The sequence below is a fragment of the Amblyraja radiata genome, chromosome 2, assembly GCF_010909765.2.
Source record: "Amblyraja radiata isolate CabotCenter1 chromosome 2, sAmbRad1.1.pri, whole genome shotgun sequence".
In the NCBI taxonomy this organism is placed as follows: Eukaryota; Metazoa; Chordata; class Chondrichthyes; order Rajiformes; family Rajidae; genus Amblyraja; species Amblyraja radiata.
Genome location: NC_045957.1, coordinates 69,309,046 through 69,381,134, shown reverse-complemented (window position 1 = coordinate 69,381,134; position 72,089 = coordinate 69,309,046). Strand labels below are relative to the sequence as shown.

The window sequence follows — 72,089 nt, the reverse complement described above, 5'->3', positions numbered from 1 at the left end:
AGAAGATGAAGAAGAGGAGCAAATGGCAAAGATACTTATGACAAATTACCCAATTTTGTCACCCAAGCGACATGGATAAAGAGAGTGTGCTGGGCTCTCAGGGAGCGTGGAAGACAGACGGAGCTGTCCAAGCGAGGACTCGACAGCTGAAGACGGGCCCTCCGTGGGTTCCGGAGGTTTAAGAGAAGATGAAGAGGAGCAAGTGCCAATGGTACGTCAAATGCAGAAAGCAACACCTAAAATCCAAGGGATCGCTGGTAATGAAGCCTGTCTTTGCACAGGACAGTGCTCATACCCAAGTCAACACAGGACAAAATGAGGAACATACATGGGAGGAACAGGAGCATGAGAACCCTACTACAGATTGTCGCTGGGAAAACCAAGGCATCGCAACTCACCGGAAGCAGCTGGAGCTAACGATGATTGAGAACCCAGCTTTTTGCATTGTCATTGGATTCACCAGAAGGGCAAAGCCAGAAGAAAGATGTCAAATAGCCTGACCAGCTCGGGGAGGACTCTGCTAGCAAGGCAGAATCTCCAGGAATTATGCATCTATTTGACTGAAGATGGAGCCATCACCAATTTAACACTGAACACAAGAAAATACCAGTGACGACAAGGAGGAAAAGACCCATACAGGACCAAACAGGAGAGCATGAGCTTCATGACAGAAGCTGCTTGTTGGTGGGAAACACAAGCGAAGATGTTAAAGAGATCAAGGTGTGCCCTCCAAGAGAGGATTTGGCAGCTGAAGACGGGCCCTCGGTGGGTTCCGGAGGTCAAAGAGAAGACTCAGATTCAGATTCAATCTTTATTGTCATTGTGCAGTGTACAGTACAGAGACAACGAAATGCAGTTAGCATCTCACCCAGAAGAGCGAACATAGAATAATGTGCAGTAAAATATATATATGTACAAACAGTAGTAGTAGTAGTGCACATTTTCTGGGGGAGGAGTGTCCGGGGGGGGGTGACTGGCAATCACCAAGATGCAGAGCTAAGTAGTTAACAGTCGCAGGGAAGAAGCTGTTCCTGAACCTGCTGGTCCGGCAACGGAGAGACCTGTAGCGCCTAACGGATGGGAGGAGGGTAAACTGTCTGGCTGGGGTCAGAGCAGTCCTTGACGATGCTGCGCGCCCTTCGCAGACATCGCTTGCTTTGGACAGAGTCAATGGAGGGGAGTGAGGAACCGGGAACCGGTGATGCGTTGGGCAATTTTCACCACCCTCTGCAGTGCTTTCCGGTCGGAGATTGAGCAGTTGCCAAAACATACTGTGATACAGTTGGTAAGAATGCGCTCGTTGGTGCAGCGGTAGAGGTTCACCAGAATCTGAGGAGACAGATGGACCTACTTTAGTCTCCTCAGGAAGAAGAGACGCTGGTGAGCCTTCTTGACCGGTGTTGAGGTATTGTGGGTCCAAGAGAGGTCATGGGAGATGTTAACCCCCAGAAACCTGAAGCAGAGAGGAGCAAGTGCCAATGGTAGTTAAGTCAAATGCAGAAAGCAACACATGAAATCCAAGGGATCTCAGGTAAAGAAGCGTATCTTTGTCACAGGACAGAACCCACACCCAAGTCAACACTGGACAAAATGAAGAACATACATGGGAGGAACAGGAGCATTAGAACCCTACTACAGATTGTCTCTGGAAAAACCAAGGCATCGCAACTCACCAGAAGTAGCTGGAGCTAACGACGATTGAGAGCCCAGCTTTTTGCATTGTCATTGGATTCACCAGAAGGGCAAAGCCAGAAGAAAGATGTCAAATAGCCTGACCAGCTCGGGGAGGACTCTGCTAGCAAGGCAGAATCTCCAGGAATTATGCATCTATTTGACTGAAGATGGAGCCATCACCAATTTAACACTGAACACAAGAAAATACTAGTGACGACAAGGAGGAAAAGACCCATCCAGGACCAAACAGGAGAGCATGAGCTTCATGACAGAAGTTGCTTGTTGGTGGGAAACACAAGCGATGATGTTAAAGAGACCAAGGTGTGCCCTCCATGAGAAGATTTGGCAGCTGAAGACGGGCACGCGGTGGGTGCCGTTGTCGTTGCCCCGTGGTGGGTACGGGGAAGAAGATGAAGAAGAGGATCAAATGGCAAAGATACTTATGACAAATTACCCAATTTCGTCACCCAAGCGACATGGATAAAGAGAGAGTGCTGGGCTCTCAGGGAGCATGGAAGACAGACGGAGCTGTCCAAGCGAGGACTCGACAGCTGAAGACGGGCCCTCCGTGGGTTCTGGAGGTTTAAGAGAAGATGAAGAGGAGCAAGTGCCAATGGTACGTCAAATGCAGAAAGCAACACCTAAAATCCAAGGGATCGCTGGTAATGAAGCCTGTCTTTGCACAGGACAGTGCTCATACCCAAGTCAACACAGGACAAAATGAGGAACATACATGGGAGGAACAGGAGCATCAGAACCCTACTGCAGATTGTCTCTGGGAAAACCAAGGCATCGCAACTCACCAGAAATAGCTGGAGCTAACGACGATTGAGAACCCAGCTTTTCGCATTGTCATTGGATTCACCAGAAGGGCAAATCCAGAAGAAAAATGTCAAATAGCTTGACCAGCTCGGGGAGGACTCTGCTAGCACGGCAGAATCTCCGGGAATTAGGCATCTTTTTGTCTGAAGATGGACCCATCACCAATTTAACACTGAACACAAGAAAATACCAGTGATGACGAGAAGGAAAAGACCCATCCAGGACCAAACAGGCGCATGAGCATCATAACTGAAGCTGCTTGTTGGTGGGAAACACAAGCGAAGATGTTAAAGAGATCAAGGTGTGCCCTCCGTGAGAGGATTTGGCAGCTGAAGACGGACACGCGGTGGGTACCGGAAAGAAGATGAAGAAGAGGAACAAGTGGCAAAGATACTTATGACAAATTACCCAATTTCGTCACCCAAGCGACACGGATAAAGAGAGTGAGCTGGGCCTCAGAGAGCGAGGAAGACGGATGGAGCCGTCCTATCGAGGACTCGACAGCTGAAGACGGGCCCTCAGTGGGTTCCAGAGGTCAAAGAAAAGACGAAGAGGAGCAGGTGCCAATAGTAGTTACGTCAAATGCAGAAATAAACACCTAAAATCCAAGGGATCTCTGGTAATGAAGCCTATCTTTGTCACAGGACAGAACAAATGCAGAAAGCAACACCTAAAATCTAAGGGATCTCTGGTAATGAAGCCTATCTTTGTCACAGGACAGAACACACACCCAATTCAACACTGGACAAAATACTGAACATACATGGGAGGAGCAGGAGCATCAGAACCCCACTACAGATTGGCTCTGGGAAAACCAAGGCATCGCAACTCACCAGAAATAGCTGGAGCTAATGATGATTGAGAACCCAGCTTTTTGCATTGTCATTGGATTCACCAGAAGGGCAAAGCCAGAAGAAATATGTCAAATAGCCTGACCAGCTCGGGGAGGACTCTGCTAGCAAGGCAGAATCTCCAGGAATTATGCATCTATTTGACTGAAGATGGAGCCATCACCAATTTAACACTGAACACAAGAAAATACCAGTGACGACAAGGAGGAAAAGACCCATCCAGGACCAAACAGGAGAGCATGAGCTTCATGACTGAAGCTGCTTGTTGGTGGGAAACACAAGCGAAGATGTTAAAGAGATCAAGGTGTGCCTCCGTGAGAGGATTTGGCAGCTGAAGACGGACACGCGGTGGTACCGGAAAGAAGATGAAGAAGAGGAACAAGTGGCAAAGATACTTATGACAATTACCCAATTTCGTCACCCAAGCGACACGGATAAAGAGAGTGAGCTGGGCCTCAGAGAGCGAGGAAGACGGATGGAGCCGTCCTATCGAGGACCCGACAGCTGAAGACGGGCCCTCTGGGTTCCAGAGGTCACAGAAAAGACAAGAGGGAGCAGGTGCCAATAGTAGTTACGTCCAAATGCAGAATAAAACACCTAAAATCCAAGGGATCTCTGGTAATGAAGCCTATCTTTGTCACAGGACAGAACAAATGCAGAAAGCAACACCTAAAATCTAAGGGATCTCTGGTAATGAAGCCTATCTTTGTCACAGGACAGACCACACCCCAATTCAACACTGGACAAAATACTGAACATACATGGGAGGAGAAGGAGCATCAGAACCCCACTACAGATTGGCTCTGGGAAAACCAAGGCATCGCAACTCACCAGAAATAGCTGGAGCTAATGATGATTGAGAACCCAGCTTTTTGCATTGTCATTGGATTCACCAGAAGGGCAAAGCCAGAAGAATGATGTCAAATAGCCTGACCAGCTTGGGGAGGACTCTGCTAGCAAGGCAGAATCTCCAGGAATTATGCATCTATTTGACTGAAGATGGAGCCATCACCAATTTAACACTGAACACAAGAAAATACCAGTGACGACAAGGAGGAAAAGACCCATCCAGGACCAAACAGGAGAGCATGAGCTTCATGACTGAAGCGGCTTGTTGGTGGGAAACACAAGCGAAGATGTTAAAGAGATCAAGGTGTGCCCTCCAAGAAAGGATTTGGCAGCTGATGACGGGCACGCGGTGGGTGCCGGAGGTTGGACTTGCCCCTGTCGTTGGTACCGGAAAGAAGATGAAGAAGTGGAGCAAGTGGCAAAGATACTTATGACAAATTACCCAATTTCGTTTCCCAAGCGAGACGGATAAAGAGAGTGAGCTGGGCCCTCAGGGAGCGAGGAAGACGGATGGAGCTGTCCTATCGAGGACTCGACAGCTGAAGACGGGCCCTCCGTGGGTTCTGGAGGTTTAAGAGAAGATGAAGAGGAGCAAGTGCCAATGGTACGTCAAATGCAGAAAGCAACACCTAAAATCCAAGGGATCGCTGGTAATGAAGCCTGTCTTTGCACAGGACAGTGCTCATACCCAAGTCAACACAGGACAAAATGAGGAACATACATGGGAGGAACAGGAGCATCAGAACCCTACTGCAGATTGTCTCTGGGAAAACCAAGGCATCGCAACTCACCAGAAATAGCTGGAGCTAACGACGATTGAGAACCCAGCTTTTCGCATTGTCATTGGATTCACCAGAAGGGCAAATCCAGAAGAAAAATGTCAAATAGCTTGACCAGCTCGGGGAGGACTCTGCTAGCACGGCAGAATCTCCGGGAATTAGGCATCTTTTTGTCTGAAGATGGACCCATCACCAATTTAACACTGAACACAAGAAAATACCAGTGATGACGAGAAGGAAAAGACCCATCCAGGACCAAACAGGCGCATGAGCATCATAACTGAAGCTGCTTGTTGGTGGGAAACACAAGCGAAGATGTTAAAGAGATCAAGGTGTGCCCTCCGTGAGAGGATTTGGCAGCTGAAGACGGACACGCGGTGGGTACCGGAAAGAAGATGAAGAAGAGGAACAAGTGGCAAAGATACTTATGACAAATTACCCAATTTCGTCACCCAAGCGACACGGATAAAGAGAGTGAGCTGGGCCTCAGAGAGCGAGGAAGACGGATGGAGCCGTCCTATCGAGGACTCGACAGCTGAAGACGGGCCCTCAGTGGGTTCCAGAGGTCAAAGAAAAGACGAAGAGGAGCAGGTGCCAATAGTAGTTACGTCAAATGCAGAAATAAACACCTAAAATCCAAGGGATCTCTGGTAATGAAGCCTATCTTTGTCACAGGACAGAACAAATGCAGAAAGCAACACCTAAAATCTAAGGGATCTCTGGTAATGAAGCCTATCTTTGTCACAGGACAGAACACACACCCAATTCAACACTGGACAAAATACTGAACATACATGGGAGGAGCAGGAGCATCAGAACCCCACTACAGATTGGCTCTGGGAAAACCAAGGCATCGCAACTCACCAGAAATAGCTGGAGCTAATGATGATTGAGAACCCAGCTTTTTGCATTGTCATTGGATTCACCAGAAGGGCAAAGCCAGAAGAATTATGTCAAATAGCCTGACCAGCTTGGGGAGGACTCTGCTAGCAAGGCAGAATCTCCAGGAATTATGCATCTATTTGACTGAAGATGGAGCCATCACCAATTTAACACTGAACACAAGAAAATACCAGTGACGACAAGGAGGAAAAGACCCATCCAGGACCAAACAGGAGAGCATGAGCTTCATGACTGAAGCTGCTTGTTGGTGGGAAACACAAGCGAAGATGTTAAAGAGATCAAGGTGTGCCTTCCTAGGAAGGATTTGGCAGCTGAAGACGGGCCCGCGGTGGGTGCCGAAGGGTGGACTTGCCCCCGTGGTGGGTACCGGAAAGAAGTTGAAGAAGCGGTGCAAGTGGCAAAGATACTTATGACAAATTACTCAATTTCATCACCCAAGAGAGACGGATAAAGAGAGTTAGCTGGGCCCTCAGGGAACGAGGAAGACGAACGGAGCCTGCTCAGCGTGGACTCGACAGCTAAAGACGGGCCCTTGCTGGGTTCCGGAGGTCAAAGAGAAGTCGAAGAGGAGCAAGTGCTAATGGTAGTTACGTCAAATACTGAATGCAACACATGAAATCCAACGGATCTCTGGTAATGAAGGCTATCTTTGTCACAGGACAGAACCCACACCCAAGTCAACACTGGACAAAATGAGGAACATACATGGGAGGAAAAGTAGCATCAGAACCTTACTGCAGATGGTCTCTGCGAAAACCAAGGCATCGCAACTCACCAGAAGTCGCTGGAGCTAACGACAATTGAGAACCAAGCTGGACTCGTTTTTGCATTGTCAGTGGATTCAAAGAAGGGCAACTCGGGGAGGACTCTGCTAGCAAGGCAGAATCTCCAAGAATAATGCATCTTTTTGACTGAAGATGGACCCATCACCAATTTAATACTGAACAAAAGAAAACACCAGTGATGATGAGGAGGAAAAGACCCATCCAGGACCAAACAGGAGGGCATGAGCATTATAACTGAAGCTGCTTGTTGGTGGGAAACAAGCGAAGATGTTAAAGAGATCAAGGTGTGCCCTCCAAGAGAGGATTTGGCAGCGGAAGACGGGCCCGTGGTGGGTGTCGGAGGTTAGACTTGCCCCTGTCGTTGGTACCGGAAAGAAGATGAAGAAGAGAAGCAAGTGGCAAAGATACTTATGACAAATTACCCAATTTATCACACAAGTGAGACGGATAAAGAGAGTGAGCTGGGCCCACAGGGAGCGAGGAAGATGGACGGAGCCGTCCCAGCGAGGAATCGACAGCTGATGACGGGCCCTCGGTGGGTTCCGGAGGCCAAAGAGAAGCCGAAGAGGAGCAAGTGCCAATGGTTGTTACGTAAAATGCAGAAAGCAACACCTGAAATCCAACGGCTCTCTGGTAATGAAGCCTATCTTTGACACAGGACAGAACCTACGCTCAAGTGAACACTGGACAAAATGAGGAACATACATGGGAGGAACAGGAGCATCAAAACCCTACTACAGATTGTCTCTGGGAAAACCAAGGCATCGCAACTCACCAGAAATAGCTGGAGCTAACGACGATTGAGAACCCAGCTTTTTGCATTGTCATTGGATTCACCAGAAGGGCAAATCCAGAAGAAAAATGTCAAATAGCTTGACCAGCTCGGGGAGGACTCTGCTAGCACGGCAGAATCTCCGGGAATTAGGCATCTTTTTGTCTGAAGATGGACCCATCACCAATTTAACACTGAACACAAGAAAATACCAGTGATGACGAGAAGGAAAAGACCCATCCAGGACCAAACAGGCGCATGAGCATCATAACTGAAGCTGCTTGTTGGTGGGAAACACAAGCGAAGATGTTAAAGAGATCAAGGTGTGCCCTCCGTGAGAGGATTTGGCAGCTGAAGACGGACACGCGGTGGGTACCGGAAAGAAGATGAAGAAGAACAAGTGGCAAAGATACTTATGACAAATTACCCAATTTCGTCACCCAAGCGACACGGATAAAGAGAGTGAGCTGGGCCTCAGAGAGCGAGGAAGACGGATGGAGCCGTCCTATCGAGGACTCGACAGCTGAAGACGGGCCCTCTGGGTTCCAGAGGTCACAGAAAAGACGAAGAGGAGCAGGTGCCAATAGTAGTTACGTCAAATGCAGAAATAAACACCTAAAATCCAAGGGATCTCTGGTAATGAAGCCTATCTTTGTCACAGGACAGAACAAATGCAGAAAGCAACACCTAAAATCTAAGGGATCTCTGGTAATGAAGCCTATCTTTGTCACAGGACAGAACACACACCCAATTCAACACTGGACAAAATACTGAACATACATGGGAGGAGCAGGAGCATCAGAACCCCACTACAGATTGGCTCTGGGAAAACCAAGGCATCGCAACTCACCAGAAATAGCTGGAGCTAATGATGATTGAGAACCCAGCTTTTTGCATTGTCATTGGATTCACCAGAAGGGCAAAGCCAGAAGAATGATGTCAAATACCTGACCAGCTTGGGGAGGACTCTGCTAGCAAGGCAGAATCTCCAGGAATTATGCATCTATTTGACTGAAGATGGAGCCATCACCAATTTAACACTGAACACAAGAAAATACCAGTGACGACAAGGAGGAAAAGACCCATCCAGGACCAAACAGGAGAGCATGAGCTTCATGACTGAAGCGGCTTGTTGGTGGGAAACACAAGCGAAGATGTTAAAGAGATCAAGGTGTGCCCTCCAAGAAAGGATTTGGCAGCTGATGACGGGCACGCGGTGGGTGCCGGAGGTTGGACTTGCCCCTGTCGTTGGTACCGGAAAGAAGATGAAGAAGTGGAGCAAGTGGCAAAGATACTTATGACAAATTACCCAATTTCGTTTCCCAAGCGAGACGGATAAAGAGAGTGAGCTGGGCCCTCAGGGAGCGAGGAAGACGGATGGAGCTGTCCTATCGAGGACTCGACAGCTGAAGACGGGCCCTCGGTGGGTTCCGGAGGTCAAAGAAAAGACGAAGAGGAGCAGGTGCGAATGGTAGTTACGTCAAATGCAGAAAGCAACACATAAAATCCAAGGGATCTCTGGTAATGAAGCCTATCTTTGTCACAGGACAGAACACACACCCAAGTCAACACTGGACAAAATGAGGAACATACATGGGAGGAACAGGAGCATGAGAACCCTACTACAGATTGTCTCTGGGAAAACCAAGGCATCGCAACTCACCAGAAATAGCTGGAGCTAACGACGATTGAGAACCCAGCTTTTTGCATTGTCATTGGATTCACCAGAAGGGCAAAGCCAGAAGAAAGATGTCAAATAGCCTGACCAGCTCGGGGAGGACTCTGCTAGCAAGGCAGAATCTCCAGGAATTATGCATCTATTTGACTGAAGATGGAGCCATCACCAATTTAACACTGAACAAAAGAAAACACCAGTGACGACGAGGAGGAAAAGACCCATACAGGACCAAACAGGAGAGCATGAGCATTATAACTGAAGCTGCTTGTTGGTTGGAAACAAGCGAAGATGTTAAAGAGATCAAGGTGTGCCCTCCAAGAGAGGATTTGGCAGCTGAAGACGGGCCCTCGGTGGGTTCCGGAGGTCAAAGAGAAGACTCAGATTCAGATTCAATCTTTATTGTCATTGTGCAGTGTACAGTACAGAGACAACGAAATGCAGTTAGCATCTCACCCAGAAGAGCGAACATAGAATAATGTGCAGTAAAATATATATATGTACAAACAGTAGTAGTAGTAGTGCACATTTTCTGGGGGAGGAGTGTCCGGGGGGGGGTGACTGGCAATCACCAAGATGCAGAGCTAAGTAGTTAACAGTCGCAGGGAAGAAGCTGTTCCTGAACCTGCTGGTCCGGCAATGGAGAGACCTGTAGCGCCTAACGGATGGGAGGAGGGTAAACTGTCTGGCTGGGGTCAGAGCAGTCCTTGACGATGCTGCGCGCCCTTCGCAGACATCGCTTGCTTTGGACAGAGTCAATGGAGGGGAGTGAGGAACCGGGAACCGGTGATGCGTTGGGCAATTTTCACCACCCTCTGCAGTGCTTTCCGGTCGGAGATTGAGCAGTTGCCAAAACATACTGTGATACAGTTGGTAAGAATGCGCTCGTTGGTGCAGCGGTAGAGGTTCACCAGAATCTGAGGAGACAGATGGACCTACTTTAGTCTCCTCAGGAAGAAGAGACGCTGGTGAGCCTTCTTGACCGGTGTTGAGGTATTGTGGGTCCAAGAGAGGTCATGGGAGATGTTAACCCCCAGAAACCTGAAGCAGAGAGGAGCAAGTGCCAATGGTAGTTAAGTCAAATGCAGAAAGCAACACATGAAATCCAAGGGATCTCAGGTAAAGAAGCGTATCTTTGTCACAGGACAGAACCCACACCCAAGTCAACACTGGACAAAATGAAGAACATACATGGGAGGAACAGGAGCATTAGAACCCTACTACAGATTGTCTCTGGAAAAACCAAGGCATCGCAACTCACCAGAAGTAGCTGGAGCTAACGACGATTGAGAGCCCAGCTTTTTGCATTGTCATTGGATTCACCAGAAGGGCAAAGCCAGAAGAAAGATGTCAAATAGCCTGACCAGCTCGGGGAGGACTCTGCTAGCAAGGCAGAATCTCCAGGAATTATGCATCTATTTGACTGAAGATGGAGCCATCACCAATTTAACACTGAACACAAGAAAATACTAGTGACGACAAGGAGGAAAAGACCCATCCAGGACCAAACAGGAGAGCATGAGCTTCATGACAGAAGTTGCTTGTTGGTGGGAAACACAAGCGATGATGTTAAAGAGACCAAGGTGTGCCCTCCATGAGAAGATTTGGCAGCTGAAGACGGGCACGCGGTGGGTGCCGTTGTCGTTGCCCCGTGGTGGGTACGGGGAAGAAGATGAAGAAGAGGAGCAAATGGCAAAGATACTTATGACAAATTACCCAATTTCGTCACCCAAGCGACATGGATAAAGAGAGAGTGCTGGGCTCTCAGGGAGCATGGAAGACAGACGGAGCTGTCCAAGCGAGGACTCGACAGCTGAAGACGGGCCCTCCGTGGGTTCTGGAGGTTTAAGAGAAGATGAAGAGGAGCAAGTGCCAATGGTACGTCAAATGCAGAAAGCAACACCTAAAATCCAAGGGATCGCTGGTAATGAAGCCTGTCTTTGCACAGGACAGTGCTCATACCCAAGTCAACACAGGACAAAATGAGGAACATACATGGGAGGAACAGGAGCATCAGAACCCTACTGCAGATTGTCTCTGGGAAAACCAAGGCATCGCAACTCACCAGAAATAGCTGGAGCTAACGACGATTGAGAACCCAGCTTTTCGCATTGTCATTGGATTCACCAGAAGGGCAAATCCAGAAGAAAAATGTCAAATAGCTTGACCAGCTCGGGGAGGACTCTGCTAGCACGGCAGAATCTCCAGGAATTAGGCATCTTTTTGTCTGAAGATGGACCCATCACCAATTTAACACTGAACACAAGAAAATACCAGTGATGACGAGAAGGAAAAGACCCATCCAGGACCAAACAGGCGCATGAGCATCATAACTGAAGCTGCTTGTTGGTGGGAAACACAAGCGAAGATGTTAAAGAGATCAAGGTGTGCCCTCCGTGAGAGGATTTGGCAGCTGAAGACGGACACGCGGTGGGTACCGGAAAGAAGATGAAGAAGAGGAACAAGTGGCAAAGATACTTATGACAAATTACCCAATTTCGTCACCCAAGCGACACGGATAAAGAGAGTGAGCTGGGCCTCAGAGAGCGAGGAAGACGGATGGAGCCGTCCTATCGAGGACTCGACAGCTGAAGACGGGCCCTCAGTGGGTTCCAGAGGTCAAAGAAAAGACGAAGAGGAGCAGGTGCCAATAGTAGTTACGTCAAATGCAGAAATAAACACCTAAAATCCAAGGGATCTCTGGTAATGAAGCCTATCTTTGTCACAGGACAGAACACACACCCAATTCAACACTGGACAAAATACTGAACATACATGGGAGGAGCAGGAGCATCAGAACCCCACTACAGATTGGCTCTGGGAAAACCAAGGCATCGCAACTCACCAGAAATAGCTGGAGCTAATGATGATTGAGAACCCAGCTTTTTGCATTGTCATTGGATTCACCAGAAGGGCAAAGCCAGAAGAATTATGTCAAATAGCCTGACCAGCTTGGGGAGGACTCTGCTAGCAAGGCAGAATCTCCAGGAATTATGCATCTATTTGACTGAAGATGGAGCCATCACCAATTTAACACTGAACACAAGAAAATACCAGTGACGACAAGGAGGAAAAGACCCATCCAGGACCAAACAGGAGAGCATGAGCTTCATGACTGAAGCTGCTTGTTGGTGGGAAACACAAGCGAAGATGTTAAAGAGATCAAGGTGTGCCTTCCTAGGAAGGATTTGGCAGCTGAAGACGGGCCCGCGGTGGGTGCCGAAGGGTGGACTTGCCCCCGTGGTGGGTACCGGAAAGAAGTTGAAGAAGCGGTGCAAGTGGCAAAGATACTTATGACAAATTACTCAATTTCATCACCCAAGAGAGACGGATAAAGAGAGTGAGCTGGGCCCTCAGGGAACGAGGAAGACGAACGGAGCCTGCTCAGCGTGGACTCGACAGCTAAAGACGGGCCCTTGCTGGGTTCCGGAGGTCAAAGAGAAGTCGAAGAGGAGCAAGTGCTAATGGTAGTTACGTCAAATACTGAATGCAACACATGAAATCCAACGGGTCTCTGGTAATGAAGGCTATCTTTGTCACAGGACAGAACCCACACCCAAGTCAACACTGGACAAAATGAGGAACATACATGGGAGGAAAAGTAGCATCAGAACCTTACTGCAGATGGTCTCTGCGAAAACCAAGGCATCGCAACTCACCAGAAGTCGCTGGAGCTAACGACAATTGAGAACCAAGCTGGACTCGTTTTTGCATTGTCAGTGGATTCAAAGAAGGGCAACTCGGGTAGGACTCTGCTAGCAAGGCAGAATCTCCAAGAATAATGCATCTTTTTGACTGAAGATGGACCCATCACCAATTTAATACTGAACAAAAGAAAACACCAGTGATGATGAGGAGGAAAAGACCCATCCAGGACCAAACAGGAGGGCATGAGCATTATAACTGAAGCTGCTTGTTGGTGGGAAACAAGCGAAGATGTTAAAGAGATCAAGGTGTGCCCTCCAAGAGAGGATTTGGCAGCGGAAGACGGGCCCGTGGTGGGTGTCGGAGGTTAGACTTGCCCCTGTCGTTGGTACCGGAAAGAAGATGAAGAAGAGAAGCAAGTGGCAAAGATACTTATGACAAATTACCCAATTTATCACACAAGTGAGACGGATAAAGAGAGTGAGCTGGGCCCACAGGGAGCGAGGAAGATGGACGGAGCCGTCCCAGCGAGGAATCGACAGCTGATGACGGGCCCTCGGTGGGTTCCGGAGGCCAAAGAGAAGCCGAAGAGGAGCAAGTGCCAATGGTTGTTACGTAAAATGCAGAAAGCAACACCTGAAATCCAACGGCTCTCTGGTAATGAAGCCTATCTTTGACACAGGACAGAACCTACGCTCAAGTGAACACTGGACAAAATGAGGAACATACATGGGAGGAACAGGAGCATCAAAACCCTACTACAGATTGTCTCTGGGAAAACCAAGGCATCGCAACTCACCAGAAATAGCTGGAGCTAACGACGATTGAGAACCCAGCTTTTTGCATTGTCATTGGATTCACCAGAAGGGCAAATCCAGAAGAAAAATGTCAAATAGCTGACCAGCTCGGGGAGGACTCTGCTAGCACGGCAGAATCTCCGGGAATTAGGCATCTTTTTGTCTGAAGATGGACCCATCACCAATTTAACACTGAACACAAGAAAATACCAGTGATGACGAGAAGGAAAAGACCCATCCAGGACCAAACAGGCGCATGAGCATCATAACTGAAGCTGCTTGTTGGTGGGAAACACAAGCGAAGATGTTAAAGAGATCAAGGTGTGCCCTCCGTGAGAGGATTTGGCAGCTGAAGACGGACACGCGGTGGGTACCGGAAAGAAGATGAAGAAGAGGAACAAGTGGCAAAGATACTTATGACAAATTACCCAATTTCGTCACCCAAGCGACACGGATAAAGAGAGTGAGCTGGGCCTCAGAGAGCGAGGAAGACGGATGGAGCCGTCCTATCGAGGACTCGACAGCTGAAGACGGGCCCTCAGTGGGTTCCAGAGGTCACAGAAAAGACGAAGAGGAGCAGGTGCCAATAGTAGTTACGTCAAATGCAGAAATAAACACCTAAAATCCAAGGGATCTCTGGTAATGAAGCCTATCTTTGTCACAGGACAGAACAAATGCAGAAAGCAACACCTAAAATCTAAGGGATCTCTGGTAATGAAGCCTATCTTTGTCACAGGACAGAACACACACCCAATTCAACACTGGACAAAATACTGAACATACATGGGAGGAGCAGGAGCATCAGAACCCCACTACAGATTGGCTCTGGGAAAACCAAGGCATCGCAACTCACCAGAAATAGCTGGAGCTAATGATGATTGAGAACCCAGCTTTTTGCATTGTCATTGGATTCACCAGAAGGGCAAAGCCAGAAGAATGATGTCAAATAGCCTGACCAGCTTGGGGAGGACTCTGCTAGCAAGGCAGAATCTCCAGGAATTATGCATCTATTTGACTGAAGATGGAGCCATCACCAATTTAACACTGAACACAAGAAAATACCAGTGACGACAAGGAGGAAAAGACCCATCCAGGACCAAACAGGAGAGCATGAGCTTCATGACTGAAGCTGCTTGTTGGTGGGAAACAAGCGAAGATGTTAAAGAGATCAAGGTGTGCCCTCCAAGAAAGGATTTGGCAGCTGATGACGGGCACGCAGTGGGTGCCGGAGGTTGGACTTGCCCCTGTCGTTGGTACCGGAAAGAAGATGAAGAAGTGGAGCAAGTGGCAAAGATACTTATGACAAATTACCCAATTTCGTTTCCCAAGCGAGACGGATAAAGAGAGTGAGCTGGGCCCTCAGGGAGCGAGGAAGACGGATGGAGCTGTCCTATCGAGGACTCGACAGCTGAAGACGGGCCCTCGGTGGGTTCCGGAGGTCAAAGAAAAGACGAAGAGGAGCAGGTGCGAATGGTAGTTACGTCAAATGCAGAAAGCAACACATAAAATCCAAGGGATCTCTGGTAATGAAGCCTATCTTTGTCACAGGACAGAACACACACCCAAGTCAACACTGGACAAAATGAGGAACATACATGGGAGGAACAGGAGCATGAGAACCCTACTACAGATTGTCTCTGGGAAAACCAAGGCATCGCAACTCACCAGAAATAGCTGGAGCTAACGACGATTGAGAACCCAACTTTTTGCATTGTCATTGGATTCACCAGAAGGGCAAAGCCAGAAGAAAGATGTCAAATAGCCTGACCAGCTCGGGGAGGACTCTGCTAGCAAGGCAGAATCTCCAGGAATTATGCATCTATTTGACTGAAGATGGAGCCATCACCAATTTAACACTGAACAAAAGAAAACACCAGTGACGACGAGGAGGAAAAGACCCATACAGGACCAAACAGGAGAGCATGAGCATTATAACTGAAGCTGCTTGTTGGTTGGAAACAAGCGAAGATGTTAAAGAGATCAAGGTGAGCCCTCCAAGAGAGGATTTGGCAACTGAAGACGGGCCCTCGGTGGGTTCCGGAGGTCAAAGAGAAGACTCAGATTCAGATTCAATCTTTATTGTCATTGTGCAGTGTACAGTACAGAGACAACGAAATGCAGTTAGCATCTCACCCAGAAGAGCGAACATAGAATAATGTGCAGTAAAATATATATATGTACAAACAGTAGTAGTAGTAGTGCAAATTTTCTGGGGGAGGAGTGTCCGGGGGGGGTGACTGGCAATCACCAAAATGCAGAGTTAAGTAGTTAACAGTCGCAGGGAAGAAGCTGTTTCTGAACCTGCTGGTCCAGCAACGGAGAGACCTGTAGCGCCTAACGGATGGGAGGAGGGTAAACTGTCTGGCTGGGGTCAGAGCAGTCCTTGACGATGCTGCGCGCCCTTCGCAGACATCGCTTGCTTTGGACAGAGTCAATGGAGGGGAGTGAGGAACCGGGAACCGGTGATGCGTTGGGCAATTTTCACCACCCTCTGCAGTGCTTTCCGGTCGGAGATTGAGCAGTTGCCAAAACATACTGTGATACAGTTGGTAAGAATGCGCTCGTTGGTGCAGCGGTAGAGGTTCACCAGAATCTGAGGAGACAGATGGACCTACTTTAGTCTCCTCAGGAAGAAGAGACGCTGGTGAGCCTTCTTGACCGGTGTTGAGGTATTGTGGGTCCAAGAGAGGTCATGGGAGATGTTGACCCCCAGAAACCTGAAGCAGAGAGGAGCAAGTGCCAATGGTAGTTAAGTCAAATGCAGAAAGCAACACATGAAATCCAAGGGATCTCAGGTAATGAAGCCTATCTTTGTCACAGGACAGAACCCACACCCAAGTCAACACTGGACAAAATGAGGAACATACATGGGAGGAACAGGAGCATTAGAACCCTACTACAGATTGTCTCTGGGAAAACCAAGGCATCGCAACTCACCAGAAGTAGCTGGAGCTAACGACGATTGAGAACCCAGCTTTTTGCATTGTCATTGGATTCACCAGAAGGGCAAAGCCAGAAGAAAGATGTCAAATAGCCTGACCAGCTCGGGGAGGACTCTGCAAGCAAGGCAGAATCTCCAGGAATTATGCATCTATTTGACTGAAGATGGAGCCATCACCAATTTAACACTGAACACAAGAAAATACCAGTGACGACAAGGAGGAAAAGACCCATCCAGGACCAAACAGGAGAGCATGAGCTTCATGACAGAAGCTGCTTGTTGGTGGGAAACACAAGCGAAGATGTTAAAGAGATCAAGGTGTGCCCTCCATGAGAAGATTTGGCAGCTGAAGACGGGCACGCGGTGGGTGCCGTTGTCGTTGCCCCGTGGTGGGTACCGGAAAGAAGATGAAGAAGAGGAGCAAATGGCAAAGATACTTATGACAAATTACCCAATTTCGTCACCCAAGCGACATGGATAAAGAGAGTGTGCTGGGCTCTCAGGGAGCGTGGAAGACAGACGGAGCTGTCCAAACGAGGACTCGACAGCTGAAGACGGGCCCTCCGTGGGTTCCGGAGGTTTAAGAGAAGATGAAGAGGAGCAAGTGCCAATGGTACGTCAAATGCAGAAAGCAACACCTAAAATCCAAGGGATCTCTGGTAATGAAGCCTGTCTTTGCACAGGAAAGTGCTCATACCCAAGTCAACACAGGACAAAATGAGGAACATACATGGGAGGAACAGGAGCATCAGAACCCTACTGCAGATTGTCTCTGGGAAAACCAAGGCATCGCAACTCACCAGAAATAGCTGGAGCTAACGACGATTGAGTACCAAGCTCTTTGCATTGTCATTGGATTCAGCAGAAGGGCAAAGCCAGAAGAAAGATGTCAAATACCCTGACCAGCGGAGGAGGAGTCTGCTTGCAAGGCAGAATCTCCTGGAATGATGCATCTTTTTGACTGAAGATGGACCCATCACCAATTTAACACTGAACAAAAGAAAATACCAATGATGACGAGGAGGAAAAGACCCACCCAGGACCAAACATGAGAGCATGAGCTTCATGAATGAAGCTGTTTGTTGGTGGGAAACACAAGCGAAGATGTTAAAGAGATCAAGGTGTGCCTTCCTAGGAAGGATTTGGCAGCTGAAGACGGGCCCGCGGTGGGTGCCGGAGGGTGGACTTGCCCCCGAGGTGGGTACCAGAAAGAAGTTGAAGAAGAGGAGCAAGTGGCAAAGATACTTATGACAAATTACCCAATTTCATCACACAAGTGAGATGGATAAAGAGAGTGAGCTGGGCCCACAGGGAGCGAGGAAGACGGACGGAGCCTGCTCAGCGAGGAATCGACAGCTGATGACGGGCCCTCGGTGGGTTCCGGAGGCCAAAGAGAAGCCGAAGAGGAGCAAGTGCCAATGGTTGTTACGTAAAATGCAGAAAGCAACACCTGAAATCCAACGGATCTCTGGTAACGAAGCCTATCTTTGACACAGGACAGAACCTACGCTCAAGTCAACACTGGACAAAATGAGGAACATACATGGGAGGAACAGGAGCATCAAAACCCTACTACAGATTGTCTCTGGGAAAACCAAGGCATCGCAACTCACCAGAAATAGCTGGAGCTAACGACGATTGAGAACCCAACTTTTTGCATTGTCATTGGATTCACCAGAAGGGCAAATCCAGAAGAAAGGTGTCAAATAGCCTGACCAGCTCGGGGAGGACTCTGCTAGCAAGGCAGAATCTCCAGGAATTATGCATCTATTTGACTGAAGATGGAGCCATCACCAATTTAACACTGAACTCAAGAAAATACCAGTGACGACAAAGAGGAAAAGACCCATCCAGGACCAAACAGGAGAGCATGAGCTTCATGACAGAAGCTGCTTGTTGTTGGGAAACACAAGCGAAGATGTTAAAGAGATCAAGGTGTGCCCTCCATGAGAAGATTTGGCAGCTGAAGACGGGCACGCGGTGGGTGCCGTTGGTGTTGCCCTGTGGTGGGTACCGGAAAGAAGATGAAGAAGAGGAGCAAATGGCAAAGATACTTATGACAAATTACCCAATTTCGTCACCCAAACGACATGGATAAAGAGAGTGCTGGGCTCTCAGGGAGCGTGGAAGACAGACGGAGCTGTCCAAGCGAGGACTCGACAGCTGAAGATGGGCTCTCCGTGGGTTCTGGAGGTTTAAGAGAAGATGAAGAGGAGCAAGTGCCAATGGTACGTCAAATGCAGAAAGCAACACCTAAAATCCAAGGGATCGCTGGTAATGAAGCCTGTCTTTGCACAGGACAGTGCTCTTACCCAAGTCAACACAGGACAAAACGAGGAACATACATGGGAGGAACAGGAGCATCAGAACCCTACTGCAGATTGTCTCTGGGAAAACCAAGGCATCGCAACTCACCAGAAATAGCTGGAGCTAACGACGATTGAGTACCAAGCTCTTTGCATTGTCATTCGATTCAGCAGAAGGGCAAAGCCAGAAGAAAGATGTCAAATACCCTGACCAGCGGAGGAGGACTCTGCTTGCAAGGCAGAATCTCCTGGAATGATGCATCTTTTTGACTGAAGATGGACCCATCACCAATATAACACTGAACAAAAGAAAATACCAATGATGACGAGGAGGAAAAGACCCACCCAGGACCAAACAGGAGAGCATGAGCTTCATGAATGAAGCTGTTTGTTGGTGGGAAACACAAGCGAAGATGTTAAAGAGATCAAGGTGTGCCTTCCTAGGAAGGATTTGGCAGCTGAAGATGGGCCCGCGGTGGGTGCCGGAGGGTGGACTTGCCCCTGTCGTTGGTACCAGAAAGAAGTTGAAGAAGAGGAGCAAGTGGCAAAGATACTTATGACAAATTACTCAATTTCATCACCCAAGAGAGACGGATAAAGAGAGTGAGCTGGGCCCTCAGGGAACGAGGAAGACGGACGGAGCCCGCTCAGCGAGGACTCGACAGCTAAAGACGGGCCCTCGCTGGGTTCCGGAGGTCAAAGAGAAGTCGAAGAGGAGCAAGTGCTAATGGTAGTTACGTCAAATACTGAATGCAACACATGAAATCCAATGGATCTCTGGTAATGAAGCCTATCTTTGTCACAGGACAGAACCCACACCCAAGTCAACACTGGACAAAATGAGGAACATACATGGGAGGAAAAGTAGCATCAGAACCCTACTGCAGATGGTCTCTGCGAAAACCAAGGCATCGCAACTCACCAGAAGTCGCTGGAGCTAATGACGATTGAGAACCAAGCTGGACTCGTTTTTGCATTGTCAGTGGATTCGAAGAAGGGCAACTCGGGGAGGACTCTGCTAGCAAGGCAGAATCTCCAAGAATAATGCATCTTTTTGACTGAAGATGGACCCATCACCAATTTAATACTGAACAAAAGAGAACACCAGTGATGATGAGGAGGAAAAGACCCATACAGGACCAAACAGGAGGGCATGAGCATTATAACTGAAGCTGCTTGTAGGTGGGAAACAAGCGAAGATGTTAAAGAGATCAAGGTGAGCCCTCCAAGAGAGGATTTGGCAGCTGAAGACGGGCCCGCGGTGGGTGTCGGAGGTTGGACTTGCCCCTGTCGTTGGTACCGGGATGAAGAAGAGGAGCAAGTGGCAAAGATACTTATGACAAATTACCCAATTTCATCACACAAGTGAGACGGATAAAGAGAGTGAGCTGGGCCCACAGGGAGCGAGGAAGACGGACGGAGCCGTCCCAGCGAGGAATCGACAGCTGATGACGGGCCCTCGGTGGGTTCCGGAGGCCAAAGAGAAGCCGAAGAGGAGCAAGTGCCAATGGTTGTTACGTAAAATGCAGAAAGCAACACCTGAAATCCAACGGATCTCTGGTAATGAAGCCTATCTTTGACACAGGACAGAACCTACGCTCAAGTCAACACTGGACAAAATGAGGAACATACATGGGAGGAACAGGAGCATCAAACTCTACTACAGATTGTCTCTGGGAAAACCAAGGCATCGCAACTCACCAGAAATAGCTGGAGCTAACGACGATTGAGAACCCAACTTTTTGCATTGTCATTGGATTTACCAGAAGGGCAAATCCAGAAGAAAGATGTCAAATAGCCTGACCAGCTCGGGGAGGACTCTGCTAGCACGGCAGAATCTCCGGGAATTAGGCATCTTTTTGTCTGAAGATGGACCCATCACCAATTTAACACTGAATAAAAGAAAATACCAGTGATGACGAGGAGGAAAAGACCCATACAGGACCAAACAGGAGAGCATGAGCATCATAACTGAAGCTGCTTGTTGGTGGGAAACACAAGCGAAGATGTTAAAGAGATCAAGGTGTGCCCCCCGTGAGAGGATTTGGCAGCTGAAGACGGGCCCATGGTGGGTGCCGGAGTTTGGACGAAGACGGGCCCTCGGTGAGTACCGGAGGTCGGAGAGAAGATGAAGAGGAGCAAGTGCCATTCGTTGTTATGACAAATGCAGAACGCGACAACTGAAAGCCACGGTATCTCTGGTAATGAAGCCTATCCTTGTCACACGACCCAACCCACACCCAAGTCAACACTGGACAAAATGAGGAAGTAACATATAGGGGAGGAACAGCAGCATCAGAAGCCTTCCATGGATTGTCACTGGGAAAACCAATTCATTAAAACTGACCAGAAGTAGCTGGTGCTAACGGCGATTGAAGATCAAGCTGGTCTCTTTGCAGTGTCATAGGATTCACCATAACGCCAAAGCCAGAAGAAAGATGTCAAACAGCCTGACCAGCTCAAAGAGGATTCTGCTGGCAAGATAGAATCTCTGTAAATTACGCATCTTTTTACCAATGAACAGAGCCCTCACCAATTCAACCGGTCAAAAGAAAGCGCATGCTAAGCAATAACAAATAAAGAAATTGTTATATTGGCATATTGGAGTTGATATCCATTACATCAATCGAATAGATATATTGTCTAATTATGTTATTATTAGTTATAGGAAAGTAGACTGATGCAATGTGGTTCAAGAAGCTGATGGTTGACGGGGAGATTCTGTTCTTGAACTTTGAAAGACCAGTCCTTGGGTTGCTGAGAGTCTTTTAAGAGGCACCATAAAGAGCTGCAATTTGTATTTTTAGTCTGGATGCCTTTTTACTTTATTTGCAGACATATGTAGCCTTCATGTGAAGTTCAGACCAGCATTTTATCTTCAGGCTGGGTAGAAAGCTTTTGGTATTTAGCCACAATGCAAAGTGAGGAATGGTGACCATGATAACTTGCGGGCTTGTTCTTGTGTGATGTGAACATAACATGTTGTATTGTACAGACCAGAAGGGGATGGAGATAGTCATTGGTGAAGTAGGTGTATTGATTAATTCATATGATAGTGGATGGATGCAATATCTCTCCATTAGCTATAATCTGCTTCTTTTCCAAGGTCTAATGATAAATCTGGCAGAAGGTTAAGAAGTTTATAATAATTTGAGGAACCAGAGATGTGGAACCTAATGGATCCTCGGAAGAAAGTTTTTCTAAATGATCCCTGCTTTCAACCCAATAATCTCTCCCTAGCTGCAGCACTTGCAAGAAAATAGATACTTGAATGTTAATTCCAACATTGCAGGATGTCCAAACTGCCAGGTGATGGAAGTGAAACATCACTTCACACCCCTTGCAAAGCTCGGGTTGCCAGAAGAAATGTGCAAGTAGGCTGGTCTCCACTGTGCAATACTATTAGATTCACCACATGGATTTGGCCAAAAGAAAGATGTCCAGGATCCTGACGTGCTCTGGGAGGACACTGCTGGCAAGATAGAAAAATCCCAGGATCACAAAAGAAGCACAATAAAGAACAACTATCATTGTTCTGAAGAAGGGTTTTAGCCCGAAATGTTGCCTATTTCCTTCGCTCCATAGATGCTGCTGCACCCGCTGAGTTTCTCCAGTACTTTTGTCTACGTTCGATTTTCCAGCATCTGCAGTTCCTTCTTAAACAACTATCATTTACTGATAATCCTGCAGTATCTTGGATATTAATTTGAGATTGATCTGTACTGAAAGATGTGACAGATCAGCAGTTGTAGAGCTACTGAGGATCAGTGACCTTAACCTGGCCCTGGAGGATGATATTCTACAAGGCGTCCAGGCTGAGAGTTGCTGTCCTGCCTGAGGAGATCCAGTGCATCTGTTACCTTCTCTCGCCCAGTCCAACATAAGGTATGTAAAAAGCTGCTGAAAAGAGTCTAATATTTTATTCCCGACAAACAGGGATTTTTTAAGAGTCAGTGATGTAATATTTCATTCCCATAATCTGCCATGTCCATTTAATTTGGATGTCCTGTTTCTCTATTTGTAGTGCTTAGTTTTGAAGCATGCATGTAGTTCAGACCAGTATTTGATCTTTTGGATCATGCCATAATTTATTAGTAATAGTATTGTGACAATGTAAGGCGCTGGAATAGGCATTTGAACCTTCTTCAATAAGTGGCAGAAGCTGGTTGATGCATCCCTGTGGCCGAACTCTGGGTTGGAGCTACGGAGCCCCCAAGAGTGGACCCGGCGATGATTGAATTTGGCCTGGTGGTTTGCGAGGAGGTCGGGTCAGCAGCGGCAAGAAGGTTGAGCCGGCGGTCGAAGTGGAGTAAGGGGTTGGCGGTGGGTGCCGGAGGTCGGACGCTTCGCCGAGAACAAAGGAGTATCTGGCGTAGGGGGACCGCCAAGAGGGAAAACCAAAGAAGACGTGCCGCGGAGAACGAAGGAGGACCCCGCGTGGGAGAACCGCCGAGAACTAAGGGGGACTGTCGACATCTGGTATCTCCAGACCTCAGCCAACTGCTGCCTCAACCAAGGGCGGAACGGTGGTGCAGCGTAGAGTTGGTGCCTTACAGCACCAGAGACCCGGGTTTGATCCTGACTACGGGTGCTCTCGATGGAATTTGTTCGTTCTCCCCGTGACCTGTGTCGGTTTTCTCTGAGATCTTTAGCTAAGTCCCACACTCAAGGCGTACAGGTTTGTAGGTTAATTAGGTAGGATAAAAATTATAAATTGCTCCTACTGTGCGTGATAGTGATAGTGTTAATGTGCGGGGGTCGCTGTACGGTATAGACTCGGTGAGCCGAAGGGCCTGTTTTTGCACTGTATCTCTAAACTAAACTAATTCACTGATTCTCTTGTGCCCTTGCCTCTGTCTCTGCATCCGATTTCACCAACGGATACGGAGGACCTCCACTCCCAGTAACCTTCCTCCTCAACCCTCCTTCTATGCTGTCTTGGACAAGCACAAGCCACCAGTCGTCTATGTAAGTATTAACATTTACATTCAATTACATTTTTTTTAAATTTAGATGCCTTTACTGTTGATTTTGTTTTTAAACTTTTTTCTTTATTGAAGATTGATGGACCCACGCTCTAAGATCTTGGCTATCATGGACCTTCTGTGGACCAACGAGCATAACCTGGCCAATCTGCACACTGACAGTTGCCGTCTTGCCCGATGAGATCCAGAGCATCTGCAATGTTCCCTCGCTCATTCCAACAAAGACTCTGGTAAGAGCAACCAAAAGGAGTAATTTATTCCTCACTGACAGTCTTTTAGAAATCACCAGAAAAAATGTATTCCTCAAGCCTGCCATTTACATTTATTTTGTCTGGATATCCTATTTCTTTATTTGTAGTGCTTCGTAACAAAAGATGCAAGGTTCGGGCTGGTGGTTGAGATTCAGGCTGGGTGTAGGTATCATACAACTGAACACAACATGGCTTGTGCGAAACAATTGTACACAAGCTGACATTTTCTTGAAGATCTCAATTACATAAATGCAAGTTGCAGGCATCAAAGGTCTTTATTTTTCAGCTGGCCCCAATCATTAAATGTCAAGAAACTGTACACGGTGGTTTAGAGCCACGGAAATCTGCAGATGCTGGAATCTTGATCAAAAAAACAAAATGTGTTGCTCAATGGGTCAGCCAACATTGTGGGTTGTGACCCATCTTCAGTCTGTTAGTCTAGCACTAGCAGGGGATATTAGAGGTACATTTGAACAGAAAATGGCAAATGTTGGAAATTAAAAAAACAAAATGTTGGAAAATTCAGCCCATCAGGAAACATAACTGAAGAGAGAAACATCATGATGAATGTTGATTAAAGAACAATCCGTAATATTTTGAGATGTCTTTCATGAAATCTGTTGCTTCAGTAGATTTGTGCTCAATGAACGCATCTTTAGGAACCAAACTGTTTTTTTAACTGGCTGCATCTGATATTTTATTTGAGCAAGACCAGACCAGAAATTCCTTCATTTTGTTCATCTTTTTGTTACTAGATGGTATCCTTCCATAGCAATAATCTTTTACGTTTATAATTGTGCACCAGCTAACAATACTTTCTAAAGTCATGCAGCACAGAAATAGGCCCGTTGGCCCAACTTAACCCTGTCAACCAAGATGACCCATCTAAACTAGTCTCATTACTTGCATTTGGTTCATATCCCTCTAAATCTTTTCTATCCATGTATTTTTGAACTATTGGTATTGTCCATCAAATACTTTCCCTGGCAGCTCGTTCTTTATACCATCCACTCTCTAGGTGGAAAAACATGCCCCTCAGTTCCCTATTACTTTTTCCCCTCTCACCTACAACCTATGGTTTAAAAGATATGTGGACAGGTACATGCATTGGAAATGTTTGGAGGGAAATGGGCTAAATGCAAGCAAATTGGACTAATTTAGATGGGGCATCTTGGTCATATTTTTTTCGAAGCTTATCAAGAGATTTTTTAATGTTATGCTGACAATGTTTGTTTAGGGTCTGAGGTCAAATAGGACTGGTCACGTGTGTGACCTCACACGGAAACATCTTTTTCATAACTCAGTTTTATCTTACAAACACTACATTTTAAAAGGCTAGAATGTTCATATCTTTAGCAGACGTGCATTATAGTTCTGTAGGTAGGAAAATAGCAATGAATAAGATTAATCTTACACTAATTTTTTTATGTATTACTTTATGTGATGCCATCTGATCACATGTGTGACATTTTTGGTTCACTTTCCAAAGAATGGCCCATAAACTATTCTATCTTTTACAGCTGGGTTCGATCCAGAGTATGAGGCACTGCCCTAACCATTAGAGATGGATGCCATGTTGAAATTAACCTCAAGTTTTCAGAAAGGAATGGATGGATCCTGCTTATTGCTCCCTCCAGTAAGATGGTGGTGGTATGCTTCATCCGCCAGATCACCACAACAGCAGTCTGCAGTACCATCGGGCAGCTCAATATGATGATGGTAGCCGGAATCACCAGTACAATGATCCAGACTTCCAATTTGTACATTGACATAATTGAAACCGTCTTATTGGGTTAAAGCACAGAATGGATTTAGATGAAGGAAATAATATGAGCCACTGAATTCCATCATCACCAAAAAAGCATACCATTGTTTCTACTTCCTCAGAAGACAAGGATATTTGACATTAATTTAAAGACTCTTACCAACTTCTGCAGTTGAACTGTAAAAAACATACTGCCGGGTTGTATCACAGCTTGGTTTGGGAACAGCTTTGTCCAAGACCACAAGAAATTGCAGAGTTGTGGATCACTCCAGCACACAGACCAGACTTCCCACCATTGACTACATCTACACTTCACTCCCTTAGGAAAATACCCAACATAATCAAAGACCTTTTCCACCCTTGTCATTTCCCCTTTTCCCTGTTTCCACCACAAAGTGGATATAAAAGCTTGAAAGACTCTGGAACAGCTTATTCCCGTTATTTGAATTCTGAACGGTTCTTCCAGAAGCTAGGATACATTACCTAATTTCCAACCAACATCATTGAGACCATTGGACTTTTTCTCAGAAATGATTATGCTACAATGTTGAGAAATTGTATGCTGCACTATGCATGTTTCTCCTCTCTCTACCTATTGTGCTTGTGTATGGCTTGATTGTATTTATGAACAGTATTACCTGATTTAATTGCATAGCATGCAAACAAAATCTTTTCACTGTATCTCAGTGTACACAACAATAAAGCAATTTAAACTTGTTTTGTGTGCCACAGTAGATGACTTCACATTGCCATATTATATTCCTTCTGTTATGTTCTGGCACACACACTCAGCTTGTTTCTATCCCTTTAAAACCTCTTTACATCCTTCTCACTGCTCAAACATTTCCCAAGTTTTGTATTATCAGTAAAATTGGAAATGTGATATTTGGCTTCCTCATCCAACTAGTTGAAGAAGACTGAATAATCAGGGTTCCTGTGTTACTCACCTATCTATTCCCAATCCTTGGTTTCTGCCTGTCAGCCAATTCTCAATAGCCAGCAGTATACTTCACTAATCACATACCTTCTGAAGTTCTAAATGTACCACTGCCTTTGTCCATTTAACCAACCATGTCCTCAAATATCTTCAAAAAAATGAACACCATGCACTTTTCTGGATTAAACTCCATTAACTATTGCTCAGACCATTTGCCCAACTGATTTAGATCCTCCTGTAATTTTTCATAACAATCTTCACTGTCTATGACACATTAGTGTCATCTGTAAACTCTCAGTCCCAAAAGGCCACTCCATTACAACTTGCCTTCATTTATTGCCTGCTTAATTAATCCATTGTGATCACTTTAGCAAGTCTACTGCTGCCTTGAAATTCCTTGGGAAAGCAGTCAACATTTGTACAGTTTCATTCCATAACTTGGAATCCAATTCAATTTGCGATTCATTTTCTAGTTCATCAGGCACCACCTCCACCTCCCAAAATATTTGAGGAGATTGGGCCATTGTTTTGTGATAAATGGGGAATATTTAGAATGTAGGCAAAGAATTCCACAGATTCACCACCCTCTGACTAAAGAAATTTCTCCTCATCTTCCTAAAAAATGTACATTAGCTTTTAGTTTAGTTTAGAGATACAGCGCGGAAACAGGCCCTTCGGCCCACCGGGTCTGTGCCGACCAGCGATCCCCGCACATTAACACTAGGGACAATTTTTATGTTTACCAAGCCAATTAACTTACAAACCTGCACGTCTTCGTAGTGTGGGAGGAAACTGAAGATCTCAGAGAAAACCCAGATGGTAGAATGATATGATTTAAAAAAATCCAGCTTTACCTTATTCAGGGCTGCATTCTATTCTCCAGTGTTGGCCCAGCTGTTCTCTTTCTCACACTCTGCTCCTCTTCAGAGAGGTGCCCTGCCTATGAGCAACTTTAGAGCAGAGATGTAAGTGGATGTGGGCTGCCTGGGCATGGTTTTACTGACAGCTTATCCTCCCATGCATTTTACTTATTTCAGAAGAAACCATTTGCATCAGACACAACCTTTACAACCATCATGCGTGGGAAGGAACTGCAGATGCCAGTTTAAACTGAAGATAGACACAAAAAGCTGGAGTAACTCAGCGGGTCAGACATCATCACTGGAGAAAAGGAATTACTGACGTTTCTAACGTTTCAGATCGAGACCCTACTTCAGACAGCCATCAGTTAGAGCATTGAGCACAGACTTTATTGTGTAGGAAAGAACTGCAGATGTTGGTTTAAATATCTAGGGAAATGCTCTGCCAGAGCCAGTACAAACACAATAGGCCGAATGGCCTCTTTCTCTCCAGCTACATTTCTTTGAATCTATATGTGTCCTTCATTTCCCTTTTAATCACCTCTTTCCCTTCCCCCTCCCACAGGGTAGCATGGTGGCGCAGTGGTAGAGTTGTTACCTTGCAGTGCCGAAGTCCTGGGTTAGATCCCGACTCCGGGTGTTGTCTGCACGGAGTTTGTGACCGCGTGGATTTTCTCTGAGATCTTCGTTTTTGGGATGTGGAAGGAAACTGAAGGAGGCCTACACGGTCACAAGGAGAACGTGCAAACTCCACATAGACAGCACACAAGGTCAGGATTGAACCTGGATCTTGTGCGCTGGTGAGATAGCACCTCTACCAGCCGAGCCACTGTGCCTCCCAATGATCTTAGCAACCCAGTAACCTGACCCAGCTCTACCCAGCCTCAACTCCATGTAAATCATTTTATTGGATTAGTCGAACACATTCTTAATTACCCTCCCATCTGCTACGGTATGGAAGAGCCACATCAATGATCCAAGTCTTCAATTGCCCTTGAAGTTTCTGCCTTTGTGATAAGCTGCTGATTATGAAAAGTGCCCCCATTGTTCCCGCTGCTTCTATTCTACCCTGTGTATTATGATCAAGTGATTAGTTACTTCTAATGGGAGAGGATGTATATGCAATAGTACTATTAGCTCTGCTTCCATGGCTACTCATAGGTATTTCTGATGTAAACACTTCACCTTGTTCAGTTAGCACAATTATAATCGCATTGATTTTCTTGATTGAATGGAATCAAGTAAATGGAATGAGAATGGATGTGGGAGGAGAGGTAAGTCTAAATATAATAATATAAACAGAAGTAACATTTAACTTCTCAAACTTTGTGCAAAACCATGTCTATGTCTTGGGTTCACCTTTCATCCAACAGCTGCCATTTCCCCCCCAAAAAATAAACTATATGCAGAAGAAAAAATATATACAAAACCAAAGACTGCAAAAACTCATGATCAGTGCCTATACATTGGATGGTGTCATAGAAACAAAGAAAATAGGTGCAGGAGTAGGCCATTCGGCCCTTCGAGTCAGCACCACCATTCAATACGATCATGGCTGATCATCCTAAATCAGTTCCCCATTGCTGCATTCTCCCCATCTCCCTTGATTCTGTACTTTGATTCTCTTCATTCATACTTTGTAGTGTTCACACCTATCGTTAAACAAAATACCCTTGTGGCCGTGAGGGGATATCACACCTTGTTGGAGGGGGGTTTCCACTAGACTCTGCCCCTCAATGTTCAGCAGCGGAAGGATCTTAGACAGTGCTTCTGGAGTGTCAACCATCATTCTTTTCCCCAAAATAAGCATTATTCAGAATAATAAAGATATATACACAACACAAGAACAGTGCAAAAACTCTTCTGATATTCTCAGTGTTTATACATTTATTAGTGTTCTATAGGAGTGTTCACAAATTATCCTTATTCCACGCACCCTTGCCACTCATGTGGCTCCCTTCCCTTGTTTGAGGGGTGTCTCCACCAGGTGCTGCCTGCCATCTTATTTAAAGAAGAAAAACACAAAATGCTGGAGTAACTCAGTGGACAGGCTCTCGAGAGAAGGAATGGGTGACGTTTTGGATCAAGACCCTTCTTCAGAGCTGCCATTTTATTTAACTTGTCCCACTTCTTCCTTAAAGTTTGACTGTTGCTGCTGCAGCCCCTTCCCCTGGGGTGTGTTCATAAGTGATAAGAGCAGAATTTGGCCATTCGGTCCATCATGCCTCGCGGGTTGACGGTCGATGAGAGCATGGAGGGCCGCCATGAGGGGAGGGAAGAACAATGGACAATGGGAGGGAGGGAGAACAAAGGACAATGGGGACCCGGTGTAGGGGAATCGCTGTGGTGGGGAGGAACAAAAGGAGGAGCCGGTGTACTTTGTAACTTTGCCAGCGTCATAGGTGGCTGCTATTTGTATAAATTGGGTATTCAAACAAAAGAATTTCACTACCTTGTCACATGTGACAATAAAGTGTTCCATTCCGTTCCAAGTCTACTCTGCCATTCAATTATGGCTGATCTATCTTTCCCATTTAACCCCATTCTCCTGCCTTCTTCTCATAACCCCTGACACCCTGACACCAGTTATGCCACAGGGGGTGGAAACCAAGACCCCTCGATGACACCATGGCCTTTTACACTGTTTCCAAATGTTTATGATGAACACAGCCATGAATGTTTAAACAGCTGCAAACAAGTTGAAAATAAATGGACGGCCCAATGGCCCAATTGGTAGGGTTGCTGCCAGTGCCTGGAATTCAGGTTCAATCCAGACTAAGGGTGCTGTCTGTACGGAGTTTGTACGTTCTCCCTGTGATCACATGAGTTTTATCCGGGTGCTCCAGTTTCCTCCCACATCCCAAACACGTGTAGGTTAATTCGCTTCTGTAAACTTTCCCTAGTGTGTAGGATAGAAATAGTGTATGGGTAGTACGAACTAGTGTGTGGTACAAATATTGGGGTAGACATTGCACTTTAATATTATCTGACAAAATGGGTGATCCAATAGGTAAGTTGTTTCGCCACACTTTTTGAAGCAGGAAGGTTGTGAAAAGGACTAGTGACTTGTTGCTGTGTCTATCAGGTGTGACTCAGGAGGGAGTGCCCTTGTTTGTGGGTTAAAAGACACAGGTTTACATCCGACTCCAGAAACTTGAGGTTGTACCGCACTGTCAGAGGAGCTGTTTCCTCATAAACAAGTTATAGAAAATTATAGTATATGGACAACCGCTTCAATGGGGCGAAAGGGGGTTAGGGGCCAGAAGTTTGGATATTAACACAAGGTCCTGTCTGACCTTGTGTGTAGGCATAATGGATCCCGTGGCATGAATGTCAGCAGACATTATCACCCATTACTGGGGCCAACATTTATCTTTCAATCCATACCACCAAATCTGATAGCTATTATCATATTGCTGTGAGCTTTCTGTGCACAAGGTACGTGTTTCCGAACAAACAGATGCAGAGGAATTTAACACTTCTGATAAGGTGAAACAGAATTACAAGCCCCTTTTCTATGTTCATGATGTATACTTATAAAGTCCATGTATATGTGTTAGGAGTTATGGGGAGTGGGGAGAAGGCAGGAGAATGGGGTTAAGGGGGAAAGATAGATCAGCCATGATTGAATGGTGGAGTAGACTTGATGGGCCGAATAGCCTAATTCTGCTCCTATCACATGGTGTGGCTGACAGACCAAAGGCAATGTATCCAAGTGTGCTGACAACAGGAAACTAAGTGAAAGAGGAGGTACAGAGGCTTCAAAAGGATACAGACAAGTTGAGTGAGTGGGTAGTAGCACTGCAGATGAGCTGTTGTGCGAAACAAAAACATCAGTAGGAAAAAAAAATAGAAGTGCTGTGTACTGTTTAAAGGAAACAGACACTGGTGTTTAAAGAGATCATAAGACATAGGAGCAGAATTAGGTCATTCGGGCCATTGAGTCTGCTCTATCAATGATTTGGCTAACCTAGGTGACTGCTCACTGAAAACTAACATGCAGGTGAGGCAGGCAGCTAGGAAGCCTAGTTAAATGTTAGCCTTTATTGTGAGAGTTGTATTATAAGAGTAAAGTTATTTTACTCCAACTATCTAAGGCTGTGGTGAAATCCCACCCTAGTTATTTCTTCTTCACCCCGTTCCCGAAGGGCAGAAGATACAGAAACTTGAAGGCTTGTACCACCAGACTCAGAAACAGCTTCTTCCCCTTTGTTATCAGACTTCTCAATGGTCCTAGCATAAGCTAGGGTTCAGTCCAAATTTTTCAATCCAGTTCATCAAAAGGCATTGGACTTTTTCCGTACAACTCTTACGGCTACAATGCTGAGAAACTATATTCTGCACTTTCTTTCTTGTCATTCAAACTTTTGTACTACTGTTTGGGTTGATTGTATTCATGTATAGTATTATCTGATTTGATTGGATAGCACACAAATGAAAGTTTATTGCTGTTCCTCGTTACACTCAATAATAATAACAATAATAGCAACAAAAAAAACCTAAATGTTGATATTTTCATCTAGAAAAATAATGGACGTTATTGGGAAAGTGCAATGAAGATTCACCAGTCCGGATCCTGACATGGCGGGTTTATAGTAAAAGAGGAGATGGAGTGAGCTAACCTTCTAATCTTCAGTATTTAGAAGGAGAGGTGACCTCATTGAAACATACAACATTTTTTACGGGTTATTAGGATGAATATGGGGAAATGATTTTCCTGAGAAGTTTAGAAATAGGGGTGACTGTCTTAGAATGAGGGGTAGGCCATTTAAGACTGAAATAAGGACAACTTTTAAGCAATGTTTATCTCACAGCATTTTCTGAGGAGTTGTGAATAGGGGTGGCACAGTGATGCAGCAGTAGAGTTGCTGCCTTACAGTGCTGGAGACCGGGTTTGATCTACGGGTGCTGTCTATGTGGAGTTTGTATACATTCTCCCTGTGACCATGCGGGTTTTCTTCAGGTAACCCACATTCCAAAGAGATGCAGGTTTGTAGGTTAATTGGCCTCTGTAAATTGTCACTAGTGTATAGAATAGAACTAGTGTGCAGATGATTGTGTTTGGCACAGAATTGCTGGGCCAAAGGGCCTGTTTCCACACTGTATCTCTGAACTAAACTAAACTAAGCTAAGGTGAACGTTATGTGATCATGCTGATGCATGGAAAATAACCGATGACGCAGCTGAAAATGTGTGGGCCAACGCAATTGTATCAAAAATGTTTAAACATGCAGAGAATGAAATAAAAAAATGTCTCAACACTGGAAAATAAAGGAAACCGATATGTGTCCCATGAATCTCTCCATGGTATCAAAGCAGAAAATGCTGGAAGAACTCAGCTGGTCAGGCCGCTATTGTGGAAAGAGAAGCAGTTAATATTTTAGGTGTGGGTCTCTTCCAGAATGGTCAATAAGTTGGGGTTCTGCCCAAGCATCTCAGACCTGAAATGTTGACTCTGCCAGACCTGCCGGTGTTGCCAGCACCAGAGATAGACTCAAAATGCTGGAGTAACTCATTGGGTCAGGCAGCATCTCTGGAGAGAAGGAATGGGTGGTGTTTCGGGTCGAGACTCTGCTTTAGACTGGGAGTCCTTCTCTCTTGATACGCTGCCTGTCCCGCTGAGTTACTCCAGCATTTTTGTATCTATCTGTCGGAAGGAACTGCAGATGCTGGTTTACACTGAAGATGGACACAAAATGCTGGAGTGAGTCAGCGGGACAGGCAGCATCTCGGGGTAGAAGGAATGGGCGACGTTTCGGGTCGAGACCCTTCTTCATAACTGAAGAAGGGTCTTGACCCGAAACGTCACCCATTCCTTCCCACACGTCCCTCTGAGTTACTCCAGTATTTTGTGTCTATCTGCAGTTCCTTCCAACACACGGGTGTTTCAAGCACTTTCCGTTTTGTTAACACTGAGAAGGGTCCATGAGGCACATGCATAGAACTTTCGTAGTGGCCGATCTGGCTCAGTCCATATAACTGACGGGGCTGGTCAGAGGGCTCCTCTTAACAATGCCTCACTGTGATGGTCTTCCCCACAAGCCCTCACTCAGCACCCCTCCTTGGGGACCCTGTGGTTCTGAGATCACTGCTCGGGAATCTCTTAGATTAAATGCTCAGACCATCCATCTGCTGTGATCCTGAGCCCCGGCAGTGGGGAGTTGAATGTGTGGGAGGTTGCAGTAAATGGCTGCTACAGCAGTTATATTTTTCCCAAACTCATCGGAGATCTTACATTATTCACTGGAGCCTTGTGGTCCCCGCAGCCTATAATTTGATGCCATTAATTTGTTCTTCTAAGCAGGTTAGCCTCAGCTCTGGTTGTGTCCTGGAGTGTCTGCCTTTTGTCTGCGTGTTTTCCCAGGCTGCTAAACTAACTGTGCTTTTCATTATCGGGCTGGCATGCTTGAATATAATTGAAATCAGGAGAGGGTTGGGGAGGGGAGGGCGGGTTGGTGGGAGACGGAAATCACGTGTGGTGAAGCCGTGTTCAGAGCTCCCCTCTGGACTCTGGTTTTACCATAGTATTTTCTTTGTATGTCGTGGCATACAAAGAACCCTCTCCTGGGATCTTCAGCTGAACGACTCATGTCACAGCGAACCCACTCCACACTGCCTATGGCCAAGCAACTACTAGAACCACAAGTTTGTGCACCATCGGCGATCCAATTCCAGCTCCAACACTGCCACGACATACAAAGAAAATACTATGGTAAAACCAGCTCTCCGCTTCAACCAGCTCTCCGCTTCAACCGCTTAAAAAGGGACAGGTTGTCCGCTTACGGTCACTCAGAGGCTATGACCGCCTCGGAGTCATTCTGGGATCAAGCCAAACCAGTTGATTGGAAAATTCACTGGCTATACCTGAACTGTGCATAACCCATCTCGTTTTATGTGCTCTTATATGCACACACTTTATACTGGTGTTTTACAATATATACTCCACTAACCACTCAATATATGCTTTGCTTCTTTAAGAGGAAGGATGTAGATTAACTCTTATTAATCCATGCCATTTATAATCTCCACTACACATATATGCATGCCACCCATTACATGGTATTATGGTACTGCACTAACTGTTATGGTACTACACTGAAAGCCATGCCCCACTGTACGAGTTCATTCAACAGTTCTCCCCGAGTTTGCCCTGATTCGAACTCGTAGATTTACTGTAATGGCCGCTCGTAAGTACTCGGGGCTCTCGTGGACATTTTTAAACATGTTGAAAAATCTTCACGAGTCTTCCCGAGCTTGCCTGCCATTAGAGAGTCTTTCCGAGTATCTGCAGCTAGCGTTATGAGGCGCTAAGAGACGTCCCCGAGATCCGACGTACCCGCTACGTTCATTCTACGTGCTTACCACCAGTTTGATTTTTTTTTAAACTGTGGAAAGCACTTGAATGAACTCGTACAGTGGGACAGGGCTTTAACAAGGACAGTCGGCTCTCAGAAGCCATGCCGAGCTGGGAATGCATGGCTGGCAGTTTGAATGTTCTGTGTTACTTATGAAATAAAGACTAATGTTTCACCATGTACATTGTCGTGGATCATTCACAAACAAGTTTGAGAGCCACAGGAAAGAAGGATCTCCTGTGGTGTTCTGAGCTGCATTTTGGACTTTTCAGGAGAAGCAACAGGACTTTTCACTCAATAAAAAAAGAGAAAATGCAGGAAATACTCAACAGGTCAGGCTGCATCTGTGGGAAGAGAAACAGAGTAAACTTTTCATGTTAAAAATTCTTTGTCAGAACTAGGAAGTAGACAAAAGAAGACAGATAGTGCTGAAGACAGAAGAAGCTTGTTAAGTCCCTGTCCCGCTTTCCCGAGTTACTCATGAACTCTCCCGAGTTTTCCCCTTGATTCGAACTCGGGGAATGTTGGTAGCGAGTCCATAGGAGGCCATAGGAGTCCGTAGATGTTTCGTAGCGGCTCGTAATGCCAGCCGTAGGAACTCAGGGCATCAGGTAAGTCGGGCCGTTTTTTTCAACATGTTTAAAAATGTCCACGAGTTAAAAAAATTGCCCCGAGTACCTACGAGCGGCTATTACCGTAATTCTCCGAGTTCGAATCAAGGGGAAAACTTGGGAGAGTTTGTGAGTGAATCGGGAAAGTGGGACAGGTTCTTGACAGGGTAAAACCAAGGTGACCTAGAGGATAAGGTGAAAACAAGGTTATTTAGTCATTGACTGAATGGGAACAGAAAGAGTGGGAACATTGACGAAAGAACATAGATAAATGAAAGTGATAGTTGCAAAATACAGGGAGGGTGGGGATATCCTCCACTCCCAGAATGTGAGAATAAAAGGAAAATCAAAAAAAGGGGCAAGCAAACAAGATGAGCCAATTTGAGAAGGAGAAGGTTAAATCGGAAGTGTCAGTGATGCAATTGAACAAAGGGGACTATGAAGGCATGAGAGAGGAGCTGGCCAAGGTAGGCTGGAAAGGGATACCAGCAGGAATGACGGTGGAACAGCAATGGCAGGAATTTCTGTGCATAATCCGGAAGATGCAGGATCATTTCATTCCAAAAAGGAAGAAAGATTCTAAGGGGAGTAGGAGGCATCCGTGGCTGACCAGAGAAGTTAGGGATAGAATAAAACTAAAAGAAAAGATGTATAACACAGCAAAGAGTAGCCGGAAGCCAGAGGATTGGGAAACGTTCATTGGACAACAGAAGGAAACAAAACGGGCAACACGGGCTGAAAAGATGAAGTACGAAGGGGAAGCTGGCCAGGAATATAAAAAAGGACAGTAAAAGCTTCTTTATATATGTTAAGGGAAAAAGAGTAGCAACGTCAAATGTGGGTCCCTTGAAGGCAGACACGGGTGAAATTATTATGGATAAAAAGGAAATGGCAGAAGAGTTGAACAGGTACTTCGGATCTGTCTTCACTAAGGAAGACACAAACAATCTCCCAGATGTACTGGAGGACAGAGGATCTAAGCGGGTAGAGCAACTGAAATAAATTTTCATTAGGCGAGAAATAGTATTGAGTAGGCTAATGGGACTGAAGGATGATAAATTTCCAGGGCCAGATGATCTGCATCCCAGGGTCCTCAGGGATGTGGCTCTAGAAATAGTGGACACATTGGTGATCATTTTCCAATGTTCAATAGATTCAGGATCAGTTCCAGTGGATTGGAGGATAGCTAATGTTATCCCACTTTTGAAGAAAATAGCAAGAGAGAAAACGGGGAATTACAGAGCAGTTAGTCTGACTTTGGTGGTGGGAAAGATGCTGGAGTCAATTATTAAAGAGGTAATAATGGGGCATTTGGATAGCAGTAAAAGGATTAGTCCATGTCAACATGGATTTATGAAAGGGAAATCATGTTTGACTAATCTTCTGGAATTTCTTGAGTATGTGACAAGTAAAATGGATGAAGGAGAGGCAGTGGATCTAGTATATCTAGACTTTCAGAAAGACTTTGATAAGGTCCCGCACGGGAGACTGGTGACTAAAATTAGAGCACATGGTATTGGGGGTAGGGTGTTGACATGGATAGAAAATTGGTTGGCAGACAGGAAACAAATAGTAGGAGTGAACGGGTCCTTTTCAGAATGTCAGGCAGTGGCGAGTGGAGTGCCGCAAGGCTCGGTGTTGAGGCCGCAACTGTTTTCCATATATATGAGTGATTTGGAAGAGGGAATTAGGAGCAATACTAGCAAGTTTGCGGATGACACAATACTGGGTGGCAGTGCGAACTGTGAAGAGGATGTTAGGAGGTTGCAGGGTGACCTGGACAGGTTGAGTGAGTGGGCAGATGCGTGGCAGATGCAGTATAATATAGATAAATGTGAGGTTATCCACTTTGGCGTCAAAAACAAGGGGGCAGATTGTTATCTGAATGGGGTTAGGTTAGGTAAGGGGGAGGTGTAGCGAGACCTGGGTGTCCTTGTACACCAGTCACTGAATGTTGGCGTGCAGGTACAGCAGGCAGTGAAGTAAGCTAATGGAATGGTGGCCTTCATAACAAGAGGATTTCAGTATAGTAGTAAAGAGGTTCTTCTGCAGTTGTATAGGGCTCTGGTGAGACCACATCTGGAGTATTGTGTACAGTTTTGGTCTCCTAATTTGAGGAAGGACATCCTTGTGATTGAGGCAATGCAGCATAGGTTCACGAGATGATCCCTAGGATAGCGGGACTGTCATATGAGGAAAGATTGAAAAGACTAGGCTTGTAGTCACTGGAGTTTAGAAGGATGAGGGGATCTTATAGAACCATATAAAATTCTAGAAGGACTGGACAAGCTAGATGCAAGAAAAATGTTCCCAATGTTGGGCGAGTCCAGAACCAGGGGAGGCCATTTAAGACTGTGGTGAGAAAAAACGTTTTCACCCTGCCACAGAGAGCAGTTGAGGCCAAATCACTGGATGGATTTAAGAGAGAGTTAGATACAGCGCTTGGGGCTAGTGGAATCAAGGGATATGAGGAGAAGGCAGGCACAGGTTATTGATTGGGGACGATCAGCCATGATCACAATGAATGGTGGTGCTGGCTCGAAAGGCTGAATGGCCTCCTCCTGCACCTATTTTCTATGTATCTATGTAATATCATGGATGGATCACTGATCCAGAAATCAACTTAATTGAAATTGTAGAATTCAATATTAATTTCTGACTGCAATATTAATTAAAGACTGCAATGTGCCCAGACGGAAGATGATACACTGTTCCTAAAGCTTGTGTTGGTCTTAATTATAGCAGTGCAGGGGGCCAAAAGGGTCTTGACCCGAAATGTCACCCTTTCCTTCCCTCCAGAGATGCTGCCTCCCGCTGAGTTACTCCAGTTCTTTGTGTCTAGCCACAGTCCAATAGGTCAGTGTGAGAGTGAGATGGAGAATTAAAGTAGCAGGCAATCGGAAGTTACGACTGAACGCAAAGGCTCAGCAACCAATCATTTAATCTGCATTTGGGTTCTCCATTGTAGAGGAGTCCATGTTGTGAACACTGTATGCTGTACATTAGATTGAAAGAAGTACAAGTGCATTGCTTGTTCACCTTGAAAGACTCCATTCTTCTTAGCCTTTTTCATACATCAAAGTTACCTGCTAGTATTCAGACTCTCATTGATCCAAGCATTCTCACATCAATTTTACTTGTCTCATTTTTAAATCACTGTGACCATTCTGTTTGCAGTACCAACTTCATCCATAACGGTGGGCAAGGAAGAGAAACAGAAAAAAACCAGTAAACACAGAATATGAGTCACTAGGAAGCCAATATTATGTTATTCTTCCCACCGCTCTTGCCATTTTAGGGAATGTATGAGGAACTATGAAGTGTAGATGGCTAGTGAAGCAAGATTCCTGCACCATGCACATTGCCATCATTCCTCAATCACTGTATTCCCAAAATCAATGTGGCTTCCTTCTATTGAAATTTCAGGTTGTCCTTTATGCTTGTCAACCCATATGATCCCAAAGATCATCAAATTAACACAAAGTGGTATTATTGTGAAAACAATTATGGACAGCATTGAGGGAAGGAGCTGGTTCAACAGGAAGGTCCTGAGGTGCATTTGCTTGAGTCAAAGTGTACACCTTTGCTTTGTGAGGCCAGAATTGGCTGAAAACAGATAGGAACCGAAGTGATCACAAAGTGAATTATCTTGTGAACGGAACTCACAATGGGACTGGATTAAATGCTGAATGAAAGTGAGAGTAACGTTTTGTCGGAGTCAGCTTCAGGATGTAGAGGTAAACAATTTTGCAAAGATTCATGATTTATTGGGCTGAATCATGTTTACTTCAACAAGTGACTCCAAAGAGGATTGCCAGTGATCTACCCATTAATGCACTAATTTTTGCACAATGTGGAAGGCAGAGATTAGCTGAAGCCAGTTGGAGGACATCTCACCCTCTGCTCCTCTGCTAGACACAGCAGTGAATTCATGGATGGAACTGTGGCGGGCACATTGGCATTCGAAAGGCTCAATGCATTGATTGAAAAGGAAAGTGCAGACCAGTGATTTTTTTAATGTACGTTTTATATTCATATCTAGTCTTTTGCTATTTTTCCATTTTTTAATTTAAATTTTATTATTATCGAGTTATTTCAAAATGATTGGTTGAATGGTTCTCATATGTCTTTGATAATCAAACTTTAAAAAAATAGTTCCAAGATCTTTGACAGCAGTAAGGTATCAAAAGTGCATTAGGGTGCTCTGGGATGTGAGCTCAATATGCATTAACGGGGCCCTTGTTGCTGCTGGAGACCCACTCTATCCCTGGAACAGTTGCAACAGCCAAGCATTGAGTTTGATCAGTGCCATAGGACTGTGGAGAAAGTACTTGAGGGTGAGTGAGCAGTGGAGCACTGGAGTATAGTAATGGGCATGATTCAACACAATCTCCATTCGGTTAATCTATCAAAAAAAAGTTCTGTTGTTGGGCTGAGTTAGCATTATTTACAGAGATTTGTCATTCTTGCTGTACATACTTGTGAATATTCGTAGTCTTTGCTGGAATGTTAATAATGATAATTCAATTCTTCAGGCTCGTACCTGCTGCGTGACCCCTTGGAGTAGAGGTGGTGAGTTATTGTTTGTACTCATCCTAGATGTCACGCATCAGCTTGGTGCTGGGATGAGCCTATCACCCAGCTGCTGACATTCCCCTTGATAATAGTTTACCAGCTTATTTTGCATTGGAAAGCACTTCTGTAGGCAGTCATGGGCCGACGAAGGGTCTCGACCCGAAACATCGCCCATTCCTTCTCTCCATAGATGCTGCCTCACCCGCTGAGTTACTCCAGCATTTTGTGTCTACCTCTAGATCATACAGTTGGTGCGTGGATTCTACAAATTATGTTCATGATAGATATCCTAAATTAAACATGACATCTTGCTTTCTCTTGGACAGGCAAAACCCTCCCCATAACTCAGCATGGATTTATGAAAGGTAAATCATGTCTGACGAATCTTATAGAATTTTTCGAGGATGTAACTAGTAGAGTGGATAATGGAGAACCAGTGGATGTGTTATACCTGGACTTTCAGAAAGCTTTCGACAAGGTCCCACATAAGAGATTAGTATGCAAACTTAAAGCATACGGTATTGGGGGTTCAGTATTGATGTGGATAGAGAACTGGCTGGCAGACAGGAAGCAAAGAGTAGGAGTTAACGGATCCTTTTCAGAATGGCAGGCAGTGACTAGTGGGGTACCACAAGGCTCAATGCTGGGACCCCAGCTATTTACAATATATATTAATGATTTGGACGAGGGAATTGAATGCAACATCTCCACGTTTGCGGATGACACGAAGCTGGGGGGCAGTGTTAGCTGTGAGGAGGATGCTAGGAGGCTGCAAGATGACTTGGATAGGCTGGGTGAGTGGGCAAATTCTTGGCAGATGCAGTATAATGTGGATAAATGTGAGATTATCCACTTTGGTGGCCAAAACAGGAAAGTAGACTATTATCTGAATGGTGGCCGATTAGGAAAAGGGGAGATGCAATGAGACCTGGGTGTCATAGTACACCAGTCATTGAAAGTAGGCATGCAGGTGCAGCAGGCAGTGAAGAAAGCGATTAGTATGTTAGCATTCATAGCAAAAGGATGTGAGTATAGGAGCAGGGAGGTTCTACTGCAGTTGTACAGGGTCTTGGTGAGACCACACCTGGAGTATTGCGTACAGTTTTGGTCTCCTAATCTGAGGAGACATTCTTTATGACATTCTTGACATAGAGGGAGTACAGAGAAGGTTCACCAGACTGATTCCTGGGATGTCAGGACTTTCATATGAAGAAAGACTGGATAGACTCGGCTTGTACACGCTAGAATTTAGAAGATTGAGGGGGGATCTTATAGAAACTTACAAAATTCTTAAGCGGTTGGACAGGCTAGATGCAGGAAGATTGTTCCCGATGTTGGGGAAGTCCAGAACAAGGGGTCACAGTTTAAGGATAAAGGGGATAAAGGGGAAATCTTTTAGGACTGAGATGAGAAAAACATTTTTTACACAGAGAGTGGTAAATCTCTGGAATTCTCTGCCACAGAAGGTAGTTGAGGCCAGTTCATTGGCTATATATAAGAGGGAGTTAGATGTGGCCCTTGTGGCTAAAGGGATCAGTGGGTATGGAGAGAAAGCAGGTACAGGATACTGAGTTGGATGATCAGCCATGATCATATTGAATGGCGGTACAGGCTCGAAGGGCCGAATGGCCTACTCCTGCACCTATTTTCTATGTTTCTATGATAGATGATTGCCGCAGTCATGGACCCCGCACGTTATAAATTTCCTTTTGCCTGGATTTGTGGACCTCGTCTTCAGCTGCATGACTGCTATGTGATCAGGCAGATAGTAAATACTGCAAACGTTCAAAGGTTCAAATTTATTTGTCACATGCTCCATAAGGTGCAGTGAAATGAATTTACCATGTAGCGTTACAATTAAAAAAGAACATAATACACAACATAATTCAACATAGACATCCACCGCAGCATTCTTCACTGTGGTGGAAGGCAATACAGTTCAGACCGTCCTCCTCCTCCCTTGTTCACCCGTGGTCGGGGCCCTGACACTCCAGAGTCGCCGTTACAGACGGCCTGATGTTCAAGCCCTCTGGTTGGAATGCCGACGTCGGGACAGGTCGCGCACAGCCTGGAGCTCGCAAATCGGCTAACTCCTTACCGAAGACCACGGCTTCAAGATGCTGTAGGCTGCAGGCCGGTGGGTGGAGCTCTTCTCCGCCGACCCCCGGTGAGGGATCGCCCGCTTCACGATGGAAGGTCCGCTCCACGCCTGCCGCCAGAAGGTCCACAGACCGAGGCTCCAAGATGTTGTAGGCCGCAGGCCAGCGGCTGGAGCGCTTCTCCAATGACCCCCAGCAAGGGGTCGCCCCACTCCGCGATGTTAAAATCCCAGCTGCATTGCCACTGAAGCTCTGGGCCCGACTCCAGGAAAGGCCGCACCAATCCAGCTGTAAGGCCACGAGGAGGGGGGTGAAGAAGCGCCAAGGAAGAAAGTCGCATCTCCGTCGAGGTAGGTGCCAGAAAAACGGTTTCCCCTTATTCCACCCACTCCACCCCCCCACACAAGACATACAGAGAAACACTAAAACATACTTTTGGACATCTTAAAAAACCCAAAAAAAGTCAATCTGAAAGCAGGAAGAGCTTCCAACAAGAAGGGAACCTAAATTCCGCACATTGTGCTCACCTGGGGATTGTCTGCCTGTTCTATCCCTGCTGTTCTTAGTGTTCTAACCTCCTGCAACAACATACCTGCTTGACAGCATCATGGACCAAGACCTTCAAGGAACTTTGCATTGCTATTAATGGACCTCTGATGTCTCACTAACTTTCTACTCTTTAGATGTGTCCATCAAGATCTCATGATATTGTAATTTTTCTTTTCTAATGGATTCTTTTCAAGACAATACAATAGGATTAAGAACACCTTCATTGAGAATGTTAAACATGCCATTATACAGAATAGTTGAACTGATTAGCAAGTGCAATTGAGGTAAAGTTATACAGGTATATGAGAGAAATATGAAAAATGAATAACAGTGTACGTTCTAACAAAGGATCTTGTCCCTGAAATGTTAACGTTCTCACTTTTCCCAGATGCTGCCTGACCTGCTGAGTGTTTCAGCATTTTCTGCTTTCTCATCAATAGTGATAGCTGAATTAAGGTGTGACAAGGCTCATGGGATCCATAAACACTGACATAGACCAGTTAGACCAAATAGCCCATGGTGGTGCTGTAAAGTTTGACATCAGGGAAAATGAACCGACAGGTTCTGCCTATTATACGGTGTCAGATTCTCTAAGTCTTGCTTTTCATGAAAAGGTGCCAGCTCGGCTGATAACAGTGTGGAAAATTCAGTCACAGATTTGGACATTTCCTGTGACATTATTTCCTGTGTTTTATTTGCTGTAATTTATGATGTGAACAATCCAACAACATGAGACAACTAATGTATTGTGGCTGTTGACTGGCAAATTATCCTACATAATGTATTTTGTTCGTGCCTGTTGCTGAGCTATGTGCTGCATAAGCAATAATTTCAAAGTATGCAGGAAAGTACTGTAAATCTTAATTGGGCTAGATTGCAGCTGGTACTGTATCTATAGTGCAATATTTCTTTTTAAAATAATCAAATGGTAAAAGACTTAATTGAATTGTAAATTTAAATTTAATTGCAACAGAGCTATGGAATAATCATTATATTCTATGCTTCATATTAGATTCCTGCAGATTTAGACTGACTCATTACCATGTACCTTATCGGGACTGCTATATCCTATTTAATTGGGTTGTGCCAATTGCCCTCAACAGCAGCACAGTGACTGCCCGTGCAAAAAAAATATTTCAGGAAATAGTGTTATTTGTTAAATTATGAAATTTGGCAGTCTTTCTTCAGAGGAATGCATTTCCATTGTAAGCCATTAAATGTAGTGTTAAACATTCATTTACTGCAATATGTTGTTCCATAATGTTTGATGATGTTTCATGTCCGATGAAGAAATTCTGAGGTTTAGTTTGGAAAACATTCCCCCAAAGCTATGCGTGAGAGTTCAGGCAGAGACAGAGGAGTTGATACTGAAGCCCAACTGCTGAAATCACCATTCAGTCAATTTATACTAGGACTGAGAACATGGCGGTAATGTACTTGGACTTGCTAATCCTGCAACCTATAGGAATATCTGGCTCCACATCTATTTTAGATTTAAATCCATGTTTTTCACGTGTTTAAGAAATGGTTTTGGTTGTCTCACTGGCTGTTAGTAAGTGAGTTCTCTGCAATGGGTAGGCTCCAAGATGTCACGTCTAGCAGCAAAAATAATGCCAATATATTTGTCCTTAATGTCTTTAACATGGGATAATTATGTCAAGTTGACATGAAGTAATGAAGAAAACCTGGCCATTGAACTCAGACAGATATATTATGTAAGGTAATCAAAACATTGGTCAAAGAAGAGTGATTTCTGAGGATTTTAGAAGAAGAAAATGGAAGTGGAAGAGTGAAGAGAAGAACTCGTGAGATCGGATGGTTGAGGCGTGATTGCATTAAAGTCAGAATTAGAGCAATAGAGAATCAGGTTTTATTTGGGACCAGAGTGATATATCTTTGGATCTTGATGGAGACTGGGATAAAAGCAGCAAACATTGGACAGGCAGAGGTTTACAGATGGGGGCAATTGGGAGGACAAGCAGGGGAGTATTGCTAAGTCTGGAGGCTACAAAGTCATGACTGAGGTACGAGATGTTGCATGTTTACATTTTGAGTTATATGTTCCATAGACATTGTATAATTGTGAAATATCTTTAGTGATATTAGGGTATTCCTTCACATATACATACTTGGTAATTTTGATACAATTGGCATGAATAGCTATATAGAACTATATATCAGCGGGCTACAACTGTTATTCGTAACCTAGTTATAGTGTTGATGTAGGTTAAAACAGCTGGCATCATTGTTCATCTGCTGCATGAGTGGGCCTCCTACATCATTAAGTGCACACCTCTGTGTAAAGTACATACACCATCTGTGGAGCATCAAAGTACTCACAGATGTAATCATGTTTATTGTTCCACATTGACTTTGCATAATAAAACCTCACCAGGAAGAATGTGGAGTACTTACAGATGGTCAAATCAAGCAAAGACACATCAAGTTCATAAGAAGGTTCAATATAATTCATAGAATTGTGCTAATATGTTCTAGATGATTTTTCCACCTCCACAAATCTTTCTGGTGCGTTTAGTAAAGTGGATAGGACAACATTTGCAAACAAGCAGTGGAAAAGGGTGACTTTAATGATTCACCCCCTAACGAGTCTGGAATATTGGCTATTTCTATTGGGCAGCATTGAGTCTATGTCAATGGCAGTGCATTGACCACTGAAGGCATGATATGCATCCATCTCATATGCCACAATTTCCTCCTCGGGTTTACAGGCAGTAAGCATGATCCTGCTATATGTTATTCTATTTCTCACTACAACTCTAATCACATGCGTCTCTCCCCTCAGATTAGCAAGAAACCATATGCCCTGGTGATTGCAGCTGAGCAGCAAGCTGGCAATGAGGAAGGCACTCGTGAACGGAACTCACGGATCCAAATGAGGTGGAGATATTTCTGTGTATTTTAACGATGAGTTTAGAAACGGGATTGTGCCTGGTGAGTTACCAGGTGTGAGTTGCCTGCAGCTAGAGTAGAAGCCATTGGATGGCGAAATTGCATCAGAGTTTTTCTCAGAGGAAATTGATGTTAGAATTTGTAAGAAAAATGATGGACTTGTACAAATAAAATATTTAGCATGTAGTAGATCAAATTTTTGAGGAGACAGAGTCCAGATTTCCAACACAGAAGCAATGATTTGCAGAGCCAACCTTGAACTCTTGAATACTACACAACTGATGAAATGTGGACTCTCTTGGCTTGTGCTAAGGACTTTGGAGGGAGAAAGAGGGGGAGGGAAGTGAGGGGGAGAGAAATTAAGGTTGGTTTTAGAGCTATTATATTTTCTCCTCCATATGAATAATATCAAATAATAGGGAGGCTGCATGGCAGTTGGGTCACGACCCATGACCCATACTGTTGCCAGGCAACGCCAACTGGAGTACACGCGGTGAACTGCAGGTAAGCACTTACCATGGATTCCAGTGTAGCAGGCCCGTCTTCTGTCCCAGCATCCGGACTCCACGCTGACTGGTTCCACACTCGCAGACCCCAGGCCGTCTATCCCCGCAGCCGGGGGTGGGGAGGAGGTCCGTGGTGGAGTACCGATGCAGCGAGGTCAGTGACTATGGATGGGTGGAGGGACCAGACTGTCCCCAACTCTGCTGCAGCTGATGGGGATGTTGCCATGTTTTTTTCTCCATGGTCCTCAATTCGCCTACTCTGGGCAAAAGACTCTGTGCAGCTACGCGATCTATTCCAGTAATGATTTTGTACACCTCTATAAGATTTCCCCTCATCCTCCTGCGCTCCATGGAATAGAGTCCCAACCTACTCAACCTCTCCCTCTAGCTCACACCCTCTAGACCTGGCATCATCCTCATAAATCTTCTCTGTACTCTTTCCAGTTTGACATCTTTCCTATAGCATGGTGCCCAGAACTGAACACAATATTCTCATTGCGGTCTCACCAAAGTCTTATACAACTGCAACATGACCTCCCAACTTGTATACTCAATACTCTGACTAATGAAGGCCAAAGTGCCAAAATTTTGACCACCTGATCTACCTGTGACTCGACCTTCAAGGAACCATGCAACAATCAACCATTCCTCTGCCCACCTGGCCAATTGATCCACATCCTGCTGCAATCTTCCACAACCATCTCACTATCTGTAAAACCACTCGCTTTTGTATCATCAACAAACTTGCTAATCTTGCCCTGTTCAATGATGTTTCACAGAGTGCTGGAGTAACTCAGCGGGTCAGGCTGAGTATAGAAGTTGGGAGGTCATGTTTGAGTTGCATAAGAAGTTGGTGAGGCCGCATTTAGAGTATTGTGTCCAGTTCTGGGCACCATGTTATAGGAAAGATGTCATCAAACTGGAAAGGGTACAGTGAAGATTTACGAGGATGTTGCCAGGACTAGAGGGCCAGAGCTATAGGGAGAGGTTGAGTAGGCTGGGACTCTATTTCATGGAGCACAGGAGGATGAGGGATGATCTAATAGAAGTGTATAAAATCATGATTTGAATAGATCAGGTTGAGTCTTTTGCCCAGCATAGGTGAATCGAGGAGCAGAGGACATAAGTTTAAGGTGAAGGGGAAAAGATTTAATAGGAATCTGAGGGCTATATTTTTCACAAAGGGTGGTAGTTGTATGGAACAAGCTGCCAGAGCACGTACTTGAGGCAGGGACTATCACAATGTTTAAGAAACAGTTAGACAGGTACATGGATCAAACGTGGGCAGGTGGGACTAGTGCAGATAGGACATGCTGGGCCGAAGGGCCTGTTTCCACACTGTATCACTCTATGACTATCTATCTTTCCCTCTCAAACCCATTCTCCTGCCTTCTCCCCATTACCTCTGACACCCGTATCAATCAAGAATCTATCAATTTCCTCCTGAAAAATGTCCATTGGCCTCCACAGCTGTCTGTGGCAATGAATTCCACAGTTCACCACCCTCTGACTTAAGAAATTCCTGCTCATCTCTTTCCTAAAGGAACGTCTTTTAATTCTGAGGCTGTGGCCACTGGTCCTAGACTCTCCCACTAGTGGAAACATCCTCTCCACATCCACTCAATCCAGGTTTTTACCAGGCTGGGACAGACGGCAACAGCTTTACACCATGTCCCAAAGCTCGTGTCCTGTCCTGCATCACCCAAGGCAGCAGAGATATTATAGGAGAGGGCAAGCACCGTCACAAAGTAGCTCACGATGGTTTGAGTAACATTCAGGAATGTCTATGCATGTCACATTATGAATATTACTGAAGAACGGTCTTGACCCGAAATATAATCTATACTTTTTCTCCAGATATGCTGCCTGACCCACTGAGTTACTCCAGCACACTGTGAAAAGTCATCTATCCATATTCTCCAGAGATGCTGCCTGACCCACTGAGTTACTCCAGCTCTTTGTTTCTATTTTCCCTTCACTCATCTGCCCAAGCCCACCCTCCCCCCTTCTTTCCTATGTTCCTTTCCACTCATAAACCTCACTCTGCCTTTACATTTCACTCCTCTTTCAAATCTGCTCTACTTATCTACATGCATTTTTCTTCTTAACCTTTTAGTCATAGAGTGATGCAGTGTGGAAACAGGCCCTTCAGCACAACTTGCCCACACGGACCAACATGTCCCATCTACAGTAGTCCCACTCACACGAGTTTAGCCCATATCCGTCTAAACCTGTCCTATCCATGTACATGTCCAAATGTCTCTTAAACATTAGGATAGTCCCACCCTTAACTACCTCCTCTGGCAGCTTGTTCCATACTCCCACCACCCTTTGTGTGAAAAAGCTACCTCTCAGATTCCTGTTAATTTCTGAAATATTGGTCATAAATTTGGTGCAAAAATGCTCCAAAATAAGGCTCCGAAAGCATCAGAGAGCATCTAAAATCCCAGAGCTTCCAGGGCCCGCTTAAGGGCACTGGACCGCGGCATCGCGGGACTTCATGCTTCGCGCTCGTGATGTGCTCAGGCACACATTATTTCACATTAAAATGTTTGTAATCCTGTCATGCCACCCCCCTTTTTGAAAAGCTTCGTACAGGCCTGTTCAGAACAACAGCATTTCTGTCCTTGCTACTCCACCAGTTTCCCTGCAAGGAAGTGCTGCTGCTCCTGGTCTGAGAATCCGGCATAAAGAGAGGTGCAGGACCACTTGAGGTTGTCCTCTAGGTCCAACTGCATCTCCTCTGCTGAAGGTCTGAAGTCTTCAGGTGACTTGGACGTAAATGTAGATGGGTTGGTGAGTAAGTTTACTGATGACACCAAAACTGGAGGAGTTGCAGTTTGTGAGAAAGGCTGTCAGAAGATACAATGGGGTACAATGAGATCAAATGCAGAAAAGGGGAGCGAAATGGCAGATGGAGTTTAACCCAAGCAACTCTGAGGTGTTGCACTTTGGGAGGTTGAATGTAAGGGGAGTGTATACAGTCAATGTCAAAACTCTTAACAGCATTGAGGGTCTTGCCATTGACCGTGCAGAGGAATCTTGGAGTTCTTGGGTAACTGAAGGTGGCAGAACAAGTAGATAGGGCGGTAAAGAAGGCATATGACATGCTTGCCTTCATTGTTAGGGGCATTGAGTATAAGAGTCAGGAAGTCATGATGTAGCGTTATTTATACTTCGGTTAGGCCGCAATTGGAGAATTGCATGCACTGGTCGTCCCCAATATATAGGAAGGATGTGGAAGCTTTTCAGTGGGTGGCAGAGGACATTGGCCAGAATGCTGCCTGGATCAGAGGCAGGCCTACAAGGAGCCACAAGGAGAGGTTTCAGCTACAAGGAGAGGTTGGATAATCAAGGACCAATCTCACCCTCTTCTCCCCTCTCCCTTCAGGCAAGAGATACAGAAGTTTGAAAACACATACCTCCAGATTCGGGGACAGTTTCTTCCCAGCTGTTGCCAGGCAACTGGACCGTCCTTTCACCAATTAGAGAGTGGTCCTGAACTCCTGTCTACCTGATTTTAGACCTTTGAACTACCTTTAATCGGACTTCAATGGACTTTTTGCAATAAACATTATATCCTTTAACCTGTATTTGTACACTGTGGACGGGCTTGATTGTAATCATGTATAGACTTATCGCTGACTGGATAGCGTGCAACAAAAAGCTTTTCACTGTACCTCGGTATATGTGACAATAATAAACTAAACTAAAACTAAACTAAACTTGGATTGGTTTCTCTGGAACATTGGAGGTTGAGAGGAGACTTGATGGAAGTATATAAAATTATGAGAGGCATAGATAGGGTAGACAGTCAGAACCTTTTTCCCATGGTGGAAATGTCCAGCATTAGAGGGCATAGCTATAAGGTTAGAGGGAGTAAGTTTAATATATGTGTGGGGTAGGTTTTTAACATATAGAGTGATGGGGGCCTGGATTACATTACCAGGGTTGGTGGCGGAGGCACATGCAATAGTGGCGTTTACGAGACTCTTAGATAGGTACATGAAGTGTAAGAAATAGGGAGATATGGATCATGTACCGGCTGATGAGATCAGGTATTATGTTCTGTGCAAACATTGTGGGCTGAAGGGCCCATTCCTGTGCTGTATTGTTCAATGTTCTGACTGTCATGATAAACTCACTCGGAGCACTAAGCCATGTGGAAAGCAGACACGGGGGAAATGAACAAGAATGATTTATTGCTGTCACCATGTATGGAATTCATCATGTGGTTATGTGATCATTGGAATATTCATAAACAGTGGGAATATAAACTCTGAACTGAAGAATGTAATTGTTTGCTCTTGAGAACTGTGTGCTGCAGGCAAGATCAGAATTGAATGCTCAACACCAATTCCCCTTGAGAAGTTGCTGGTCAACTGTCCCATTTTTGTGGTGAAGGTTTTTCCAGAGTATTGTTTAGGAAGTTCAGGTCTTTGATGGAACAACTAAAAGTATATAGTGATATATTTCCAAGTCAGGATGTTGTACAAAGTAAATGTGAGCTTGCAGATGGTGTTAATCCTATCCGCTTCCTGCCTGGGGGAAGGCAGGATTGTCTTCTTCTTACTTTGTGCTGGAATCTTAGTAAAACAATGCCATTAGCTTCACACTCCAGCTTTGCATGACTAGGGACAAATCAGTGTAGCATGAGATTTGACATCATGCCTACAGTGCATATTTCAAGTGTGCACACAATACTGACTCTGTTGAATATGATGACTGATGATTTGTAATAACAATCTGCAGTCATGTATCAAATTTAAACTAAATCAGGAACAGTAGTTCCCAATCTCACAACCATAGAATTTTGTGGAACAGAAGGTGCCCAGGTTACTGTGTCTGTGACATTGTCAGAAAGCTTTGCACCATTAGATTCCCCTGGGCTTTCTAAATTTTCGTAAAATTTCATATAATATATGAAACATATTGCATAGAAGCCGACACTTCAGCCCAGAAGTCTATGTATGTGGTTCAGGAATCTCTTCATTTGACTCGTGCCTCATCTCAGCCTTGCGATTACCATTCTCATTCATCTCCACACACCTTTTTGAAGGCAGTTAAACCATTTGCCTTTTAATTTGTTCACTTTTGTGGCAAGCTGGCAGCAGTAAAATACATTTGTAAGACCCAATGAAGTGAATATACATGGTCTGGGGGGAAATATCATTGGAAATTAGAGAGCAGCATTTAAAATCCAATGAGTATTCTTGTGCTAATTAAACAGTTTGATGTTATCATAACACACAGATATAATATTTTAATGAAGTATCTTGAATTCAGGATAAGGCCTATATGATGAGCCTAAAATTGTAAAGTTTAGTTGAATTAAACTTAGGCAAGAGCCCAAAAAGATGCAGCAATGGTTTAGACAGATATTTGTCGTAGCTCAGATTTCCTCCCCATTGATTTTAAATCTGGTGCTATCTTTTAGCCAAATGTTACCCCTAACCTAACAATAGCAAATGGTTAGCTACTGCCAATTTTATTTATAAATAATTGTTTCATTCTTCAGTGATTGTCAGCTTTTCAATTTTGCTCCTTGAAAGCTACCTTATCTTTTTTTTGTTGAATGTGAAAGTAATAGTGGAATACAATGCAATGAGAAAGTGAAAATTAAAGGTTGTTCCAGTGAAGTACATTCAAGCTACTAAGACACTATTATACTAAGATACAAATAAACCACCAGATTGCTGATGTGTGCTGAAGTTCTTAACAAACGTCAAATAGATCCGACATATTTCCAGCAGACGGATGTAAACGGACAGAACCCTCGGACGATTTGCTGTTGGTTGGGAATCATGATCAGTTCCACTAATCTTCAGAAAGGCTTTGTAAATCCTTGCATCTATTATGCTGCACAATTTGAATAATTGCTTCAGTTATTTTGAGAGCATTATCACTCGTTCCACAGAACAGATTACTGCGCTTGATGACCTCTCTATCTGGTTAATAACATGGGAAGCAGCACTATGGTGTTGCCACTCAGTACCCGTGTATTGTATTTGGCAAATGAGCTCAAACTAAAACATTCTGAAATCCTATTAAGTTCAATGGATAGGGACTAATAAATGTTGCAGAACAGCAGTGTATTGTTGAACATGCAAATAATAGCACCTGACACAGCTAACAAATTGTTCAATTCAGAATTGCTAGGAATTGGCATAGTTTATCATTCCATGAATCTGTTTAGGGAATTTTTGCTGTACTTCCTCAATGGCCAATAAAATAAAGTTCTGTTGATCCAGCAAACCGAGGACTTTACCAGTGCTAAGCTGGCAGGTTTATTGGACTATTTGCTATTATTCCTATTAAGGCCCAGCAAACTTCAATTCATTTTTGTTACATGGTCGCACAATGTTTTTTGGAGAATCCAATAAGTTTGAAGAGAGAATGCGAAACAGGGCTCTAGTGAGTTCAATCAATCAATCAGTTTTATTCGTCACTTGCACATAAAGTACAAGTGAAATGAATTTGCCAGCAGTGGTACAATGAAAAAGAACACACAGAAACACAATAAAATCCAACACAAACATCCACCACAGCATTCATCACTGTGGTGAAAGGCACAAAATTTGGCCAGACCTCCTCCATTTCCCCCCGTGGTCGGGACCTCAACCATCCACAGCCGCCGCTGTGGGCGTCCAGATGAGTAGACAAGGTAAAAGTCCAGGTAAGTCTGGAATCGGTGCCTCCCCACTGGAGACCGCGGCTTCAGGTTGGTGTAGGCCACAGGCCGGCGGTCGAAGATTTAAAATTTCCGCCTCGCAGCAGCCAGAAGCACCGCAGGGCCGGCGGTCAAAGCTCCCCTCCAGGGGTCCCCAACGAGGGACCCCGCTCCTGATGGTAAGTCCACGCCGCGCCCGCGGTAGAAGTCGGCTGTAGGAGCTCTTCTCCTCCTGGGTCCCCAATGAGGGATCCCAGGCCCAGGACGCCGCGCCGGCTGGAACTCTGCAGACCCCGGCTTCAGGCTGTCGCGGGTCAGCGAACGGAGTGCTCCCCTCCAGCGAGGGCTCATCCGCTCCGCGACAACAGTCTGTGCTGAGCCCGCTGCTGAAGCCCCGGGCACGTCTCCGGGAAAGGCCGATACTCGATGTTAGGCCACGGGGGAGGCGACATGGAAAAAGTTGCCTCTCCGTGGAGGAGGCGACCTAAATGGTTTCCCCCTTAACCCCCCACACCACCCCCCACACAAGACACACAAAGAAACATCAAAAAACATACATTTAAACAAACTAAAAAAAAAAGTTGAAAAAACTAACGTGCTGCTGGCAGGGCTGCCGGCTTGCAGCACCCCCACCGACCTAGTTTCAATGGAGAGCAGGAAATGGCACTCTTTCTGTCTCCTCCATTATGTGGGATAGCTATGGCAGCCCAACCTGAAGCTTGGTTAGACTCTATGGGTTGCAAAAGGCCACTCCAGCCATGGGGATCATGCAGTGGGCAAATGCATGGTGTGTGCTGTGTGAAGATTTCCCTTTCATAAGAAGATGATGAATGCCTAATCATATTGTGATTTTCCAAGTCCTCTTTTACTGTCTCAATAATTGCCCATACAAACATACTCTCTACTGTTGATGTTAACTGTTTCCTCTCTCCCTTTCTTGAACAAGGTTGCATTTAATTTAAAGGCAAAGTACTATGGATGCTATAGCTTTGAAATAATACAAGAAGAAATGGAAATACTCAGCAGGTCAGCAGCATCTGTGGTGGGAAACAGACTTAATGCTTAGGGACAGTGCCTTTCCCTCAGATGGTTGTATTTAATACCTTTGGATTCATGGGGAGCATTTTAAACAACAATACAATACAATACAATACAATACAATTTATTTGTGTCATTTGAACCTCATTGAGGTTCAAATGAAATTTGGTTTCTGCAGTCATACACTCAAGAAAAAGAACCAAGACACAACACAATTTACACAAACATCCATCACAGTGAATCTCCTCCTCAGCCGCGCGCCACCACAGCTCCACCCGCTCCGAACTCGGCCAGCTCCGCGATGGTGGGTAAGTCCGCAGCGCCGCGACTGTAGCCCCAGGTCGTTCCGGTTGGAGGCCGCTCCACGGTGCTAGGCCCCAACGACAACGGAGACCCGACAGGGAAAAGGTCGGGTTCTCCGTGCAGGGGAAAGATTTTAAAAGTTTCCCCCACCCCCCGCCCCCCACACACATACCCAGTTAAAAAAAAGTAGTAAAAAATGTAGTAAAAAAAGCACTTTAAACTACATTCAAACATTCAAACGCGACAAAAAAAAAATGACAGACGGACTGCAGAGGCCGCTGCGACGCGAGTCACAGAGAATTCTTGAAATTAAATCCACAAACTAGCACCCGAGGTCAGAATGCAACCCGGCTCACTGGCACTGTGAGGCAGCAGCACTTACAGCTGTACTGTGCTCCCCCCACCATTTTCAATTGCATTGTCAATTCCGCTGCAAATACAGCAGTCCAAGTGAAGGGAAGTTTTTGTTAGACACTAGGAGATTAATGCAACAGAAACCCTGGAAGACTATAAGAAGTGGAGAAATTAAATCAAAAGCAGAATTGTCAAAGCAAAGGGCAGCAATGAAAAAGGATTATCAAGTCAAATAAACAAAAATATAAGATGGTATTATTTTACGTACATGCAAAGTAAAAGGTTATCTTAGAGTTTGACCTATTGAGGTCCAAAAGGCAGACTATATATGAAGTTAGAGGATTTGAATGGTTGTTAATGAATATTTTCACCAAAGAGGGGGGTGATGCCACTGCTGTGAAATGTTGAATAGGACATGTATAATCAGAGTGGAAATACTAAGGATTTCATCACCTTGGAAAATGGTTACATTTCATTGTATGACATTTTGGTTTGACAAAATAAACCCCAGGTTATGAAAAGTGAGCAAGGAGATTGTAGAGACATTGAGTTCAGTTTTGCAATTCTCTCTGGGCGCAGGATTAGTGCTAGAGGATTAGATGATTGGTAATAGAAACATGGATTCATGGGGCATGGAAACAGACTCTTCAGCCCGAGGAGTCTGTATCAATCACCAACCATCCATTCACACTGATCCTACACTAATCTTATTAGTGTAGGACCATTCATAGAAACATAGAAACATAGAAATTAGGTGCAGGAGTAGGCCATTCGGCCCTTCGAGCCTGCACCGCCATTCAATATGATCATGGCTGATCATCCAACTCAGTATCCCGTACCTGCCTTCTCTCCATACCCTCTGATCCCCTTAGCCACAAGGGCCACATCCAACCCTCTTAAATATAGCCAATGAACTGGCAATCAACTACCCTCTGTGGCAGAGAGTTCCAGAGATTCACCACACTCTGTGTGAAAAAAGTTTTTCTCATAGAAACATAGAAACATAGAAATTAGGTGCAGGAGTAGGCCATTCGGCCCTTCGAGCCTGCACCGCCATTCAATATGATCATGGCTGATCATCCAACTCAGTATCCCGTACCTACCTTCTCTCCATACCCTCTGATCCCCTTAGCCACAAGGGCCACATCTAACTCCCTCTTAAATATAGCCAATGAACTGGCCTCGACTACCCTCTGTGGCAGGGAGTTCCAGAGATTCACCACTCTCTGTGTGAAAAAAGTTCTTCTCATCTCGGTTTTAAAGGATTTCCCCCTTATCCTTAAGCTGTGACCCCTTGTCCTGGACTTCCCCAACATCGGGAGCAATCTTCCTGCATCTAGCCTGTCCAACCCCTTAAGAATTTTGTAAGTTTCTATAAGATCCCCTCTCAATCTCCTAAATTCTAGAGAGTATAAACCAAGTCTATCCAGTCTTTCTTCATAAGACAGTCCTGACATCCCAGGAATCAGTCTGGCGAACCTTCTCTGCACTCCCTCTATGGCAATAATGTCCTTCCTCAGATTTGGAGACCAAAAGTGTACGCAATACTCCAGGTGTGGTCTCACCAAGACCCTGTACAACTGCAGTAGAACCTCCCTGCTCCTATACTTAAATCCTTTTGCTATGAAAGCTAACATACCATTCGCTTTCTTCACTGCCTGCTGCACCTGCATGCCTACTTTCAATGACTGGTGTACCATGACACCCAGGTCTCGCTGCATCTCCCCTTTTCCTAATCGGCCACCATTTAGATAATAGTCTGCTTTCCTGTTTTTGCCACCAAAATGGATAACCTCACATTTATCCACATTATACTGCATCTGCCAAACATTTGCCCACTCACCCAGCCTATCCAAGTCACCTTGCAGTCTCCTAGCATCCTCCTCACAGCTAACACTGCCCCCCAGCTTAGTGTCATCCGCAAACTTGGAGATAGTGCCTTCAATTCCCTCATCCAGATCATTAATATATATTGTAAATAGCTGGGGTCCCAGCACTGAGCCTTGCGGTACCCCACTAGTCACTGCCCGCCATTGTGAAAAGGACCCGTTTACTCCTACTCTTTGCTTCCTGTTTGCCAGCCAGTTCGCTATCCACATCAATACTGAACCCCCAATGCCGTGTGCTTTAAGTTTATATACTAATCTCTTATGTGGGACATTGTCGAAAGCCTTCTGGAAGTCCAGATACACCACATCCACTGGTTCTCCCCTATCCACGCTACTAGTTACATCCTCGAAAAATTCTATAAGATTCGTCAGACATGATTTACCTTTCGTAAATCCATGCTGATTTTGTCCAATGATTTCACCACTTTCCAAATGTGCTGCTATCCCATCTTTAATAACTGACTCTAGCAGTTTCCCCACTACCGATGTTAGACTAACTGGTCTGTAATTCCCCGTTTTCTCTCTCCCTCCCTTCTTAAAAAGTGGGGTTACGTTTGCTACCCGCCAATCCTCAGGAACTACTCCAGAATCTAAAGAGTTTTGAAAGATTATTACTAATGCATCCACTATTTCTGGAGCTACTTCCTTAAGTACTCTGGGATGCAGCCTATCTGGCCCTGGGGATTTATCGGCCTTTAATCCATTCAATTTACCCAACACCACTTCCCGACTAACCTGGATTTCACTCAATTCCTCCAACTCCTTTGACCCGTGGTCCCCTGCTATTTCCGGCATATTATTTATGTCTTCCTTAGTGAAGACGGAACCAAAGTAGTTATTCAATTGGTCCGCCATATCCTTGTTCCCCATGATCAACTCACCTGTTTCTGACTGCAAGGGACCTACATTTGTTTTAACTAATCTCTTTCTTTTCACATATCTATAAAAACCTTTGCAGTCAGTTTTTATGTTCCCTGCCAGTTTTCTTTCATAATCTATTTTTCCTTTCCTAATTAAGCCCTTTGTCCTCCTCTGCTGGTCTCTGAATTTCTCCCAGTCCTCTGGTATGCTGCTTTTTCTGGCTAATTTGTACGCATCATCCTTCGCTTTGATACTATCCCTGATTTCCCTTGTTATCCACGGATGCACTACCTTCCCTGATTTATTCTTTTGCCAAACTGGGATGAACAATTTTTGTAGTTCATCCATGCAGTCTTTAAATGTCTTCCATTGCATATCCACCGTCAACACTTTTAGAATTAATTGCCAGTCAATCTTGGCCAATTCACGTCTCATACCCTCAAAGTTACCTTTCTTTGTTCAGAACCATTGTTTCTGAATTAACAATGTCACTCTCCATCCTAATGAAGAACTCAACCATATTATGGTCACTCTTGCCCAAGGGGGCATGTACAACAAGACTGCTAACTAACCCTTCCTCATTACTCAATACCCAGTCTAAAATAGCCTGCTCTCTCGTTGGTTCCTCTACATGTTGATTTAGATAACTATCCCGCATACATTCCAAGAAATCCTCTTCCTCAGCATCCCTGCCAATTTGATTCACCCAATCTATATGTAGATTGAAGTCACCCATTATAACTGTTTTGCCTTTGTCGCACGCATTTCTAATTTCCTGTTTGATACCATCTCCAACTTCACTACTACTGTTAGGTGGCCTGTACACAACACCCACCAGCGTTTTCTGCCCCTTAGTGTTTCGCAGCTCTACCCATACCGATTCCACATCCTCCAAACTAATGTCCTTCCTTTCCATTGTGTTAATCTCCTCTCTAACCAGCAACGCTACCCCACCTCCTTTTCCTTTCTCTCTATCCCTCCTGAATATTGAATATCCCTGGATGTTCAGCTCCCAGCCTTGGTCACCCTGGAGCCATGTCTCCGTGATCCCAACTATATCATATTCCCTCAGATTTTGCCATTACTATATACTGGGGTAATTTATAGTTACCAATTAGCCTACTAAGCCATATGACTGGGATGAAGGAGGAAACTGCAGCACTCTGAGGAAATAGGGAGAGTGTACAAGTTCCACACAGACAGCCCTGGAGGTAAGGACCAAGCCTGGGCCGCTGGAGCTGTGAGGCAGCAGTTCTATTAGCTCGTCACTTGGCCTTCCTTCCTCTGCTTGGTGGAGAAAAATGGTGTAAGGATTAAAGGGGGCCTGTGACTATAATGTTGATGCAATTTTGTGAGAAAGTCCGCACAAAAATATCAGCAGTTAAAAATATACCCAGCACACTGTCTGCTTCTGACCACGGGACTTGCAGCAGACTCTGATAATCCGCAGAGCAGTGGCAGTGGCAACTCCCTAAAAGTGGTAGCTATTCACATCATCAGCTGTTTAGGAAGGAAACAGGTACGTGAACACTGAGGGTGAACAAGTGAGCCTTGGGCGTGTGGCCCGGAGTTTTGGTGTTGAAAATATCATCAGTCAGGTGCCACAATGTACACTTGATGGGAATGAAGGGTTAGGGTGGTGGATGGATGCCATTCAAGTGGGCTTTAATGGTGTACCATTGCTTAAAAAGGAAGCAAGGATCAAACCAAGCATTTATGGGTCGGTTTAATTTTGATGGTATGCAAATTATTGGTCTTTTCATAGGAGCTGTACAATGCCCAGATTGATCAGAGACAGTTAGAACATAGAACATAGCAGTTCAATTCAGGCCCTTCGGCCCACGATGTCTGTGCCAAACATTATGTCATCTCTTATTTACCTGGACATAATCCATATCCCTGCCTGCAATCCATATCCCTCCATACCTTGCATATCGATCTGCCTATCCAAAAGTCTCTTAAATGCCACAATCATATCTGCCACAACCACCACCCCCAACAGCGTATTCCAAGCACTCACCACCCTCTGTGCAAAATAGTTGCCCGCGCATCTCCTTTAAACTTTGCCCCTCTCACCTTAGTGCTGTGTCCTTCAGTGTTTGATTTTTTCATCTTGGGAAAGAGGTTCTGACTATTCTATCTATGCCTCTCATAACTTTATATACTTCTATCAAGAATCCCCGCAACCTCTGGCATTCCAGATAACTGCAATCGTTGGGAGAAAATCATGTCTGATGGGCCTGATTAAAAAAATATATTAATTTGCTACTCAGGAGGGCTGATGTGTGCATCATATGTATGTAAGGACATTTACCAAGATCTTTAGCATGGTCCCAAGCAGGGGCCGGAAAACCAGGGGGGGGGGGGGGGGGGCCAGAGGGGACACGTCCCCTCCATGTTTTGAGAGGTAGGGGACATCCGGATTTAATTTAATCCGGATTTTAAAACCTGGTGAAATCTACGCTTTCTGCGAGACAGTGGGGGTGGGACTGATGATCGAGTGCGCCGGTTGGATAAGAGAGACGTCGGTCAGCAGGCAGTGGGGGCGGGACATGATTCAGCGTGATGATTGGAGGAGGGAGGAGTGAGGGGGGAGGTGGGACTGAGGATAGAGCGCGGTGATTGGAGGAGGGAGACGTGTCGATCCCGGCCTGGTCTCCGGCGCTGTCCCGTCCCCTCCCGAGTACCCCACCCCCCCACGCGGGTGGCCAGAGAGGTCGGCAGCAAAGATCCTCCGCTATAGGATCTTTGGTCGGGAATAAGACGGGCCAGCGCAGAGAAACAGCGCTAAACCCAGCTAACTCTGCCTGTCCCGCCAGGTGAGCTTACAACCCTTCCTGGGCTTGCGGGAAATATGGCCAGTGCGCAGAAGCAGCGCTGGTATCCAGTCAGTCCAGACAGGGCTGTAGTTAACCCAGTGAGACAGGCAGAGTTGAGCTGCATTTAGCGCTGGATTGAGCCTCCGAAGCCTCGCGCGTGTGTGTGTGTGTGTGTGTGTGTGTGTGTGTGTGTGAGTGCGCATGCGCGCGTGGCCACCAGAAAATTGTGTCCCCCGTCCCCTCCATGTTTTGTATTGTATTGTATTGTATTGTATATCTTTATTGTTATTTTCCTGAGTACTCACATACCCAGAGGAAACAAAACAACGTTACTCAAACCAGTGTCCATTCAGTGTGCAGTAAAAAATAAATAGAAATAAAAATACATATATCATGAACAAGTTTAACACTACTCTCAACTAAACATCAACAGGCGTTCCGATCGGCAGCGGCACGACAGTGGCTCTGTCCAGGTTGGTGGTTGGTGCGCGATACTTTGGCAGGGGGCAAAGTCCGTTTAACAGTCTTATAGCCTGCGGGAAGAAGCTGAGGAGCATCCTGCTGGTTTTGCAGCTAATGCTCCTGTACCTCTTCCCAGATGGCAGGATGGAGAATATGTGATGCGATGGGTGTTAGGGGTCTTTGATGATGGAGATGGCTCTGTTGATACATCTCTTCCTGTATATGTCCAGCAAGAAAGGGAGTGGAGCACCAATAATCCTGCTGGCGGTCTTCACAATCCTGTCAAGTTGGTGCCGTTCGTACGCCTTGCAGCTCCCGAACCAGGAAGTGATGCCGTTGGTTAATGTGCTCTCGATTGTCCCCCTATAAAAAGTTCGTAGATGTGTAGTGGGGAGACCTGCTTTACGTAGTCTTCGGAGAGGGTGTAGTCGCTGCTGGGCTCTCTTGACCAGTGCTGTGGTGTTGGTTGTGGACATCAGGTCATCTGACAGGTGGAGTCCTAGGAACTTCACGCTGCTGACCCTTTCCACATCAGCTCCATCGATGTGCAGAGGTGTATGGTGTTGTTTTCCCGCCCTCCTGAAGTCAACCACCATCTCCTTAGTTTTTCCCACGTTGAGAATGAGGTTGTGGGATTTGCACCATCCTGTGAGCAGCTCCACCTCCATCCTGTACGCCAACTCATCATTGTCACTGATGAGACCCACCACTGTTGTGTCATCAGCGAACTTGTTGATGAAGTTGTTATCGAGTCTAGCAGTACAGTCGTGTGTAAGCAGACTAAACAGCAGGGGGCTTAGGACACAGCCTTGGGGCGAGCCAGTGCTCACGGCTATGGTTTTTGATGTCCTACTGCCCACCCTGACTGTCTGCTGCCGTTGTGATAGAAAGTTCAGGACCCAGTTACATGTGCCAGCATCAACCCCCAATAGCTCCAACTTCTCCACCAGCTGCTGTGGAATGATTGTGTTAAACGCAGAGCTGAAGTCTATGAAGAGGATCCTGGCATAAGTATTTTTCCGATCAAGGTGTGACAGTACGAGGTTCAGTGTTGTTGAGACTGCGTCCTCTGTGGATCGGTTGGCTCTGTAGGCGAACTGCAGTGGGTCTAGGTCGGCAGGTAGACTCTATTTGATGTGCTGCATAACCAGTCGCTCAAAACACTTCATTGCTATGGGTGTTAGAGCCACTGGTCGAAAGTCATTATGGCAGGTTGGGTTTGGTTTCTTCGGGACAGGGACGATGGTGGCACTCTTAAGACAGTTGGGCACTGCTGCCTGGCTGAGTGAGATGTTAAAAATGTCTGTGAAGAGCGAGTTCCGCTCTTGGTCCCAAGGGAAAACCAGACAAAAAAGTGAAGGTCCATTGGATCCAAGGCACAGTTGCAAATTGGACCCAAGATTGGCTCAATGGCAGGAAGTACAATCTAATGGCTGAGGGTTATTTTGGTGACTGGAAAGCTGATACCAGTGGGGTTCACAGATCACAGTATTCATTCCCTTACTTTCTATGATATATAATAATAATTTAGACCAAAATACAAGGGAACAATAAAAGAAGCTTGAAGATCATAAAATAATGAATCATTTGCTTAATAAGGGAGAGGTTTATATTACAAGAAGGAAATGCTGTTCTGGCTTTAGGAAAGAAAAATGGCAACTGGAATCTAATGTAAAGAAATGTCAGTTAATGTACTTGGGGAGGTGCAAAGGTATAAGACAATTCATTAATCAATGCAAGGGTACTGAATAATGTGGAGGAAAAGAAAAACATTTGGGTTTTCGTGCACAGATCTTTAAATATATCAAGGTCGGTCATTAAGATAGTTAAAGGGCATATGGCTTGCTTTGCTCTGTTATCTGAAGCATAGAACATAACAACATGAACTGTATACAAAACCCGTTAGGCCACAGCTTGGGTGCTGCATAGTAAGGATCACAACAAAACAGGAATTATATGATTTCTCTGGAGGAGATATGGAGGAGATTTCCCAGAATTGGTTTTAGTTGCCTTTTTCCCAGAAAGTAGTCAGATTTGTAACAGAGAAAATTGGGTAGTCTGGGGTTCTTTGAAATGGAGGAGGCTGAGGTGAAACCTGTTTGACGGACATAAAATAATGAGAGGCCAAGACAGTTACCAGGATTCTTAGCAGAGGTCTCAGAATTAGCTGTGAGGAGGATGCTAGGAGGCTGCAAGGTGACTTGGATAGGTTGGGTGAGCGGGCAAATGCATGGCAGATGCAGTATAATGTGGATAAATGTGAGGTTATCCACTTTGGTGGCAAAAACAGGAAAGTAGACTATTATCTGAATGGTGGCCGATTAGGAAAAGGGGAGATGCAACGAGACCTGGGGGTTATGGTACATTGAAAGTAGGCATGCAGGTGCAGCAGGCAGTGAAGAAAGCGAATGGTATGTTAGCATTCATAGCAAGAGGATTTGAGTATAGGAGCAGGGAGGTTGTACTGCAGTTGTACAGGGTCTTGGTGAGACCACACCTGGAGTATTGCGTATAGTTTTGATCTCCTAATCTGAGGAAGGACATTCTTGCCATAGAGGGAGTACAGAGAAGGTTCACCAGACTGATTCCTGGGATGTCAGGACTTACATATGAAGAAAGACTGGATAGACTCGGCTTGTACTCGCTAGAATTTCGAAGATTGAGGGGGGATCTTATAGAAACTTACAAAATTCTTAAGGGGTTGGACAGGCTAGATGCCGGAAGATTGTTCCCGATGTTGGGGAAGTCCCGAACAAGGGGTCACAGTTTAAGGATAAAGGGGAAATCTTTTAGGACTAGAGATGAGAAAAACATTTTTTACACAGAGAGTGGTGAATCTCTGGAATTCTCTGCTACAGAATGTAGTTGAGGCCAGGTCATTGGCTATATTTAAGAGGGTGTTAGATGTGGCCCTTGTGGCTAAAGGGATCAGGGGGTATGGAGAGAGGCAGGTACAGGATACTGAGGGATGATCAGCCATGATCATATTGAATGGCGGTGCAGGCTCGAAGGGCTGAATGGCCTACTCCTGCACCTATTTTCTATGTTTCCATGAATCCAGGAGGCATAGGTTTAAGTATTCAGTCAAAAAATTGAAAAGGGAGATGAAGAAAAAAAATCAGCCGGAGGGTGGGGTTGATAGTGGAACTCCCACCTGCAAGGGGGAGTTGTTGAAGAAATCTTCATCTCAATTAGGCAGAACCTGAATGCGTAATAAGAAGACATATTCCGGTACTGGAAGTTGGAATTCAGTTGATCAGCTTTTCTCTGAGAAGCATTGACGTTATTGTCCAAATGGCTTCTTGTGTTTCTATGATCCTAGCATGTCGGAACATAACATGTTTTAGTCACAGAGTTATAAAATACAGAAACAGGCCCTTCGGCCCACTACATTCATGCTGAGGGAATGTCACCTGTATATATTCATCCTATTCTTCAGTGCTTGATGTTGATAGATATATTTTTGATTGTTGATAATTTTGGAATAAATATTGGCCAAGACACCAGGGATAACATCACTGCTCTTCCATGGAAATGCGCTTTGGTGTATTTTACATCCCTCAAAGGAGCAGTTGTGGTTGAAGTTTAAAGTCTCCACAATTACTACAACTTTGACCATATGTTACTTACTGAGCAACAGCCTAGTTTTTTTTTTTGTTCTGAATCTCTGGAGTGGGATTTGAACTCCCAATCTTCTGATTGAGAGGTGAGAGGTGAGATGTTCCACAGGAATTGAAAGGTTTTACATAGTAACTTAATGCAAATAAAACTCTTGCATTATCAAATGTGATTTGTCACTAAAGCTGTTTCTCAAGTGGCAGCATTCAGCCGCCAAACTATGCCATCTATTTAACAAAGCAAACTAATATAATGTTTCCGCATTCTCCTTGATGTAGCACCACCCACATAACTAATGGCACTGACTAAGAGACAAAAGGATACAGGCCAAGCCTAGGTATCTATCTCCCAGTGAAACAGCAGAAATAATTGTGTCTGAGAAATGAGCTGGCATTTAGTGGTTATCATCAGCGAGGGGAGAACCATTTCCCAGGATCGGAAATGCTAATCATCAATCTCCTTGCGCATGAAATGTCTCTGTTTAACAGCTGATAGAGCGTCTCCACAGGCTTTTTTTTGCTCTTTGTTTAAAATGACATATAATGGGACTTGCCTTATCAGCGCCTTTAAACGCATTCTCTGTGCTTTATCCCCATGAGAGGATTAGTCCCGTCTAATAAATATATGCTGGATTGATTTTGAGCTCAGGATAATTTAATCCATCAATATAACATTAAATGAATATGCAAAGAACCTCTTTGAGGATGAAAAACAGAAAGGAATATTCTTATTAATTTAAAATTGATTTGAGAAACGGATAGAAGCATTTGCTATTAGTATCTGCCACTAGACTCAACCTCTGTGTATTGCTACCTCGTAAATTCAGTACTTTATTTAAATGTACCCACATGCATTCTTGGCCACTTGAAAAGGCTTAGAATGATCAGAAGTGGAGCTATTACAGTGTGTCTTCTAATCCAGCACATCCCATCTGGTCTGTAGTGTTTCATTCGTGCACAAGCAGATTAACAAACATTACGATCAGGGCATTTTGTAAACAACTATACAGATTGCAAAACTGGAATCGCATAACATAATTAGAGCAAAACACTGAGGTATTAAATTGTGATGACTCAAAGAAGCAAATTTAATAGCATTTTCATTGTTTATTTTAATAATTTGAAATTATCAAAGATCTGACACACTAACAGGTTGAAAGTGAATGATATCAAATAAACCCCTTCTAATATGGGGTAAATAAAGGATGCTTTGTGGATTTCTATGTTATAGAATTCATATTCCATATGTGATGCAGCTGCTTGATAACATCACATATGAATAATGAGCAGCTTCCTGACTGGAAATAAAAATCATAATATCCTGATGTCTGTGAAGCATTCTGTTTATAAAAGTCCAGGAGTGTGTTTGATTTAATAAATAATTTCATTAATGATTTTTAGAGGGCTTTTTTCTTACCAGGTGCCCCAATGGTTGTGGGTTAACATTGCTGCAAGGGGTCTAATGAACTGGTTTAGTGGTAAAAGAATTTCCAGGCCCATGTTCTTTGAGGGATGAACAATTAGAAATTGATATAAAGAGTTTTTACAATGAATAGCTGGCAGGGGATCTAACGTGCAAACCAATGATTGAATGCTATCTGACCTGACTACAATTCCATGTGTTGTAAAACATGCTTTTAACAGATGGTGTGGCAGCAGACTAGCGCTGACAATTTTCTAAATTAGCCTTTTCCTTTATTTGTAGTGTTTTGCGCATTTAACTGGCTGGGACATTTTAGAGTCATAGTGTCATGCAGCATGGAAACAGGCTCTTCAGCCCAAATTGTCCTTGTCGACCAACCCAATTGTCCACATTTGACCAAATGGTGCCAGCACAATAACCTGGCTCTCAACACCAGCAAAACCAAGGAACTGATTGTGGACTTTGGAAGGGGTAGGATGGGAACCCATAGTCCCGTTTATATCAAAAGGTTGATGGTGGAGAGGGTCAAGAGCTTGAAATTCCTGGGCGTGCATATCTCTGAAGATCTCTCCTGATCCGAGAACACGGATGCAATTATAAAGAAAGCACATCAGCGCTTCTACTTCCTGAGAAGATTACGGAGAGTCGGTATGTCAAGGAGGACTCTCTTGAACTTCTACAGGTGCACAGTAGAGAGCATGTTGACCGGTTGTATCGTGGCTTGATTCGGCAACTTGAGTGCCCAGGAGTGGAAAAGATTGCAAAAAGTTGTAAGCACTGCCCAGTCCATCATCGGCTCTGACCTCCCTACCATCGAAGGGATCTATCGCAGTCGTTGCCTCAAAAAGGTTGCCAGCATCATCAAGGACTCACACCATCCTGGCCACTCACTCATCTCCCCGCTGCCTTCAGGTAGAAGGTACAGGAGCCTGAAATCGGCAACATCCAGGTTCAGGAATGTACTTCCCCACAGCCATCAGGTTATTAAACTCAACTCAAACAAAACTCTTACCATTAATAGCCCATTGCACTTTATCTGTTTATTTATGTGTGTATATATATATTCATTGGTATATGGTTGCACTGATCAGTTCTGTTCTGTATTTATTTATGCCTACTATATTCTGTTGTGCTGCAGCAAGCAAGAATTTCATTGTCCTATCTGGGACACATGACAATAAACTCTCTTGATTCATGAACCTTGAATATTAGTAAAACTCTCATCTTGTTTGGATGTCTGCCTGTCTGCATGCGTGCGTGCCTGTGAATTCCTGAAATTACGTCAAAACAGTACACGATAGCGCTAAAATATTTGCACCACCTTACTCACAATTGTCCTATGAAATTAAATAATTTCAGCACATACTTATTTAAAAAACAGGAATTAACATCAAGCTCCCTAGTTTAGACTCATCCAATGTCCCAGAATAACACTTTCAAACGTTATGTATTTTTTAATATAAAGTAAGTTATCTTTAGATTTTAGACTTTAGAGATAGAGCATGGAAACCGGCCCTTTGGCCCACCGAGTCCGCGCCGACCAGCGATCCCCATTTACTAGCACTATCCTGCACACTAGGGACTGTTTACAATTTTTACGCAAAGCCAATTAACCTACAAACTTGTACGTCTTTGGAGTATGGGAGGAAACCGGAGCACCTGGAGAATACCCACGCAGTCACAAAGAGAACGTACAAACACCATACAAACAGCATCCATAGTCAGAATTGAACCCGGAGTATATGGCACTGTAAGGCAGCAACCTTACTGTTCTGTGCCGCCTCCGCTGGTGCCAAGGTGCTACACTACTCTTGTGAAGTCGGAAAATAAAGTACTACATGCAAGAGATGTCTTGTATATAAATCAATAATTTCCCTGAAAGTGAATGGTTGTATTCCCACAAAGGGAGTTCCAGCTTTGATTTCATGCATCTGTGGATTCCTATTATTTTTGTGAAGTAACATGCAGTAATATGTGAGAAACACTGAAACTTTAGAATGTGCTTCTATTGTGATTTTTTACAAACTGTTCAGTGCACCAATCGATGTGATAAAAAATGAAATGATATCGCACATAATTACATTACTCCAGTGTGTTCCACTTTAAAAGAAAAGTACAAAACCTGGTTATTTAAATGTTTCAAATTCTATTTGATGTTTGTGACAGAGACCCAATGGTTGTAACATCCTCTCTGCGCTTAATGATATCACTTCATGATTTTTTTTCCAATATGTTTGGCGTCGACTTGTTTTTACCTATTGTAGTACTCACTTCAAGTAGTAAATTCATTCTTAAAATGTTCCTTATGCCCCTGTCCCACTTAGGAAACTTCTGGAGACTTTGCACCCCACCCAAGGTTTCCGTGCGGTTCCCGGAGGTACCCGGAGGTACCCGGAGGTTTTTGTCAGTCTCCCTAATGGTCGAAAATGGTTTCCGCTTCTTCTATGTTCCGGCGAGTATTTCAAAAAATTCAAAAACGGCCGCGACTAAAAACAGGTTGCCGTTTTAAAAATCAGTAATTTTTTAGTCGAAGCCGGTTGCGATGCTAGTTGAAGGTGGTTGCCGGAGGTTGCAGGTAGTGGAAGGTAAGACCTCCCTGATGGAATAAAACTGGGTGAAAAAAAGGTATTGTAAGCATAATACAGAACAGTTTGGTGTGTCTATATACCATAGACCATATATATACACATAAATAAACAGATAAAGTACAATAGGCTGTTATAGTTCGGAGTTTGTTTGATGTTGTGTTTAGTAACCTGATGGCTGTGGGGAACAAACTGTTCCTGAACCTGGATGTTCCAGATTTCAAGCTCTTGTACCCTCTTCCCAATGGCAACGGCGAGATGAGTGTGTGGTCAGGATGGTGTGGGTCTTTGATGATATTGGCAGCCTTTTTGAGGCAGCGACTGCGATAGATCTCTTCGATGGAGGTCAGAGCCAATGATGGACTGGGCAGTGGTCACAACTTTCTGGATTATTTTCCGTTCCTCAACGCTCAAGTTGTCAAACTAAGCCACGATGCAACCAGTCAGTATGCTCTCCACTGTGCAGCTGTAGAAGTTCGAGAGAGTTCTCCTTGACATACCGACTCTCCGTAATTTTCTCAGGATGTAGAGGCGCTGAAGTGCCTTCTTTATGATAGCATCAGTGTGCTGGGACCAGGAAGGATATTCGGAAATATGCACGCCCAGGAATTTGAAGTTCTTGACCCTTTCCACCATCGTCCCATTGATGTAAATGGGATTGTGGTTCCCTATCCTACTCTTTCCAAAGTCCACAATCAGTTCCTTGGTTTTGCTGATGTTGAGAGCCAGGTTGTTGTGCTGGCACCATTTGGTCAATCGGTCAATCTCACTTCTATACTCTGACTCGTCACCAACATGATTTTTTCTGCATCTAACACCTATTTCTTGGAATTATTGATGTCCTAACTGCAATAGTGTTTGAGTACAGAAACCAAGTAATGTTTCTACATCCATGCATGGCCTTGGTAACAGCATATCTGGAGTATTGCATACGCTTTTGATTACCTTATCACAGAGGGGATATACTGATTCCAGGAATGGCGGGACTTTCATGCAGATAAATTAGATTGTGCAAGCTTGTATTCACTAACCTTGAAGGCTCGTGGGGATAAAGGGAGAATATTTCTCCTTTCCAGGTAATTTAGAACAAGAGTCAGGCAATGACCTAAAATACTCTGGATTGAGCAGAGGAGAATATTCTTCACTCAGAGTTTGGAGAAACTGTGAAACTCTCTCCCACAGAAGGCTATGCGGTGAAGTGGCTGAATATTATAACAACAAGTTAAGTAGATCTCTAGACCAAAAAGCATCAGTGAGAGTGGGGAAAAAGCAGGAATTCAGTATCATGAAAATTGGCCAGGTTTATTCTAAATTGGTGAGGCAGGCTTGAAGGGCTAAATGGTCTCCATAACATCTAATTCTCTCTGCTTTCTTGTTTCTACAATCTAGTTTCACTTACTGACCACAATGAGGAACTGACCTAGGAATTTCAATGTTTTTCCAGAATATGTCAAGATTTAGTCTGCCTTTTCTTAATGGCACCTTGTGGAACACGATGATATATAGCTGAATGTTTGCAAAGCGATTAATATTTCTGAAGCTCGATTATTCCTTATCGATCTCAATTAGTGTTCGCTGGAAAAGTGCAAACTTGATGTGTGAGTGAATCATCCCACCATTGATCTCAAATGCTGTGCACACTGAACTACTTTCCTGAGCATAACTCTAAGGAAGGGGTTGAAAACTGTCTGATAAGATAGAAAATATTACTGCACCATCGTGCAATAAATGAAAAGTTGAACAATTGTACAAAATATCCATTATATGGTAGTACATTGTAAGCAGAATAAACGTGACATGGTCGGTCTGTCAGGGACTAAAATAACTATTAACTGAGCAAAGGAGAGAATTATTATCCAACTTTCAAAAGAATAGGGTGGTATCGTGGCGCAGCCAGTAGAACCAATATCTTTAGCTCCGGAGATCCAGGGTTAATCTTGACCTTGGCAGCTCTCTGCGTGGAGATTGTATGTTCTCCTTGTGACTGCATGGGCCTCATTGATGTGTTCTGGTTTTCTCCCACATCCCATAGGCGTGTGGATTGGTAGGTTAATATGCCACTGTAAATTGACCCTAGTGTGTGGGTGAATGGTAGAATCTGGGAGAGGCTGATGAGAATGTGGAGAGAATAAAATTGGACACTAGTGTAAAATTAATGTAAATGGCTATATGGAGGTTGGTGGACACAAAGGCCTGTTTCTGTGCTGTATCTCCCTATGAGGGTCACTTGTTCTCTTTGGTTCAACAGTTATTGTGTTACCTAAGTATGTGACCTCCAGTTGTCAGCAAGTTATTTTGCACATTTTCAAAGCATCCCTGTTAGGAGCATTAACACACAAAATTAGATTTGAGTCAATAAAGCTATTGCAATAAGTGTAGATTCCTAGAACAGGGACATAAGAAATTAAGAGCTGACGTAGGCCATTCTGCCCCATCATCTCTGCCTTACCATTCAAAATGTTTGTAGCTAACCTCCCCAGGCCTCAGCCTCTCTTCTGTGCCAGTTCCTCATAGCCCGCAGTTCCATGATCTTTCAGCAATGTTTCTGGTTCGTCTTTTAAATACCCCCAATAATCACGTCTCATCAACTCTGGGGGGTACAATATTCCAAAGATCACTTCTGGATCCAAAGATCCAGAAGGATATCCTACACGCCTCAGTTTTCAGATGCTCACTTTAAGTGGACTATGTTCCCTCATTTGAGACTGCTGAATGGGAAGATGAGGGAAGGAATTCCAGAACTTTGGGGGTAAGGATTTGAAGACACAGACTCCAATGGTGGAGCAGGTAAAACTGGGATGCCCAAGGGGACAATTTGCAGGAATGCAGTGGCCTTGTCGGTTACAGGATTGGAGGAAGCTACAGATATGGGGGAGACTAGGCCATAATAATGTTTGAAAGCAAGATGAGAATGATAAACTTGGGGTGTCGGGAGCTGAGTTACGTTAATAATTGAGTCATAAGGAAATAAACCTTTTATGGGTTAGGATGTGGGTAGCAGAGTCTGGAGTGAGCACAAGTTTATGCTGAATGGAAAATGTGAAACTTGCATTAGACATGCCTGGCTGAAGATTTCCGGTACAAATGGACCAAGGCAGGGGCAGAGACAAGATGGGAGACCACTAGTGGAAGGTATTAAGATGTCAGATGCTCGTTCTGTGGACAGATATGACATAAACATTAATAAAAGTGCAGAAACAAGGCCCAGAGATGCTTGATCATGCACAAAAAAGCACACAGTGTTGGAGTAACTTAGCAGGTTTGGCAGCATCACTGGGGAACGTGGATAGGCGATGTTTTGGGTCGGACTGTCCTTCAGAGTGCCTGAGGAAGGGTCTCGATCCAAAACATCACCTATCCGTGTTCTCCAGATATGCTGCGTGACCTGTTGAGTTACTCCAACACTTGGTGTCCTTTTATGAAAAGTGCAGTTCAGTCTCAAATAGTTACCAAAGAATAGAGCAGAGTCAATGACAAGGAAATGTATTTCACTGGAGACAATTCCTGCTAACAGAAAAACAGCCTGATTAATAAGAGCCATTGGAGCGACGGTAACAAAGTGTGGTCAGTTTACCCAGCACCGGGGCATTATGAGAGATTGTAGGGTGCCAAGGATAGGTGCCTGGCTTTTTTTTAAATCAATTTTGTGTATTGCATTTGGTGACTGATTTAATTGTTCCTCTGTTCCTTTCCGATACTTCTGGCATCACTGTAGGAAAAGCTACAGGTTTTAGTGGAGCTCAATGGTCTTAAGACAATGGAATTGATTGTAGACTTTAGGAGAGCTCCCCCTCCCCTCCCCCACTCACCATCAACAAAACCAAAGTCACATTTTGGCGTCATTTAAGTTCCTTGGAACCATCATC

At 44.8% G+C, this 72,089-nt stretch overlaps 1 long non-coding RNA gene across 1 annotated transcript; it reads left to right on the top strand.

Annotated features, from left to right (window-relative positions):
• Positions 1-23,517: 23,517 nt before the first annotated feature.
• LOC116984390 lies at positions 23,518-26,078 on the top strand. The gene is made up of 3 exons (XR_004415006.1): positions 23,518-23,767; positions 23,860-24,014; positions 25,556-26,078. It is a non-coding gene; the product is annotated as an uncharacterized LOC116984390 (long non-coding RNA).
• The last annotated feature ends 46,011 nt before the right edge of the window (positions 26,079-72,089 follow it).